The sequence below is a fragment of the Chenopodium quinoa genome, unplaced genomic scaffold (genome assembly GCF_001683475.1).
Source record: "Chenopodium quinoa cultivar QQ74 unplaced genomic scaffold, ASM168347v1, whole genome shotgun sequence".
NCBI lineage: Eukaryota > Viridiplantae > Streptophyta > Magnoliopsida > Caryophyllales > Amaranthaceae > Chenopodium > Chenopodium quinoa.
Window position 1 is genome coordinate 3,534,984 of NW_018742484.1, and position 63,017 is coordinate 3,598,000.

Genomic DNA, 63,017 nt, shown 5'->3' on the forward strand with positions numbered 1-63,017 from the left:
TCCATCTTTCTCTTTCTCTCTCCTCTTCACCAACTCTTCCTCACATGGTGTAGATCTTCTCACCCCCATTATCGTCTTCATCTGCCCCCTCTTTTATTTTCTATATCTTCTTCTTCACGCCTCTCTCAAAAACCCCAGAAAAAAAACCCCATTAAATCTAAATCTGCATCTTCAGAAACCTTCAACAATGGCGCATGAAGATCTATCTTCATCATCTAAGCCTTATCTCATCAACCACCCTTCAAAAATTGCTCGCCCTTCTCTCTCTTTGGACAAGAAAATCGATGAGGGACCCACTACCCCATCTCAAATTATCGACCGAATGATCAATTCGAATCACTACCCTTCTCCTTCTAGAACCATCTTGAGTGATCGATTCATCCCTTCTAGAACTTCTTCAAATTTCTCTCTGTTCAATTTGACGCCGTCGCCGTCTTCTACGCCGTCGCCGAGTAGTAAGAATCAGCCCGATGGGGCTCGGAGTGAAGATTCTCCTAGTGCTTATACATCGCTTCTTCGGGCCGCACTTTTCGGGCCGGATTCTGGGTCGTTCTTCCCTGGTACGCCGGATAAAGGACCGCCAAATCGGAATATTTTTCGGTTTAAGACCGAGACAAAGCGGCCATTGCCGTCGTTGATGCCTTTCGGGCCCGATGATTCGATCCCTGGTGTTAGTTATAGCCCGGTTAAAACTCCCCGGAAAGTACCAAGGTCTCCTTATAAGGTATAATTTTGATTTTAATTTGGTTGTAATTTTGGTATTTAGTGCTGCATTGACTTAAATATTGTATTTTGATAGTGGGGGTTTTGTGGGTATGGGTTAATTTTGTCCAATTGTGTGGGATTTGTAACTTTTATGGTATGTGATTATCATGTGTTAATGGGTGTTTAAGGTTATTGTATTATTGTAACTGTTGTTTGTTTTAGGGAATGGGGTTAACTTGGATTGATTTTGATTAATGTGGATGAAATTTTGATTCTTTGGGTTTGCGATCTTTTGTCCGATTGTTTGCCGCGATGTTGATTTAGGGTTTGATTTGATTGGTGTTCAAGAATTGGGTATTGATGATTTGATTGGATTTTGATTTGTTGGATTGGTGGTTTTGTAGGGTTTATGCTTTACTGGGTATTGATGATTTGATTGGATTTTGATTTGTTGGATTGGTAGTTTTGTAGGGTTTATGGTTTAGCGATTGTTTGTATAATGTTAGATCTTGATGGTGTGTTTTTGTGGTAGGTACTGGATGCACCGGCATTGCAGGACGATTTTTATTTGAATTTGGTAGATTGGTCTTCACATAATGTGCTTGCTGTTGGATTAGGAAATTGCGTTTACTTGTGGAATGCTTGCAGTAGCAAGGTAAGCTCTTGAAATTGATATATTGTGTGCATTATATCATCTGTTTGCTGATCACTGACAATGCTCCTAATTTGGTTAAGTTGTCTAAATTAGGGTTCTTGGTTGATGCTTGCATATGTATACAGTCATTTCTTGACTGCTCTACTTGTAAGGAGGGTTCTGATGATATTAATGTGTATGAGCAGGTGACAAAGTTATGTGACTTGGGGATTGATGACAGCGTTTGTTCTGTTGGATGGGCTCAGCGGGGGACACATCTAGCTGTTGGTACAAACAACGGCAAAGTTCAAGTAATTAATGCTTGTTTAACTGAATTCTGTTTTTGCTGAAAATATTAGGTCAGGCTTGAGATTGATATATTGCTTTATTAAATGAATCGGTAGAACTAATATATGACAATGTGGCATTTCTTGTAACAGATTTGGGATGCCTCTCGGTGCAAAAGGATTAGAACTATGGAAGGCCATCGATTCCGTGTGGGTGCACTAGCATGGAGTTCTTCTGTGTTGTCTTCGGGCAGCCGAGATAAGAATATATTCCAAAGAGATATACGTGCTCAGGATGATTATGTCAGTAAATTAACTGGACACAAGTCAGAGGTTTGTAATAACTGCTTTTCAGCCAAATTATCCTGATTTTGTTGCTTTTATTAAAAAATATCATTCCTTATGAGGGTGTGACTTTCTTATCATTAAATGCTTTACTGAATATTTTTCTTTTGTTCCTTTGTTAAACTGATTAAATCTTTTCATTGATTTAGGTTTGTGGGCTTAAGTGGTCGTATGATAATCGCGAGCTAGCATCAGGCGGGAATGACAATAGAGTAAGTTAACCAAGTTATATCTTGGGTGGAAATAATGCTGTAAGTTCCTAGGTTGAGTTACTTATATTATGTTTGCGTTTTTCAGCTTTTCGTATGGAACCTACATTCAACTCAACCTGTATTGAAGTATTCTGAGCATACAGCGGCAGTTAAAGCAATTGCTTGGTCTCCCCATCTTCATGGGCTTCTTGCGTCTGGTGGTGGTACTGCTGATAGATGCATTCGTTTTTGGAACACAACGACTAATTCACAGTTGGGATGCATGGACACTGGTAGTCAGGTTAGTTTTTTGCAATTACGTTATTCTTCTACTGGTTATGTGACTTTCTATCTTTACTTATTTCTTGAAATTTTTCACATTTTAAGATTACCATTGAATTTTAATTAGTTGAAGGTTTCCTAAGGGTAAATGGTCTATTGCAGTAATAAGCACACTCTATGCCAAAATTTGGCAACCATTGTATTATGGTAAAAATGGCTAGATCAATTTCTTGCGCGACACTTGAAAACTATTTTGTCAAACTTGTTGGACTTTAATTGTCGCTAATAATTTATGCTGGGAGCTTTTTTATGAAAAACCTTGTTAGTTTCTTCGTTTGCATACAAATTGTAAGACTACACTGTTGTAGGGGTGCCAGAGTCTTTCACTATGGAGCACTTATAATGTAAAATTCATTCTAATTTCTTTAAAAGCATTATGGTATACGACCTGGATGAAATGTCATAATGTAAGTAAATATGGTATGAAGTTGTAACTAGCTCTCAAGACTAGGCTTCATTGTGGGCATAGTATAGGTGTTGCCAGTGGTAGAGAAGTTAATACATGTATAGATTGGCCATACAGAGGTCCTTTTTAGATAACTTTGTGTGCTTGGGAGCTATTTCTAGGGTGGAGTGGGTGGTGGCTATTGGGTTATGGAGTTTGAATGACACTGCGCTTTGCATCCTACATTTTAGTGACCTAATTAGTTGACAATAATGAGCAATCGAAACTAGGTCCTATACCAGTGGTAGCTTGTTAGAAGAATTCAAGTTTATGGCTCTTAGTTTCCTTAATGTGTTTGATTGGGATAGCTTTTCATAATAATTAGAAGGAACATGTAAAAGCTTCCAGTAATGTAATTTCTTATGTCATTGCATGTACCTAGAATCTTTAAATGGTAGCTGTAGATTGCAAGCTTAAGGTTATCTCTTTGATGGATTTCTATTATGAAGAATTTTTGAACGGTTCCAAGTACATTGCAAGTAGATAGAGAAGGAAAAGGTAAAGTTTGAAGATGGAGAAAGATTGCCATTTAAATGTTTTGAGCATTTGCAGTTTTCCAAAAAGCTAATGGTTTGAAAGTATTAAGCTACACTTTATGGTGGAAAGAACAAAAAAATATGTGTACATGTGAAAAGGGGGATATATGGCGTGTAGCAAATAAATAAAGAATGAAGAGGATATATTAGCAGCGAACTGTTTCTTTTGCAACCCTTCAAGATTAGTTGGTCAAACTTATTGAACTAATAGCTTATTTCCAGTTGTCGTTAATGAGTAGGCTATTGTAGGAGTGCCTGAGTTTTGCACTTTTGAGATTAGAGTGCTTAAGATTTGAAATTTATTTCAATTTCAATTTCCCTAAAACCACCGGAATGAAAATGTCATAATGTAGCTGTATATTGTGTGAAGTTTAGTCCCTGGTTTCTGAAGACTAGACTTGAGAACATTATGGACATAGATGCTGGCTTGTGGTAGAAATTTTTTTAGAATCTGTATAGATTCTGTGCTAACTTTTGTGTGGATAGGCATGTTCTTTTCAATGGAGAGGGGGGTTGCTAGGGTGGAGAAGGTGGTTGCTATTTGTGTGTATACTGCAGGTTTTTTCCTATATTTGATTGACTTAATTAGCTGCCAATAATGAGCAATTAAAATTTAAATCCAGGTCCCAGCCCTGTAGTACCTTGTTAGATGACTACAAGAATGGATGCTTTTTGTCTTGCTAAATTATTAGAAGGAACACACAATATTTTCCCTAATGGAGTTTATGTAATACCCTTATCACCTCGTGTCTATGTATGTACCGAGGTCAAATAATCCTCTATATGGAAGTTATAGATTGCAATTAATGTTAATAATTTAATGCCTTTATACTATGAAGAATTATTTAAAAGTTCAAATCACATAATACTCCTTTTGTTCCTAAAGAAAAAACCTCGCATTTGGATTTTGCACGTAGATGAAGTATAGTGGAGAGAGAAAACTTAAGAAAACTTTTGGGGATGGAGATACAGAAAGTTAAAGAATCTGTGATGATGGAGAGTGATAGATTTTGCTTTAAATAGAAATGTACACTTTCTTTTTTCGCCATCCATATGAGAGATATAAATGAAATTTTCTTGGTAAAGGAGAATGTTAAGTCAAAAGTTCAAGAATTTCCATTGGAATCATCCACCAAGTTTTTGTTATTTTGATGTATTGACATGTAGCTATTAGTATTACTAGATGCTTAGGGGCTTTTTTTTTTTTTAATGTTAAAAATTGTTATGTTTCCTTTGATTATTATTTTGATGTATTGACATGTAGCTATTAGTATTACTAGATGCTTAGGGTTTTTTTTTTTTTTTTTTTTAATGTTAAAAATTGTTATGTTTCCTTTGATTAAGTAATATATGGAAAATTAATCGTATTCTTTTTAGGAAAGTTATTTATAAAACTTTGTAGTTAAGGTCATTTCTCAAAATATCCTCGTCATTTTAGCCAATAATTTGGATGAAAAATTAAGGGTACGGTTAAACTGCTGTGTAAAGAAAGAAAGAAAAGTTAGCACAGAATAGTATATTAAAGATTAAGATAGATTTTTTCATTTATTATAAATTTCAAAAATGTTGTGCTTCCTACTCAATATAGAAATTTGAATAATGAATGGGATTCGCCTTAGATAAACTATCCTTATACTCTGTAGCTAAGTGGAAAAATGTTTTGAATCGGATGGAACTTTCATTGCTCATAAAATTTCTGGGTTCTTTTACCATGAATCTCTTTGTCTTATTGAGTCTCCTCCTTTTCATTGTCTTCATTACTACTGTCACATCCCTTCTCTCTTTCCTCATCACTATCATTCTCAACGCTATCATCTTCACCACCCCTATCCTGCCCCCTCATTTTGATCATTCCCTTGGTTAGCACTTCTCAATACCTTATATTAGAGCTCCATTCTTTTTCCTATGTGATCTACCCTGCAACCAAAAGAGTGCCATTACATTGAATATTCATTTTCTCCCTCCATCGCTTCGTCTAGGGACTAAAGGGTAAAGAAAGGAAAGAAGAGTGATGGAAGAACTCTAGACAGATGAAAAATGGAAACACGCTTAGATCTCTAGTAACCTTATTCAAAATATGCTTTCAAACTAAAGTTATTTTAGTAACAAGGGGAAAGGCATTAGAGAAGTAAGTAGAGCATCTTTAGCAAAACCCAAGCATTAAAGACAAGAAAATAAGAAAGGAAGAGTAATTAAAAGAGATGATGGTTCAAAATCCTGAAACTTGAATTCAAATCTTGTATGGCTGTACCTCTTTACCCAATGTTACATTGTTTATCTTCTATTGATTGTGAATTGGGAAGAAGGGACAGCTGGATGGTAGCGATGGTCAGAAGAGCTTTCGGAGAGGAGGGAGGGGGTTTGGTAGTGGTGGTGTGTAACAAGCGAATGGTCATAGTGGTGGTGACAAGGGGATATGCCATAATAATAATAAAAAAAAATGCTCAGGGCATATACTCCAAATATTTTCTTTGGTAAAAAATATGCAAATGTGTAGATGTTTACGATGCTTTCAATTTGCTTTCTCGGGTAGGATCGCAATTACTGTTCATGATCAATTAATTCTTTCAATAATACCCATTGTGCTGTCATGATTGGATGATCCTTAATTGTATTGTACTGCTGTGTGTAGTTTATGTTTATTTATTTAATTTTTTTTTTACCATTTCTTTAATTTGATTTTTATCTTTATTGCAGGTTTGCAACCTTGTGTGGTCTAAAAATGTTAATGAACTTGTCAGCACCCATGGATACTCCCAAAATCAAATTGTTGTATGGAGATACCCTAGCATGTCAAAGGTAATATTTTCAGACTGTTCAATGCACTATTACCTGAATTTTGTCAGTGTCTGACCTTTTTTTATTTTTTTTATTTCTTGTTCTGCAGCTGGCAACTCTTACAGGACATACTTTCAGAGTCCTCTATCTTGCAATTTCACCAGATGGGCAGGTGATTATCGATATTTCTAATTCTAGTTTTAATTTAACTCCCTTTTGTTTAGAGGTGTTGATTTTAAGCCTATGCTTGTTAATTTACTTTGTGGATGTAAGCTGTGTAACGAGTAGTCTGTGCAGCACTTTCTTCAATATTATGCCTAACTTTAGAATCTTTAATAATGGCTTCTGCTTTCAGACCATCGTAACTGGAGCGGGAGATGAAACACTAAGATTTTGGAATGTCTTCCCTTCTTCGAAGTCTCAGGTTGGTTTTCTTCTCCATGCCAAATGCATGAGATTAATTGTATTCAATATCAGTAGAAACTGCAGCGATATTTATTTCCGATATAATACAGATTTGATAAGATTATATAATTTGTTTTTCCTCACATACGTTGGGTTGATAACAATCTGTATTTGCACACCCTAGAGAATTGTTAGGCTAAATCACTTTTTTGAAAATGCTACCCATAAAAGCTTTTTGTAAAATAATAAAATAAAAATAGTAGTAATAAAGGGAAGAGTGATAATATGTCCTCATTCGGCTGTCTTTCATCCTCTATTGAATATGGATGGAGTCCAGCTTATGTATCATGAAATTGAATGCGAGTTAAGTCCATTAAAATATGGCTAAGCCTTGTCATTTTTCATTCCATCTGAATTTTTTGTTGTGGAGGAGAATCTCGGCTTTTTTTCTGCGGGGTGGGAGGGGGTGGGTTTGGTGATCGTTTCTTCCTTTTAGACTAGGGGTTTCCATGGTCAAATACTACCACCATCGCTCAGATTTGGGGTGGTGGGGTGGAATTTATTCATCAATACCCAGATGCAGTGGTGAAAGAAATTTTACAATAGATACACGGGTGGTTTGGTACTGTGGTGGGTGAATTCTGACTTTCTGAGGCCCTGAAGGTCAAGAATGATGTAGTGTTTGTGGTACAGCTCACAATAATAGGGTTCTTTTTGGGGTTATTTCCTGACAGTATATCACATGGGTGGTGATGGTATATGGAATTTTTTTTATTTTTGGAGGTTATAGATGAGCCATTGTTATATGAACAATATCGGTGCCATTTGATGGTATTTGATTTCATATGATGGTATGCAAGGTTGTGTTGTTAGTGACTAGTGAGTGATGGTTTGGGCATGTTGGTAGCGTTGAGGCCGATGACTGTAGAGTGCGTGGTGAGTGTTAGGTGGTGGGAGTTTGTTTTTGAGTTACTGAGGATGGGTTTTATCCCTTATTACATGATCTGCCCCTTTTTCTATGCTCTTTTTTGTACACCCCAACTGCTAGTGCCAGCGTCTTGCTCATCTTTTCTGTTATTACGCTTCCCTCAGACCTCAGTCCCTCTCCCTCTCCATATTGTTTTGGGGGGATGGCACGTGGACTTACCATGCTACACCATGTGTTCATGAGCTCTTACATTTTCTCTTGTTGCAAGTGTGTTAGAAAAACTTTGTACATTGTTGTTTCTACTACTGTTGACTGTTGCAATGCCTTAGTGACACCTTATTATGCATGCAGAACACTGACAGTGAGCTCGGATTTCTATCTCTGGGAAGAGCTCAAATACGGTGACATCTATGACTAATAATCCCATTTATTGTAGAAAGCTTGTACAATTGAGCAACAAGAGATTGCTCGTCTCTTGGAGGTTCCAGATAAGGCTGTGGGGAAAAATTGAAAATTGATAGCGATTTGTCTTCCTCAGGCAAGCCCTACAAGTTTTGGTCTACTGGTGCCCAGATTGGCTCACTTGTTTGAGTAATTGGGGAGCCCCAACAATTTTGTCACTAGAGTTGATGGAAATTGCTACTAATATTTTTGTCTGAATACATGTATAGAGTGGGAGTTGTTCTCCTGTTATAATATATCCGTAGGGGCCCCAAAGATGCAATCTTGTAAATAAGATAATTGTCACATTACTATCATTTCTTATAGAGCTTTTTCTGTTCACATTTTGCAACACCCCCTCCCCCCTTTCTCTTTCTCCCCCTTTTTTATTTTCCATTTTTTCAAAGCTCTTTACTATTTTATAGGCTGAAGGTGAAGCTTTAATCAATAAAATTTGACCAACTCGTTTGTTATTTTGCTCCGTCCGTTTCAAACTAATTTCTAGGTTAGAAACAGATTTGAAAAAAAGTTCAATAAATTCAGACAATTAGACCAGATTAAACCAGAATAGAATAAATCAAAGCAGAGTATATCAGACAAGTAGACCAGATCAAACCAGAGTAGAATAAATCAAAGCAGACCATGTCAGATGTAGAATACTCTATTTTAGGTGAAAAAAACAAAGTCTAGAATAGAATAAATCAAAGCAGACCATATCAAACGTAAAACACTTTATTTCTGGTGAAAAGGACAAAGTCTATAATAGAATAAATCAAAGCAGACCATATTTGACGTAGAACACTTTATTTCAAGATAAAAGAACAAAGTTTAGTATAAAATAAATCAAAGCAGACCATATTAGACGCAAAACACTTTATTTCAGGTCAAAAGAACAAAGTCTAGATACGAATGGTTATGTCCATGTTACTCAGTAACTATTTGCTTAGGATGCTTAATCCCTTAATTAACTTGTGCAGATCGGTACATGTCTCTGAACAAAATCAGCGTATCAGAATATGAACCTTGCACTCGCAGGGTCGCAGACATTCAGCAGTGTGCAAAGAGACAGCCAAGCAAGCATGTGATGAAGTATACAAAATATTAGATTTGGGAGCACATTAGCGGCCTTGTGGCTGATCCTGCAATATACAAGTACAAAATTAATGGCTGCTCTTACAAGTAGACCCTTTCTAGATTCTAGCACCCTGTGACCCTGTGTGTGTGTGTATGTCACCTTTTAGCGCGCATATCGCTCGCGTCTACTGTAAAGGAGCTGCTGTAAGTGCTGTGTTTCAGGATAAGACGAAATTAATGTAAAGCCAAGTTATGCTTAAACAATAAGACTTCTTGTCTTGATATTTCTTTGTACTTTTAAACTACTTTTATTTCCCGCTCAAATTATTTTGTACGGAGTACGGAGAAAATCTTTGTTTCATAACGTTCTTACCATACTACAGAGTACTATTTTTCTTGCACCCATCCATCTTTTTACGCTCTCTTTCTTACTTTATCCACTTTATTTATGTACCCTCTCATCTGTTTTAATTTTTATGCAAACAATAAATGTTAAGAACATTATATAACAAATATAGCATTACTACATAAAACTATATTTTAACGAATGCAACTTAACTACATATAACATAAAACTCTGTGTCGGTTAAAGTGTTACATTAAAAAAAAAAAATAATAAAATAAAAGGAATGATTTTTTTTTAAAAAAAAGAAAAGAAAGAAAGAAAAACTCCTCAAAAACTTCCAAAGGTATAAAACTATAAATAAAGATGATATACAAGTTTATCTCCTTGATAAACACGTAAAACATATCAAAGGGTATATTTGACTTTATACTCATTAAGTTGGGGATAAAGTTGTCATTTGTACCAAAACTTTGCAACTAAGGTGTTCCCTAAAGGTGAGAAGTGGCGGCGGAGCCGCCTTAACTTGCGAAACGACGTTTTACTAAATGCCTCCCCTAGTAACACATGCTTGACGACTTTAGGATGCATATATGCCATTAGAAGCGGCGTCGGCGTTTAGGAGATGCTTTCCCTAGTACTACACAGGGGTGAGCACAGATCGGATATCCGATCCGAAACTGGGTTCGTTTCGGATTGGATATTCATATCCGAAAATTCCTATATTTGATATCCGAATACGATCCGAAAATTTTCAGATATCCGATATTCGAATATTTCGGATCGCCATTATCCGATTGTTTAATGTTTAAATACTAATTATATGGCAAATTAATTCACTGCAACAATTCTCTAAACATAAAAATTAACTCAATGCAACAATCTATTCAAGGAGAAGATAAATAGACTAGAAATTTTAAAATCCAATTCTAAAGTACAAACAAAGAAATTTATTAAACTCACTGTCACAAATGGTAAAATAAAGAAATTTCAAAGTCATTCGCTCTCCTGTGCTACAAATTCATCATCCACAACAACAAAATCTGAAAGGGGATGGGATTTGAGATCTGAAAGAGTGAAAGGGGGATCAATAAAGGTGTTGCACTGTTGCGGGCAGGGGCAGACCCACCTTTAGTCATAGTGGGTCCGGTGACACAGTATTTTTTTTAAAAAATAAAATATCAAAGAGACCACTTATTATAGATAGGGGGTCTCTTTGATGCTGCTAGTGGTAACAACAAACTATATCAAAGAGACCGCTTATTAAGATAGGAGATCTCTTTGATTCTGCTATTGCTGGTGTGTTTTTTTTATATATTAAAGAGACCTGTTATTTATATAAGAGGTCTCTTTGATGCTGCTATTGCATTTCACAATTTTTTTGCGTTACTTTCTTTTTCATTAAAGAGACCAGTTATATTTAATAACTGGTCTTTTAAGTTATCTCACTTTTTTTTGTATAATTTTTTAATAATTTTTTTTCCCTTTTATATCTTATATTTGTACAACCAATTTTAATATTTCCCCATAAAGCTTATCAATTAACTAAAAAATCATAAAGTTAATTCAATATAATAATTTTATTGTACCATTGGTTTATAACATGTTATTTGTAGTATTTTTGACTTGTAAAATTGAATTCTTAAGTATTGTATTTGGTTGTGATATGAATTTTTGTGTCCTATTTTTGGATTGAAATCAATTTGGTATATGTATGTATATATATAAGTTTTGGATTGAAATTAATTATGAACAAGACATGGAAAAAAAAATTGTACTTTCACAAATGATCAATAATTGATGGTGACACACTATCTCGGAAATCCTGGATCCGCCACTGGTTGCGGGAAGGAATTAAAGCTCGAGGGAGCGACGCCACAGCTGGTTGTTGTTGCGGATGTTGATGATGATTGCGCGAGGAGGGTGGAAGGATGTCGCTGGTGGTTGCGCAACGATCGGCGGAGAGAAGTCAGGCGGGAAAATTCGTCGGTGCCAGTGGAGACTGAAGGAGGTCTAAGAGGATGAAAGTTTTGCCCTTTGAGATTTGAGAGGAGAGAGAAGATAAAGAGATGAGAGAGAGAGAGGGGCGGTGTTTTGAGGGAATGAGTTAGGGTTTGTTGGTTTAGGTATTGGGAAAAATATTACTTCCTCCGTTTTTTATTTATCGCTTCATAGGAGGTTTGACGGTAAAATTTAGTAGTGGTAAAATTACAAAAGTGTCCTTGTATTATAAAAAAAAAAAAGACCCACCACCTTATACAATTGCTGTCATCTTAGGTGAAATGTATCCGTGTATTACCCAAAAAGGGGACTCAATTTCTGACTTATTTCCACTCACAAACAGTGAACAGTGGAAATACTTTACATTTCCCAAACAAATTTCAGTTCAAGTTTCCCCACCAAAATTTTCATGACTGAAAATTTTCAAAAATTCCAAACACCAAATTTGCATCATCACACCCTTTCAAGAGGAGAGAGAAAGAGCAACAATGAAACCCTGCTCAATTTCATCATCACTCGCAAAGAGGGCTTCATTCAGGGGAGATAGATCCATTATAGGAGGAGGAAGAGAGGAAACATAACGAGGCAGAGAGGAGCAGGACACACACCCTTTCAAGAGGAGAGAGAAAGAGGAATAGAGTTGGATGAAGGAGGAAACAACGGCTGTTCAAGCAGGAAGGGAGGAGAGAGAATGAGGAAAGTGAGAAAGCTCAAGAACAAACTAGAACTAGGGTTTCATACTTAGATTTGTGCAAAAAAAACGAAAAGTGGGCTGATTTATTGGGTAGGCTTTGTCCAAAGGTTGTATGTATTTAAGGTAATTTATCAGAAAAAAAAATTGGGTGGTGTATAAAGGGGTTTAATTTGGTAGGAGGAAGAATAATAGGTGGGGTTATGATGTTATTGTAAGAGGGGTAAAAAAGTAATTTTGTAGGTAAAAATTTGCTTAATAAGGAAATGATGCAATAAGAAAAAACTTCCTAAACTAGTAAGTGATGCGATAAAAAAAGAACGGAGGAAGTATTAAAGAAATAAAAATAAAAATAAAATATAATTAAGTAAGTCATCACTAAAAAGTACTCTGTGAAAAAATTCTAATGTACATGATTTTTTCGGATATCGGAGCGGATATCCGATATTCGATTTATTACGGATATCCGAAATCCGATATTTCGATATTCAATATCCGATCCGATATCCGATTTTTTCGGATCGAATATCCATAATTTTCGGATCTGTTACGAATCGGATTTTCGGATTTTTAGATAGTTTTGCTCAACCCTAGTATTACACACACGGCGACATTTAGAAAATGCTTTTCCTAAGGGATTAGGGTGGCCCTTCACGTACATTTTGCTAAGGATGTCTTTTTGTTGGGTCGTCCAGTTTACAACCGCAAAGCGTCGTTCTAGGAGATACTTCCTGGTTATTGATCGGCAAGTTGACTGAGAGATGGTTGTGGTGCCGGTGATGGGTTTCAAAGAGTAAGGGGCAGATCGTGCTTTCTCTGGCGAGAAAACAGAAGAAGGTGGTGGCGACGATGGTGGGTTTCATCAAAGAGGAAGAAGAAGTTGAGTTTCATCGAGGAAGAGAAAGATGAACAATTTTTTTACATTTTTTAATTTTCTTTTTTCTTTGGAAAAATTGGTTTTAATAATCCCAAAATTTGACACATTCACTTGAAATTATCCCAACTTTAACGTGTATTCGCTTTTATTAGTCCCAAGTGACCCGTTAACCTATTAATGATCCTACGATTCTACAATCCAAAATTGCGTGATCGATCCAGATTTTTGGTAGGATCTTAAATGTTGTAGGATCTTAAGAACCTACTCTGATATTAACTATGAGTGGTAGGATCTCAACACGATCCTACGATTTTATTACGATCCTACGATCCGATCCAACATTTCACTACAATATGAGACTTTAATTTATTTTGACATATTTTTTTTATTACTCATTAGGTTATATGCATCTAAATTTAATGTATTCAATAATTATCGCTAATAAATTAGCGAATTCGAGACATTAATATGATTTTATCAATTTACAACTTGCAATTGTCATAGTTAAGGTTTCATTCTTGAGAAATTTCGCATAATTTATCAATTTAAAGTTGTGTTATTAATCTTCTAATTACCATACAGACATAGCTAAATGAATATCGACTTTTCTTAAGAAAACCATTGTCTTTTAGCATTGAAACCCCTTAGAAGAAATGTTTTTAAGTTAATTTATAGCATAATATAAAATATTATTCGTTATTAAGTAGGATCTTACGATCCTACGATCCAATTCTATCGATTCGATCCCCCCCTAGTCGATCCAAGGTAGGATCTTGATCCTAACAACCTTGAATTGATCAAATATTAATATATATATATATATAATTAAAAAACCAGCAAGCCACCTTCGGTGTGGCTGCCCTGCCCACGAACTAGCCCCCCCTTCTATCCCCACCACTAGAATGCCCCGAAAACTGCCCCTCTCCCCTTCCCAAGCGTAGAAAACCCTACCCCTCCCCTCCCCGGCCCCAAAAACCCCAACGGAGGTGGTGTCGGTGTCAGTGTCAAAGCTAGGGAAGGGGAGTAGGGTTTTGGGGCTTGGGAAGAGGACAGGATAGGGTTTCGAGGCTAGAAAAAGGGATTTCAGGGCTGGGGAAGATGAGGGGGAGGGAGGGGTTGTTTTCGGGGTGGGTGGGGGTGATTTCAAGGGTGGTGGTGGCCGAGTGGGGGCGGTTTCGATAGTGGGATGGGGATGGGGGTGGTTTTGAGGGTGAGGGTGAGGGTGAGGGTGGGGGTGGGGAGGGAGCCCGATTTTTTGGGGTGGGCAAGGAATGGGGGCGATTTCCAGGGGGTGAGGCTTGGGGATAGGATTGCTGGAGGTGGTGGAACTTGGGAAAGGGACTGTCGTAGGTTTTTTTAAAAAAAATTTATTGATTTTTTTTTTTTTTACTTTTTTTTTCAACCAATCAAGTATTGCCACGTGTCCTAGGTAACCTGTTTTAACAAGTTGATAATCGGATATGACCAATAAAAGCGAATACCCCCTAAAGTTGAGATTATTCAAGAATAATCCAATGTTGGGATTATTTAAAGTAAATGGGCCAAAGTTGAGATATAAAACCAATTTTTCTTTTTTATTTTTATTTTCAATTTATTTTTTTATGCCATTGATTAACACCCTTGTTTATCAAGGCGATAATTGGGGGCTTATAAATGAGTAAATACAAGTTTCTTAACATGAGAAACATACAATGTTTCTCAAAGGGGTATTTTCGTATTTTTGCTAGAACAAGTAAGGGTACATGTGCATTTCAACAAAACAAAAACGCATATTCACTGCTCTCTCTCTCTCTCTCCTCAACAATGGAAGATTGTAGATCGGGAATATCTTCAACAATGGACAAAAATCTTACAATTAACAACACACAACTATCATTTAGAGTTAACTATGCTCTTAATTAATACATTTTTCTTGTTTTTGTTAAATTTGGTGGCGAAGCCGCCGGAGATGGTGGGGTTGGGGTTTGTTGTGGTGTCCATGGTTTTGGGCATGAAGTTGGTGGTGTTGGGCATGGTGTTGAAATTCGTCTGCCATTGATGATGGAAAAGCTTGAAGAACATGAGGATGGTTGAAGGAGAAGGAAGAGGGTGAGTCAGCCACAAAAAAAACAATAAAATATTGAAAAAATTGCCGAAAATAATACAACCTTTGGGTCGTTCTTTTTAAATAATACAACCTTTGGATTATACATCAATATTACAACTTTGGGGGTGTTAATTTTAAACATGCAAAAACAGGATGATAACCCGTTTTTACAGGTAATGGGACACGTGTTGCTTTATCATTTGTTGAGGGTTTTTTTTCCCAACTTCTCTCCTCCTCCTTCCCATATCAATGGCAGTCAACCACCACCCTTTAAAGCACCACCACCCCGAGATTCTAACCCTTGCAGCCACCACGAAAATCACCACATTCAGCAGCACTAAACCACAAACCTGCTCTATCCTTCCCTGCGCACCATGGCCACCATCCCAGTCCCCTGTCCCCCGCATCAAATTGCAGCGGCAGGCGCAGCCACATCAACCCTTCACATTGCAGCAACCTTCACCACCATCGCCACCAATTCACACATCACAGCCACCCTCATTACTGCAACAACCACGCCATCGTAGCCCAGCTCTGCTTCTCACTTGTACAAAATCAAGATCAAACCAAAGAAACCCAAATCATAATAAAATATGGGTAAAGAAATCAAAGTTAGGGATCAAATCTGAAATGAAAAAAGCAAACAAATCAAGAGGGGAGAGAAAGAGACCTTGCGATATCTGGCGTTGAGCTCCTTGGTGCGTTTATGGCGGAAGTTTGATGCGGCTTGAATGGCAAGCAGAACGTTGCTGCGGTTTGAATTGGGCGGTTTTTTGTGCGGCAGTGATGTTCGCATCGGGCCGATCGAGGTACGGTGGGCTCGCGTCGTCGGGGGAGGAGGGATTGTGTTGTAGTGTTCGCTAGAGGGGGATTGAACGTGTAGTGTCGGCGAGGAGGGGTTGTTTGCCGGAGAAGAAGTTTGCATGTGGTGGTTAAGGGGCTGGTTTCTTTTTAAATAAATCTAAAATTAATTATTTAAAAAATATATATATTTAGACCAATTACATAACGACACGTGTCATGGGTAACCGATTTACCAGGTTATAAGTTTTTTGTCTTGTTTAAAATTAATAACCCCCAAAGGTTGTAGTATTCATGTATAATCCAAAGGTTTTATTATTTGAAAAGAGCGGCCCAAAGGTTGTACTATTTTCGGCAATTTTTCCTAAAATATTTATTAACTAGATGAAAGCTTGTGCGATGCACGATTTTTCATACATGTATCTCAAGAAAAGATATTTTCCTATATACTCTAAGTTTTTTTTTTTTAATTTTTTATAATTATTTGATTTATTTTACAATTTAATAATTTCAAACAAAAAAAATAATAATAATTTAATTAAAATGATATTGCCAATTACAAAAGTATAATTTTTTTAATGTAATTTATAATGCGACTTAATTTATTGTTGTTTTGTATTTTATTCGTTGTTGTTAGTTATATGACAATAATATGATATCTTTCAAAAAAAAAAAAAAATTGTAAATATGATATTTCATTGATTACATATTAGGATAAAATCTTTAATATGAAAAGATAATAATATTTTATTTGTAAAATAATTTAAATCCTAAATCATTATTTGTTGCTTTTACACTTGAAATTAATCTCTCAAATCTATATATCATTTTGTATATTTCTTGTGATCTCTTTAGACATAAAATGTTTAAAGAAGGTAAAGTTTTTTATTGCGTTATAAGTTTTAAATTTTTTTATGAAAAAAACATCTTATTAATCGGGTATTTAGATAAAACCATTAATTTCATAAGATAGTTTTTATTTTAAATCCTAATATCCCACGGTTTTTTATACATAAAATCTCGTAAAAATAATTTTTGTAATTAGATCATACTCATAATACTTTTGATTACTTTGCTATAGTTTGTTAAGGATAATATTTTATTAATATTATGTAATTTATTCCCCTAATGAATATATTGATAAGAACATTAAAAATAATAGTTATTAGATGTAAAAAAATTTGTATTAAAAAAAAATTCAATAGGATCACCAACTTTGTTCACACCCATATCTCTTCCATCTAATAAAAGTGGATAAATTGAACACGTTAGCAAAAATAAAATTTATATAAAATTAATCTTTATAGTCTTATAAAATATATTAAAATATTTACCAGAAAGTGAATAATTTTTGTGAAATTAATCTAAAAATTGTAATTATACAAAACTAAATCTATGCAAAGGAATTTTTTTAATCGTCCCCAATCGCCCAAACAATAATATTTTGGAAAATTAAATCATTATTTTCTTGTCGCTGACAATGCGTGCAATATTGCTTCTCATTTGTAACGACTGAAAAGTATCTAATGGAGTAAAGTTTTCCTTCAATCAATTTTGAACAAAATTGTAGAACAAAGTTAACTTTAATTGAGACATGAACATAATCACCCTGTAATTAAAAATAAAAAATTAAGTTAAAATTAGTTAAGCTACCTAAATCACAAAAAATTGTTTTAATCATAAAATTAATTGATAAAAACTAAAAGGTTCATTAAAAGATTTAATAAATGTAAACTATTTATAAAGATATAATACCTCCTCATCCAATAGGATCATTAGGCGAGAAACTTGTACTTTGATATTCCAAAGATTTTTGCTCGAGTATAATTCTCTGATTAAATTAGATCTGCATGTAAGAACAAAATTCAGTAAACAAAACATAAACATATAATCATTAAGTATCCCAAATAAACACAATTTAAGCAATAATCACAAATACACATTTACACATGGGTTTTAAAAACTAGGCTAAGTATTACCCAGCCATTGATGACCTAATAAAACTGACACAAAATTAATGACACAAAATTTGCTTGGTTTGGTTTTGTATTGATACAAAATTTTGTTGGTGTCATATGATGCGTCAATTTATAACGGTAAATATCACAAATTTGAATTTAATTATAATTAAGGAATAATTTTTATTTCTTATCATAACCACTATCAAAATTTATCTTATAATAGTAGGTATATAAATCCTATATCTAAAGATGATTATTTTAAAAGATAATTTTTAGTTTTTTAAATAAATTAAATCCTAATAAATCAATATTCGTTGTTTTTACTTACGTGGCAAAATTCTTAAATCTCGTCACTTTTGTTTAGGTGGCAAACGAATTTTTTAATTACAAAATTAAATAAAATAGAAATCTAATTTTTAATTGGTCGAAAATATACATTTGCTTATGTGGCGCGCCGAATGCTCTTGAAAAATATCTACTATATTTATATAATATTAGATTTGCTAGTATTTACTATTTTATCATGTTGAGAAACTAGGGCAAGCCCCTTATAACTGTTGGGCAATTTGTGATTTGCGTCTCTTCAACTTAAGGGAAACTGGGAAAGTGTGAACATATTGGGTTTAGTAGGCTAACTTTGAAATAGCTAACATGGGCCGTATGTTTATTTAATAGGCCTCCTATTTAGGTGTTTATAAACAAATACTCACATTACTCACATGAATACAGACTTGGGAAATTTCACTACTTGACATCTATGTTGCACGGATACGGACACGGACACGGACACGGACACGATACGGACACGATACGGACACGGGAAAACGACAATCCTAAAAATAGGGGACACGGGTACGGCATATAACAAGACATATAATATATCCAAAAAACGAGAATTTGACAACCTGTTCAATAAAACACTAAAAATTTAGCCTCAAAACACACAAATCTGTTTAAACAAAGTAAATAAACAAAAGTGTACGAACATAGTCGCATACATAGGAAGAAACCATCAAACCAAATACATGTCTTAATATTAAGTAGTTTTACAAATCATAAATAAAATAAACATAAGTACTAATAGTTTCATTCTTCACCATCAAGTACATCATCAAAAATCATACTTTCCATCTCGGGTTCATCAAGTGAGAGCTCGGCCATCTCTAGGATACCAACCTCTCCTAGGTTGTCATGTTCATCCCCACCCACATCCCACAACTTAGATCTCCCCTTAGTGTACTCTTCACTTCTCCTAGAAAGTAATCGAAGGTTGTTATGAATGTATACCAAGTCTTGAGCACGTTTAGGAGTAAGCTTATTTCTAGTACAAGAATGAATAAACTTATAGGTGCTCCAATTCCTTTCACTACAAGAAGAGGAAGAAGGTTGACCTAATAGCTTATAAGCCAAACTTTGAAGCATAGGCACTTGAGAACCATAAGTTGCCCACCAATTTTTAGCATCCATCAAAGCCATATCATGCATGCAATCAATGTTGAGAAAGATCCCCTCCGATTTTCGGGAAAATATAGCAAATTCCGTGTTGATCTTGAATCTTTCATCGGGACTTTGGAAAAGCCTTTGAAAACATTGTAATCTTTGTGTGGAAATTTCATTGTCGGCACTTGGAGCAACTCGTCCCGGAACCTCATTAAGCCATTCTTCCGTGTAAAATCTTTAACAACAAAATAAGATTAGCCATAAGAAATAAAAAAAAAACAAGAAAAAATAAATAAAGATAATAAAAATGAATTAAACAAGCAAAATTTACCTTGGATTCAAAGAATGTGCTAATGAATGGAGTGGAGTACTACCCTTACTCCAACGACTACTAAGAATCCCTTTAACTACATTAAAGAAGGTAGATTGTTCATAATCTTGTTTACCCTCTTTCTTGTAGATGACATCTTTCACCCCTTGAACCATAATATCCCATCTTTCATAAACCAAATGCAATGAAGATTTGTCGGTGTCACAAACCCTAATCATATCATAGATTGGGCGTGTGAAGTCAAGAATGTAATCAACTTTGTCCCACCATATTTCATCCAAAATATTTTCCCTTACATGTGAGGCTTGCCTGCGTCGATCATCCTTGTATAAGGACCAATTCTCACTAATAACCATTGATTGAAGTGATGTTTTAAGGAGTTTCAACCTTTTAAGCATGCACACAATAGAAGCAAAACGAGTATCGGCAATGCAAAGTAGTTTTAATGGAGAAAACTTATTGAACATTGAAAGCCTCATCAAATGATTCATTATGTAATTTTTAATGAACAAGGCATCTGCATGAACTTCCGTTATCCAATGACATTCATCATACACTTCAACGTTATTCAACACATTCTTAGCTGCACAAATGCTTTTCATTGCAAGATTAAGTGTATGAACAACACATGGTGTCCAATATATATGAGGATACCTACCCTCAACCGACCCGTTTCGGAAGCAATCATAATGTTAATCAAAGGCCTTCTTTGTGGATCACTCCACCTATCACTAACAATTCTAACACCCTTTGTTTTCCATGTGGCTTTAATAGGTTGCAATAACCTATCCACGTTTTCTTTCTCTTTACAAAGCAAAGTTGTTCTAAGTTTGTTGTATCCAGGAAGCGAGCTTATAACCAGAGAGATTAGAATTGGCAGCAATGGTATATGAACTAACATAGTAAGGGTTTCTAGCAAGATTAAAAGGCAACCCCCCTGTGTAAAACATCCTAGCAATTTCAGAATCCAACTGGTCACGAGATTTCATATTAAAAGCATTAGAAATTGTATTGTTTGATTTCCTCTTCTTAACATTATCAGATGAACCTAGTCTAACTGATGTAGCTTCAGTTGATGTGTGAGAAGATATGGGTTCATTTGAAAAAGGTGGAACTTTTGGTAACAAAGATTTTTTAAAATCCTCAGATTCACGATGAAGTTTTCTTAGTTTAGCAAGGTCATCAATATTCACTTTATTACAAGTTTGAATCCCTTTCCCTGTTTCACATAGCAAATGAGCTTTCACTCTAGTGTATGAACCATTTTTAACTTCACCACAAAAGTTACATTTCCAATTATAATTTCCTCCACCACCCGATATTTTATCACCCTTAACAACAAACTTCCACAAAGGGTAGGGGTCCTTCTTAGACTCAGATGAATTACTACTACCACTAACATTGCACGAAGCAGAGGCACTAGAACCACTAGAAGACATTCCTGACAATTTCAACAAGACAACAACACATTTTCAGCAAATCAAACATTTATAGTTTAGCTCAAACAACACAATCAAATTACACAATGCACATGTGTTATATGTATAAGTTTATAGTGTAAATGTTAGAAATATAGAGTACTGTTTCATTTATATATACAGTATCCACATGCATATTATTTCTCCAAAACAATGGGCACTAACATACACAACATATATATCAATGCACTAATGCAGCAGTTGAAGGGCAAGCATAAAGTTTAGACTAAATGATCACAAAAATCACAAAAATGCACAAAAGTTTAGACTAACTGAAAGCAAGTTTTTAAACCCAAAAATGGTCAAAACTCAAAAGGGGTAAACAAATAACAAAAACGAAAACCATAAAGTTATCCAAAAAGATAAAACACTACATATCCCTTAATCTAGAACATAATATTGAAGTAATTGAACCACAAAACCATGATACAAATTACTGAAATTAGCCAATTTAAGCAAATCGTGAAGGAATGAAATCAAATTAAAAATTTAAAACGAGAATGAGAGATTGAGAGGAATACCTGAGAAAGTGAGAAGGCTGAGAGCACCGACGAGAGTGACGCCTGGACGGCGGCGACGAGCGACGAGTGACGGGCTGACGGCGAGTCGACAAAGGATTGAAGGAATAGAGTATTAAAGTGGCCAGGTTTCGTGATGACTGAGGACTTGCGACGAGCGACGAGCCGACGACTGACGCTGTGACGGTGGACGGTGGGCGACGGTCAGGCGACTTCAGTCGGCGGCGATTTGGGTTTGAGAAGGTTGAGGTAGAATGAACTCGTGAAGAGGAAGATTGAAAGAAGTAGGGTTTGAGAAAAAAGAAACTGAGGGAGTTGGGCTGGAATAACAAAAGGGCGTGTCCAAAATAAAACGGGCCGTGTCATAGGGAGACACGGTCTGTATCCATGACGTATTTTTTTTTTTTAAAAAAAGGGACACGGATTTTGAAGTGTCGGACACGTATCGCACCGTGTCCCACCCGTGTCGGTGTCGGACACGCGTGTCGACACGGACACCTCAGCTAGGTGGCGTGTCCGTGCTTCACAGCTTGACATTACTCGTTATTGAATGTCATTTGTCAATTAGTAAACTTGATAATTATTAATAGAATTTTAGGGTTTATATGTTGTCTATTTTTATTTGATAGGTTGAATCATTAAAAAAAAAAACACTTGATTGAATCATTGATAGATGATTTTGCTACTACGAAAATTCATAGAGTACAATTCAACTATTTTTTGTAACAGTAAATTATTAATACATTTCATTTCCTAAATCAAAGTATTGTCTACCATATTGAATCCCCAAGACTTTAAATTCCTAGCTTCACCACTTACAATTACAAAACTTAAATAAAATATCTTAGGTGTGTTGCAAATAATTTGTAGTTTATAATTTTCTTGGTAAAGTAAATATAAAAAACTTCATATTACCCGTACATATCATTGGTAAATTAGAAATCTAAGAGCTTTAATTAATGAAATAATAAAAATAACATTCAAACTTAAACATGTAGAAAAGTCTCCCCTAACCAAAATCAAATGTGGCATACTCCATATCATGTGTTGTGTAACAATAGGAGTCTTAATTTTGACATGATAACTTAACTAGTCACAATAATTACACGTAATAGTTGTTTACCAAAATACCAAAACAAATCAACGTGTATGTACAAAATTAAAGTCCATGAATTTAATCCTTTCAACCCCTTAACATTGGATTGAAAGCGAGGTGATCTTGACAAGGTCACAAATACATACAAGCCTTCAACATCAGATCATCCGATACAAGGAAGCTCCTTTATCCACCCGAATTTCGACTAATTTAATATAAGTACATTTTAATTACCTAAGATAAGTTTTCTAATTGTATGTGTTATATACAAAATAAATCTATGGTTGTAATCAAATATTTGGTGTTGATTCAACTCAAGCATACAATACTTACCGAATCATCGGGTTCCGGTGGGGGGGATCGAGATGTCTCCGCTAAGTTCTTGCTCTAGCTGAGGTTGCTCATGTGATAGTGAGGGAGTCCAAGGGATCAAACTAGTTGGTGGAAAGCAACACCTACATGGTTCGGTGCAAGGCTCTAACATGTCCCATTTCGAGTTGCTTGTTATTGAAGGCTCTTCTTCGTCTTTTTCTTCATCATCATCATCATCGTCACCTTGCTTGTTTATCATCATCATCTTCTTTGTGTTCTTCGAAGTGGGGTCCAGCGCATCCTTGAGTGGGCCCCAGCACTCGACTTTGTTGAACTCAGGGATGCTTGAATGGAAATACACCCAAACAGTTGCTTCTTGCAGTTCTGGGTTGTTGTTGAACAAATTTTCATCCCCATGCACAAATGCACTCAGCACCTGCCCATTTCAACAGCACATCTCATGTTGTTTAGCAACATATTTGGACTTATGTTACTTTTTCTTATACTCCGTTCTTTTCGAGTAAAGTTTTCGGAAAAATACATTCAGATAATTAAAGAGTTTCATACAGTAGTTCAATTCAAAACTAATAATGAGCTTTCGTGTGTCAAAAATAAATTCAAATAATCTTGGAGAAGGGTTTTCAAACGAAGTTCAAATACGAGTATTATTGGTGCTCCATTTCCGGACCAGACAAAGTTGCACTCATCATGTCGTATGACCCTAATTAAGTAATTAATACTCTTTAAAACTAGCATGGTAAGTCTTGTACGTAATCTAACAATTATTATGGCTAATTACTTTTCCTAATATGGGGCAGAAATAGGTGTCACACAGGGGTGGTTCCACACAGGGGTGGTTCTGAGCATGTGCAGAGTGGTCGATCGCACAAGGCCCCCTAAGTGAAACTACTATAAAAGGGCCCGATTTTTTAATTTAGTAACTTATTTTTCCTCAAAAAATGATTTTAAGGCCCAATTTAACAAAATTGCACCGGGTCACTTCAGTGTAAGCATTTGTAACCCCGCCATTGGTGTCACAGCTGAAAGTACTATGCAAGATTGCAACTTTATTACTAGCTCACTTGCAAAGAGAGGCAAAGAGAATATATTGGACTTACTCTCAAATACAAAAAATGTAAAATTTAAACAGAGTATCCATTAATCTCAAAGGAAACTATAAAAATTGAAATTTAATAACGACTTTATTTTCATGCACAAAAAGTGTTTGTTTAGTTTATTTACTTTTAACTTATATGTAGTCAAACTCTCCAATTTACGTGTATCAGTTGTTTGAGAATGTACATTGATGATTTTTGTAGCAGCTCATTCCTTAATTTGAATAATTTCATTACATAATTAGGTATTTCACGTATTTGGTATTCTTGTCACGAGCAAATGTTTTCTATACAAGTAAGAAAAATTATTTCTAAAATGTAGGCCCATTCTCAAATACTCCCAAATAGAAAAAAGATGAAAAAAAGGAAAAAAAAATAAAATAAAATATGAGGCTCGTTTGAAGATGGCCACAAATAAAAATCTCAGATGTTCAATTATGGAAGTGGGGTAAAGTGGATCACTACACTCCTGGTTCTTGACAATGTACTCAGTACTCAGCAATAATTTTCTGTTCAATCATTTTTGCACATGGGAAATAAGCCCATTATAGTGATTTATTCTTTTTTTAAAGATTTTTTTTTATATATAAATTTATTAATTTACCATATTTTCTAAGCTCGGCCTTAACATGTGAACGATTATAAAGAAAACAAATGAAGTATTTGTAATTTGTTCTTCGTTGGATTGAGTCTAAATGCTTGTTTAATTTCATAAATAATACGAGTAATAAGAGTATAAAATGTTGTTTGGTTGAACATGAGAGATAATTTCATTTACTTAAGGAAGCTAATTAACATTCTCCATTTTGAAAAAAGTATAATTTTTTGAAACTCCTCAAGATGTTGTCAACCAAATAACTTCTCCTTATGATTAAAGAGGTTTTCACTCTTCATTTTCCTTATAAAATGTCAATCAAACAAACATTGAATAGCCTTCTTCAACCGTCAAAACGTGATTAAAATAACTATTAGTCGAATTTACCCTAATTTTATTAATAGGGTCTAAGGTAAGTAACAAATCTCATTTGTTCTTATTTTTCACATACCAAAATCTATTTCAGATATGATATGTACAAATTGAAAAAGATACTCCGTATAACTTAACGAGTTTGTCTAATGCCCCTATGGCCCTATCCTTAGCAAATTGATAAGCCAATCGCCTAATCACTTGAAAACATGTATAGTGCAAATTGGAAAGCCTCGTATTAGTAGCATAAGACTTGAGATTAGACTATTAGAGTGACTCTTTCAATACCGTACTACATAACTTCTTACCCGTTTAAAACGATCTTATTTAAAACCTAATTGAAATTACACTTATTTCTCAAAAGAATAGAAGTATGTACGAGTATGACTATTAAATTATTAATTAGTATGAGACGATTTCACTTAAAACTTTTTTCGCGAAAAAAAAAAATGAGGAAGGAAGAGAGCGTAATTCTCTTACCACAGGGAGTTCCTTGCAAAAGATGTAGTAACGCAAACGAGCACACAAATCTAAGAGGAAATGACCACCACTTATGTGACAATGAACATGTAGTGACATCTTCCCTTTTACTTTCTTCCATTCTGCCACCACTTCATCTCTATACAATTTGTTATACCACCCTTGCAACTATAAACAATATAAAAATATTAACACTGTTATTAATCAAATTAGTAAAAAAAAAAAAAAATATTGCATAAATTAACACCAAATTCCCCTGTTTTTTCTCGAAAGGAAAATACTAATTGAAAATTTGAAATGAATAAACTAGACAATTAAAAAACTAGACTTTATTCTATAAAAAGATAAATATTGCATAAATCACAAACGATATATTCCTAACCTAACAAATGTCTAACGTTCGAGAACAATCCTCGTAGTTAATTAGTTACGTATGGAGTTTTACGTTTACCAAATGCATAAGGTTGATCATTAATATCTTTTAAATAAAAAAAATAAAAAAATAATTAAAAACAAAAAATGATTCGAAAGAAAAAAGAATAGAAATTACCTGGGAATTGTTAATAGTTTGAGAGATAGCCAAAGTGAGTTTGGAGGTGATATCACTATGAGTAAGAGTATAAGTTCTTGGCAATTTTGGGTGTTTCTCTTTATCAACTCCTAAAAACAATACCTTCAATTTTGATGCTTCAAATATTGCTGGCCCAAATAATCTCATCACCTAATCTCAATCATCCACCAACAAAAAATAACACACTAATCAATACCCATGTGGCCATATATACTCCTACGGTCCGGAATCAGTTGTCATGTTACTTGTTCAAATTATACCATCAACGTGACAATTAATTTCAAAACCCGACTCGAATAATAAAGAGATAGAGTTACTTACAGGGGCAAGAGATTGGCTTCTCTTGGATGAAGAAGATCTGCTACTCCTGAAATTAAAAAGAGAGGATTTATCCTCAGGAAATGAAGGTTTGAGCTTTGATGGCAGTAACATAGAGGCAGTTAAAGTGGCCATCACTCAAAAATTAGTAACTACAGAAGTATTAATAAATTAATTAATTACTTCTGTATTTTATTAATTAATGAATTAGAGGTCCAATATTTTAGGATTTTGAACAAGATTTTATATGTAACAAGAGTAGTCTACCAAAGACTAGAAAGGAAAAAAAAAAAAAGAAAGAAAGAAAGAAAGAAAGAAAAAGAAGATACTTTGAGTAATTGGGTGTTTTTCTTTGCTTAAGAGTTTTAATTATATTTTGGAAAACTTTGAAGCTTTGTTTTCCACCTTTTCAAAGGAGGAGAGAGAAAGAGAAAAGCGTGTAGAGAGTAGATTCACAAGTTTGTTCTACCGTGAATTGAGGAAATTGCTTGAAGTTACTAACTTCTACTAGTAATTGAAAATGAAATGTAGGTAATTTACACGTGTTTCAATTTTAATTTTGTATTGATTTGGAAATTTTGGGGACATTTTGCCATTTTGGACCAATTATATAACGGCGGTATGTGGCTATGTGCTTCCTCTTCTCATTTTTGAGGGTATTTTTCTATTTTGGAGTTTTGAAATGATTGTCATTTAAGATTTAACTCATTTTTTGTGTTGGACTAGCAAATTTAAATTTTCCGGGTTTGGTTTAAGGAAATCGCAAGGAAATTGAATTAAATATGAGGTCTCCGTGGAAGATAATCTCGGCGAATATGACTGTGAAGATCGCTGATCATGCCTAGATCATAGGAGATAAATGTCAATATGTTTTTATTTGATGGTACTAAGTAGGCTTCATTGGTTTTTTTATAATTATGAATCCACCTTTCACGAACAAATCATTTAACTTGCTTTAAGAAAAACAAAACTACATAAGTACATCATATTTGTAATACTTTTATATTTAAGTTTTTTTAAAGGTAAAGAAAATAACATTGAATCTGACTTTATAGGAAATAGGTCAATAAGGATTAAAACTAGAGATGTATGGGTTCCAAATCCACCTTCTTTTTAGATTGCCTTGTGATCTGTTATAATCTGCAATACTTCTGTGTTTAAGTGTTTATAGTCAATTTTATCAATCCAGACTCCTCTATCTTACTACTCATTATGATAGAGCATATTTTCCTTTATCTTACTACTCAATCCAAGTTCAACAAATCATCTTCCTCCTATTGTGTGACATTCATCTATCCACAGTAAAATCAACAGTGCACAATCTTTTTGTATGAAATTGTTAGGATGAGTATTTACTCAACTCTCACCACTACTAGACTACTACCTTTAAATAACATTATGAACTAAACTGGTCCGAATCACATACATGCTACAAAATGAATATGTCAATCAATTTTCAAGTGAAATGAGGTTAATCCTCAAGCAAGCTAAGGGTACGCGTATAATACTTCTCATAATTATTATCATTAGTAAAGAGAAGGTCCATCCTAAGGAAGGGGATTTTAAGGAAATCCCTTTTAGAATGAGCTTAGTGAGATTCAAACTTGGTCTCATGCCTGAAAGTCGGAGAACTAACTAACTACTCTAGTCGACTAGCCAAATATCTTATAAAACTTCTCACAAATTGTCATAATTGCTTTAGAAGGGTTTGATGTAATACCCATACTAACAACTCAACAAGATTCACTTTCTTTTTTGGGAACTGGTATTTTAAGATACCCCATAATCAAGCACATTTGACACGGGGTAAATCAGGATCTGCATTATAAGACAAAATACGCTAAATTAACTTGTGTTAATTTTTTGGGACAATTATCAGTCTCAAGCACATAGTTTTTTTTTTTTTTTTTTTTTTTTTTTCTTTCTTTTTTGACAAGAGCAAATGAAAACAAGCTACATTACATCAAATTCATAAGATTAACCCGACATTGTCTCGTAATGTCGTTTGCTCTTTGAACCTGATCTCTCTGCACTTTTAGGATCGTGCATCTTTGGAACAAGGCACCCACTTCCCTTAACCCCTTAAGAAACCAAATGATCGAGACCTCCTTGCCATGGTAATCCTGTAGATTGTTCAACAGGGATAATGAGTCAGTTAGTAACAGGATTTCATTCCTACCTTTAGAATGAGCCCATTTCATCGCTTCCAAGCAAGCCCAACCTTCACATTGTATTACAGATGCTGCAACGCCGTATTTTCCTCCCTCCTCAAGCACAAAGCCTAGGTTATTGCTCTTAACCGCCCAGCCTATCTCTGCTCTTGTAGTCCTCTTATCCCAGGAGCTGTCAGCTTCTAAAATGAAGTCATCAAACCCCGCCTTCTCCTTCCCTAAGTGGACATAGTTAAAACCCGGAGGATGGATAGGTTCATCCCTGCTAGTAGGCTCTTCCGCCGTTATCATACTCGCAAGATGGGAGAAATATTCATGATCTTGTATTGCAAGATTTATAAATTCCCTCACTAGGCTACTAGTCCCAACCGTATCCCTGAAGCATCTGGCATTCCTAGCCTGCCACATACCCCAAAGAGACGCAATAAACCTTGCACATCGGGTTCCTTGTTTACCATCCTCGCTATAAAAGAGCAGGATATAGTGTTGGATCCATTCTTTAAAAGAAATAGACCCAGGAAAGTCAGGGCAAACGTCTAAGGAACCTGTTTCCCAGACTTCCTTTGCCTGAATACAATACCTGAAAAGATGCTGGTTGTCTTCCTCTTCCTCTCTACAGAGGTCACACTCCGTTTCGATAGGTATACCCCTGTTTGCCAGATTTGCCTTGACGGCAATGCCATCATGAAACAGCTTCCACAGGAACACTTTCCATTTTGGCTGGATATCCATCCTCCATACCAGCTTCACAAACTCCTGATCCCTTGCCAAGAAATTAGCACTATCTAGACCCAAATTCTTAGAAAGATAGTAGTACCCCGTTTTAACCGTATATCTGCCCGATGGATGGTACTTCCAGTAGGGGAAATCATCCTCATTGGAAAGCGGGAGTTCCATTGGCAGGATTGCTTTCGCCCAATCCCAATCGAAACATTCCCAGATCTTCCCTGCCTTCCAAGCTTTCGTTTCCCTATCTATAAAGTCACTAACCTTCCACATCGAGGCGGCCCCCAGAGTTTGGCCTGATTTTACTAATGGGATCTCCCCTTTCACCCATGGCATGCTAATTGTCTTAATATTTTCCCCATTCCCTACCTTCCATGCGAAACCCCCCTTGAATGATTGAGAGGATTTTTGAAGACTTGTCCTTCCCAGGGACGGAGTTCCTCTTCTGATATATGGTCTAGCCATGTTGCAAATGCGACATGGTTGAAAACTTGTGTGGACTCTAGAGAGAAGCAGCTATGGGTTGAGATGCATCCTTGTAGCCTGTTTGAAGAGAAGGGCATTGTTGAGACTAAAGAGTTGGCGGCAATCAACTCATCAAACTCAACTAGGAGTAACTGGGTAAGGGTGCTACGTACAATTTTTAATATGCTACCTTATGATAATATGCATCAAATGCATACATGTTTTAACGGTTAAAGATTGGATTTCTTAACCAAAATCAGTTTTTAATCTCTGTATACTTAAATTGTGTCCTAACCCAGCTAAAAGCTGATAAGAATCTAAGATGGAGACAAGCCATGGCAAAGGAGCTCAATGCATTGATTTCTTACTATACATGGTATGTCGGTCACAAATTCACAATTTCAAATGGAAGGCTCAAATAATTCTTTTTTTTTTTTGTACGGTAAGGAGAACCCTGACTAGACTTCAACCATTACGGTTTTATTGGTCCAATATTTACGGGTCAGACACATGGGATTAGAGGGAAGGGTGAGGAAATCCTAACCTCACCCAAAGCATCCTCAATTAGTAAGATTTGAACCCAAACTTATAGGATCTAAGGTAAGAAACTTACCAAGTGAGCCAACACTTTATTGGTAAATAATTCATATTATTGGTTACTCGTACAAGACAAAGTTGTTTACTACCTCCGTTTCGTAATAATTGCAACTATAAGGAGGCCACAAAGTTTTAGGAGAATTATAGGGTAGGGACCAACGGAATAATTTTATAATATAAAGTATAGTTAATGGGGATATATTTAATTGTAAATAAGAGAGAGAAATAATAATAAAATAAAATACAAATTAAAAAAAAAAAAAAATAAATTACGTGGGGTTGGTAAGAGAGAGAAATAATACGAGTAAGATATTAGTGGGTCCTTACCATATAAAGACGTGTTACAATTATTATAAAATAAGAAAATGTTGTGATTATTACAAAACGCAGAGACTAATATTGATTAATAATATACAGTACAATTGATTTTGATTGTTAAGTAACAAGACGAATAAAGCACGTTTACTTTGTGAAGAACCTGTGGTAGCGTCCCATATCCATGGCCTACATCTACATCGAGTGCATTATATTTGCTCAGAGCCTCAGATATGAATATATGATATGTCCGAGTGAGCAGGCCATGCCACCATTACACGCCTTTTCCATCCTCAAAAGGCCAGTTGGCCAATGACAGCACCATTTCAAGATTCAACTAATGTGTATCTCGGGCGATGTTCCGGATTGCTAGTTTGTACTTTGTACTTTTTTAATTTGATAATTATGTTCAATTGATTGTATAGTTAGTGTGTGATCCGAATGTTGCCTTGAATGTTACGGTTCATCTAAGTTCATATGTATTTATTTTCTAATGTTGTGAAGAATGAATAAATTAAACAACTTCTAATTTGAAAGGAATATATAATGTTAATTATGTGAAATTTAAAACACTAATATAAGTTGGTTGAGATGGTAAGTGTATAACCTTTATTTGTTGGTGATTGCGGGTTCAAATTTAGATCAAACCGTAATTTTTTTATTTTGTTAAATGAAGTTGCTAACTTACATGTCGCATGTACTTTGAATAGTGACATGACATTGTGACATGGTGTCATATACGTTGAAAAGTGTCACGTGCCACCGTTCCTTTAAAAGAAACGCCTTTTAATATATAGTATAGATTATTTCATAAACGTGCTAAATTGCATATTTTATTTATCTAAATATTGTTGGAACTAATTTCCAAACTATACTCACAATTGTAATTTGATCCCATCCTCTAATTGTCCCAAATAATAATGTGGAATAATTGAATTTTGCCCAATTATTTGGGAGGTATGGAGTACTAAGTGTTTAGTTAATTCATTGTTCATAACAAACAAATAAGAAGTAATGATATGTGATACGAAGCATTTTAAATGAACATAGAGTAGTAATTTAAACTGTTGATAGCATATACCATGTACGATGTGAGAATCATTAACTGGAATACTTACATGAATATTACCCGGTTTAATTGGCTAAATTTTAGTTATTAGACCAATACGCACATTTGGTCCTTCAAAGTAACCAAACCCTTAACCTAAGCAATCAATTAGCTTAAAATCTCAATCAAAAGTTGTAGATTTAATTGCTACCTATTCAACCTCAATCTTCAAAAATCAATATATTGCCACAATGCTACACAGCAAACATATGGAAGATATGATTGATTGTGCCCCGAGGAACACTAATAATCTTCATGCACCCACATATTCCCACAACAAATAACATCTACATAAACAAAATAAATAAGCATTTAACTCATTAGAATAAGCATCTCACCTACTTATATTACAAAACTCTAAACTTCATTAATCTCAATCAAACACAAATACACATCCTAAGACCCTTAGTATAGGCAATATAAATAAACACCTAATTAGACTAGGACTCCTTGTGATAATATACTCTTTTTTTTCCTACACGTAAAATCCAATCCTTAAGGACTAGTAAAACCGTGTAGGACCACTGAAAAAACATTAAAAAAAATGACTTATCCTGATTGGACTGGGATTGAGCCTAGTAACTTGCCTTGTCTGCCAAGGGTCCTCTGCAACCCCGATTACCCATGTATCAAAATAATCGTCTAACCAATACAACAAACCCAAAACAACCCTATACAGATTACTCAAAGATGATGTTGACTTTTGAGTGTTGACCCATGCTACTCAAAGTCTCAAATACACATCTTTCCAAAGGTTTTTTTTAAAAAAAAAAAAAAAAAAGCAATTAAGTAAAATGAAAGACGACATTCGTCCCAACCCAACTTCACATACACCTTAACATGTCTGGCTGGCTATGTATGGTGCAACATTTAACAAAGGTTGGAGTGCCATGACAACGATGCTCATGTTTAGCCGAAAATCAGGTTCAGGATTTAAGCACAATTCAGCAATTGCAGCCATCTGCATAATGATGTAATGTATTAGCATAGATTCTAGTATTAATTCATTAGTCAGTAAAATTTACTTGCACATAGAGAGAGCATGTCATTTAACAACCACCAACAAATTGGTATCCTAGCCTAAAAGAAAGAATTATCCATGCATGAAAGATGTATATCAGTGCAACACCCATAGTTATTAAAATCCCGATTTTATGCTTAAAATCTTACAATTTATGTATGTCCATACGATTTGATTTACGATCCCACCTGATACATATTTCTCTCTATCAATCAATCAATCAATCAATTAAAGCCTTAATCCCATAAGTGGGGTCGGCTAACGTGAACCAAATTTGATTATTCCGTGTAGTCATCGACATAAATCTTCCTCCTCCATCCCTTACGATCCAACGATTCATCCTCATGCAAATCCATATACTTCATATCCTTCCTAACTCCTTCCAATCAAGTCATTTTCGGTCTCCCTTTCCCTCGTTTAACCCCTCCATGGTCCCACTCTTCTACCTGGTGCATATTTCTCTCAAATAGCGAAAATTTTACAAGTTTAAAACATGTCTACAAAGTTATTTATAAATATACATTGTCTATTATTGGTTGTTTATTGAGTGAACAACTATTTTCTATTAATAATTAGACTTTTAACTTATAAGTTAAATATATTCAATTAAATTCGAATATGACATCTTTATTATGCATATTTGATTTTACGATTCAATTTTAAAAGCCCCTTTCAATTTAAAGTAGAATCTCGAATTTAATAACCTTGGCAACACCTCTGCCACGATATTCTCCATCGAGCCTAGGATCAACACACTGCTCGACGTTGTCTTCACTGAGTTTAGGTCTAGCCTGACATCATTAAGCATATGCACTGTGTTAGAAGCAAATCTAAGTCATTTGTACCAAAAAATATCACAAAACAGAGCAAAATAACGAGTACCCATGTCACCAGACTTTGCTGTCCACGAGGTAAGGTATAATCAACAGGTTTCCGACCAGTGAGAAGCTCAAGCAATACAACACCAAAACTGTACACATCGCTCTTGTCATTGAGCTGCCCTGTCATCGCATACCTACAGACATAAAACATTTCCACATGAACAATAATCAGATTAAAGGCAAAATAGTTCAAGAGTGAATCTTCTAATTGGATAGAGAGCTAATAAAACCTGAAGGTACTCCATCCTATGACTAATCATAATAGTACTCCCTACGGAGGGGAGTCGAGTACTCTAGTTTCGTAAACACCCCTCCAGTAGCATGTGTCATGAGGCCCTCAAGACACTAGGATTTTTTTTTTTTTTTTTTTATGTTGTTTCGGCTCTACAGGGTGTCAACGAAATTAAGTCACAGAACTACCAGAAGATTATGCCAGTGGCCTGGTGTTAAAACTATCCTAGGCCATTCATAAACTATTATTATACTAGTGTGATACTTTAACATAAGTAACCAATCCAATCCACACCACATTAGTGAGCCTTGGTCAGCCAAAATATTTCCTTGATTGCTGAAAGATAAAATAAAATCTTTTGGAAGGTCATTTATGGTTTATAAAGATTCCCCAACATGCTGAGTAATTCCAAATAGAGGTTAAAAAAACAGGAGAAAAGATCCTTACTCAGGTCCATGATAGCCACGAGAATGAAGTCGTGCTGCCATATCCGGAGCTTTATTTGACAGATCAAAATCACCAATCTTAGCAACATCATCATCAAAGAGCAGTATATTACTAGACTTAATATCACGATGAAAAATGGGGGGAGCTGCCTTCTCATGCAAAAACTCAAGCCCCCTGGCAGCACCTACTGCAATTTTAACCCGTTGAGCCCATGACAAAACAGGCCCAGGTTGTGCTCCTTCAACACCCTTCCTCCCTAGACAAAGTATAACAGGAGTATGTAAAAATTGACGAAAATAAATTTTCACTTCCAAGACATAAAAACAAAAAGTCTCTGTGAACACACATGACAAGTTTCAATGGCTTAACTACAAGTACAAATCAAATTAAAAGAAACTCACTAATACGCACAGATTATTCAAACTCACATAGCATAACAGCTAGTTCATGTTTCTTGCAGCACTTAGATTTTGAACAGATTAATGAAAAAAGGACCATGAATCACCATATAACGACAACCTGCAGCAATAAACATTTCATATCATTTAGTAGTCCTTAGTCCTTACATGAGATGATGAGAAACGCATCATTTATCTTATTCATAAGAACCAAGAGATAGAAAGTCCAAAGCTTAAATAAGGCCCAAAAATCTTGCATAAAGAAAATATCAATCAATCTGGACAAAAGGCAATAGTAATAACTAATAAGACAAAAGGGGCAAAGGAAAATAAAGGAAATTAAAGGCCTTTAGGCTCCAAACACCACAAATTCCAGCTTACCATGAAGGATGTCATGAAGAGTTCCATTGGATGCAAACTCATAAGCAAGAATATGTAGGTTGTCATCAACACAGTAACCAAGCAATTCAACAAAATTTTCATGTTTTAGCCTTGAAACCATAGAAACCTGCAAATAAAAACGATAAAATAAGCATCACAGTTTTCTAAGGTAAAAATAGCACTTTAGTAGATCAATAATTTCAATATGATTTCAAAGGTTGTAAACCTGGGATAAAAATTCGTCATCTGGTTGTTTGCTGGCATCCAGTTTTTTTATAGCTGCTGCACGCCCATTTTTAAGCTTACCATAGTACACGCTGCCATATGCGCCTTCCCCTATTAAAGCATTGGAGCTGTAGTTTTCTGTAACTTCCCGTAGTTCATCCACAGAAATTTGAGGGACAACAATAGGCTGGACTTCCACTGGTGGCTTGCTAGGTTCATCATCAACTAACTGATCATTTCCATCTCTCCCTACATTAATAAATTTTTACTTTTAAAACTCAGAAACTAACAGCATATGAAAAAGAAAATAAACCAAGGATGCGTCGCCACAATAAATTAAGATTTCTGACATCAAGAACTTCAAATCAAACACAGACAGGCACACATGCATATGTATTAACAGCACACAGACCAATTCTATTCAGCATGATACACAGAGTATCTCTAAGACTATCAGCAGATTTGTAACACTATGAAATCAAATGCTTTCACAACATCCAAAGCAAGGCGCTCACGAACAATCGGTTAATCATAGTTTATTAAGTAATCACTAACAATAGTGGGTTAGGATTTTAAATCATACCATCAGAAACAGAGTGAAGGTTGGGGGAATTGAGTTGTATGTCCAAATTATTTTCCCAATCATCACAGTCTGGAGTGTCAAGAACTTCAAGGTCAATCTGGGTTTCGACAATATAAGGAACTGGAGCCTCAATTTCTGAATCAAGACCCTCAATATCAATTCCAGCAGGCACAACATCCAGTTCAGGACCCGAAACCTCCGAAATAGTAGTGCCATCCCCTGATACAAGAGCCACAACACCGGAATCACTAACCCCATCAACAACTTTTTCAGCCAAACCATCCATTGATTCCAAGGATATTACAAGTTGAACAAATCAAATTGAAGATCTAAGGTTACAAAGAGATGTAATTTTGAACAGAAAATAAAAATAAAAATGATATATGAATAAAGTTTATCAATTTTTGGATCAAGCATTCAAAGGTAAAGGGGAAGTACAAAGAGGAAAAGGGCACAAATCAATATATACACCGGTTACATGTAGTTCTACGAGTCGCATTAAGGGGCTGTTAGGTTGGGGTAGTGGGTAAGAGAATTAACATACTATATTCCCATTGGGGTGGTTTGTTTTACATATTTCTTTGTCATTTCTTGATTACTTGATTTCTTATCCCTTAGGTTTTTCCATCCTCTTTCCCTTTCTCGCTATCCCTTTTCTCCTCTCAAATCCTAAAACACCATAGCCACCCCTCCCCTTCGAGACTCCGCCAACCATCTCCAACCACCATCTTAAGAGATCGTTCGGTTGGATCATTTGGAATGGCTTGATATTACCTGGGAATCGTTAAAAGCTTGAGAGATAGCCAAAGTGATATTGGAGGTGATATCACAAGTTTGAGGGTTAGTTCTACCGGGAGTGGATGAAATTGCTTAAAGTCACTAACTTCCCTTCGGGGATGTTTGTTAATTGATACCCCTTGAAAATAAAGTGTTCTAATTATCACAAAACGGAGAAAATATATATGGGACTGTTTAAGGCTGGCCTGGGAGTTTAGTGGAAATATTTTATTTCCAATTGGTGAAAAGTCCTATATTTGTTTCTCTGGTTTGGGAATAAAGAGTAGGAATAGATTTAGGGTTCTACCCCATCTATTCCCAACAAAATATTACCAAGAGAGGCAAATTATTAGGATGGGAATTGAAATAGGTGGAAAAGGATTAAAATGTCATTAATGAATTGGTAAGTGGAGAAATTTTGATGAACATACTTTTGTAATCTTGTACAGAGTGCGAAGTAATTAGTAATATATTACTTACATATTATCATTCACTACCAAACAAGATAACGCTTGAGCGTAGAGGGGAGGTAAGGGAATCCTCCTATGTTACTGAGTTTGCTTGGTTAATAATCACTGCTCTTGAAGTTTTGATACCATACTTTATTAACTTATCCGATTATAATTAAAAAAAGGGTGAGCTTATGTGTTCAAGCATGTATGTGTGTTGGCATGAAATTTGATTGAGTGAAAAGAGAAGACTTCAAGTCAATTTGAAAATTATAGTCATGTGAAATCTTGTTAGATTCGTCATGAAATAAATTTTCAAAGTATCACATTTTTGCTTATCAGTAATTAAAGATACTACTGGTTGATTTTGTGCATTGACAAATGTGACTAAATTAACGTGTCAACTAAAAAGATACGGAGGAACTATTATCTTGTATTCCCGTGTTTAATGCATATTTTTCACTTCCTTTGTCTAAATTTCTGCACAATTTTCCCAGTGTGTAACATGAACATAATTGGAGCTGTTTTAGGCAGATTATGGCTATTAGCATATTAGTCAGCCCTTTCTGTATCAGCTGTAACACCATTAAGGCAAAGGGTAGGAAAATGAAATGTCTATTGCACTTACTTTCTTCTCTTCATGTAGTGTCAAAGTAAAAAAGGCCATAGCATCACCATCATATGGAGTGGAAACAGCTGCAACACCACCATTGGATCGGCATAAGGTTGCTCGACAATTATTAGTCTTAGATGTACTACAATCCTTGCCCATAGAGAGGGAAGTAATCATCTGGACAGAGTATATGATAGACCGATGGTTATCATCAGAATATAGGGCTAGTTACCATTTAAACTTGTTATTTGAAAGGTACTCTGTAGATAAGGTAGACACTAGACAGGAGACTATTTAGGGGCTCACAAACCTGGCATTACTGCTAGAAAAATGACCTAATCTTTCTACTTGTACTGAGCAGTAAAAAAAAATGTACAAAAAAAGAATTAGTCCTCGCTTCATGGGAGTTTAACATAACATACGAAGAATATATATACTTCAATAATAAACAGCTATAATTTCATTCAACCGAAGTGTATGAGCTGGAAAAATACGACATCAACATCCAGACCACACAATAAATCAATAACCACACTATTAGCAAACCAAAATTACAGCTTATCAACCAAAAGTGAGCACTGCACAAGCTAGAATAATTTTTCTGTAGTCCAGAAAATTTTCTCTCATGTATACTTTGTACTACCAAAAACCATAGCCACATAATAAGACGGACAAATGGCAGGGAAGGAGAGATCAAATTGTTCATGAGCTTGGAACATCATGGCTGGCAACATGCCGCGCAGCATTTAACAAAGGTTGGAGTGCCTTGACAACAATGCTCATGTTTGGCCGAAAATCAGATTCATACTGTACACACAATGCAGCAACTGCAGCCATCTGCATAATGAGCCAATGTATTAGCATAGATTCTTGTATTAATTCATTTGTCAGAAAAAACTACCTTGCACAGAAAGAAAGCATGTCATTTAACAACCACCAACTGTTATTCAAGCCTAAAAAGGAGAATAATCCAGGCATGAAAAACGTATACCTTCGCAACAGCTTTGGCAGGATACTCTCCATTGAGTCTTGGATCAACACACTGCTTGACTTTGTCTTCACTGAGTTTAGGTGTAGCCTGACATCATAAAATTTATGCATGTGTTAGGTGTAAAGCCTAGTTATCTGTACTAGAAAAATCAGAGAACAGAGCAAAATAATAAGTACCCATGTCACCAGACTTTGCTGTCCACGAGGTAAGGTATGATCAACAGGTTTCCGACCAGTGAGAAGCTCAAGCAAGACAACGCCAAAACTGTACACATCACTCTTGGCATTAAGCTGCCCCGTCATTGCATACCTAAGGACATGAACAACAATGATCAAATAAGAGGCAACATAAATGGAGAGTGAATCTTATAATTAGATAGAGGAAGCTAAATAAATCTGAAGGTACTCCATTCTATGACTAAAGAGGAGACTCTTTGCTTAATCATCAAGCCGCCAGTGTTCGGATGTTTCTGCGACTGTAGAGATTGACCTAGTTGAACATAAATTTAATAATACTCCCTTCAACAGAAATACAAAGCCGCTAAACATGAAGGCCTGTTACACATGAATCATATAATTACATATGTAAACATGCTCAGAGATTTTTTTGGTGATGAAGGATAGGATCCTGAATCATTAATTTACATACCAGCACCAAATCAGGCAACCAATAATCACCATCACTACTTTATAAGAAAATAAGAAGATATTACCTTTGGTGCAACAGTAAGAGGCTTACCAAAAGCATTAAGTCAAAAATCAATAAAGGTCTAGAAAGCGTAAGATGTACATAGCCATAGAAGCAGGAAAAAAAAAAAAATCACGGCATACTAAGGCCATACAGCCATTTAATTCTCTAGGGTATTTAGATTTCAAGGGGCCCTGGAGCTGAAAGAAAAAAAAAAAAAAAAAACAGATAATGCAATTCCTAAAATTCAAAAGAAAAGAAGATAACCAAACAAAAAAATACGGGAGAAAAAGGGATGTCATTATGAGGACTAAGGAGTCAAGGCCCAAAGAACCACCCCTCCAGTGGTGTGTGCTGTGACTCCTGTGAGGCTCTATAGATATTAGGTCTTCTGGAAACATTGTTTCGGATCTACAGGGTATCAAGGGGATAAATTCACAGAACAACCAGAAGACTACGCCAGTGTGAAAACTATCATTGGCAATTCATACACTATTACTATACTAGTCTAAAACTCTATTTTAAGAAACCATCACAATCCACACCAAGTTAGTCTAATGCAGGGTGTCATGGGTCTAAGTCACAAACGCCTGTGTTAAAAACTATCTTCGGCCATTTATACACTATTACTATACTAGCCTAATACTCTAATTTAAGTAACCATCCCACTTTACACCATGTTAGTCTAATGCAGGGTGTCAAGAAGATTAACAAATATCAGAAGACTTTGGCACTGTCTAAACTATCCTTGAGCCATTCATACACTATAACACTTTGATTATAGTAGCCATCCTTGGCCGCTCGTATACAGGGTGTCAAGGGGATTAGTCTGATACTTTGAGTAAAGTAACCATCTCAATCCACACCGCATATGTGAGCCCTAGTCTAATACTATAAATGAAAAAGACCATTTTGATAGTCATATGTGGTAATAAAAATTCCCCAACATACTGAGTGATTACACATAGAAAAAATGGAATTTGAAGTCCTTACTCTGGTGCATGGTAGCCAAAAGTTCCAAGAACTCTTGTCGAATGAAGTCGTGCTGCCATATCTGGAGCTTGATTTGACAGGTCAAAATCACCAATCTTAGCAACATCATCATCAAAGAGCAGTATATTACTAGACTTGATATCACGGTGAAAAATAGGGGGAGCAGCCTTCTCATGCAAAAACTCAAGCCCCCTGGCAGCACCTACTGCAATTTTAACACGTTGTGTCCACGACAGAACAGGCCCAGGTTGTGCTCCTTTGACACCCTTCCTCCCTAGATAAAATATAACAGGAGTACGTAAATATTGATGAAAATAAATTACCACTTCCAATAAAACAAAAACACATTTCCAGTTTCATTAGCTTAACTACAAGTACATACTCACCAATATGCACTGAGCATTCAAACTCACAAAGTTAAATATACAGTACTAAGATATTGAATCAACTAATGAAAAAAGGACCACATATCACCATATAATGACCAAATGCAGTAAATAAATTGATATCTATCATTAGCCCTCAGTCCTTGCACAAGATGATGAGAAAGCATCAAAACTTATCTTCCACCTTAATAATAATTCATAAGAAACAAAAGGTAAAAAGTCCAAAGCTTAGTTAAGGCTAAACGCTTATTACATGAAGAAAAAACCAAACAATCTGGGAAGGCAGTAGTAATAAGAGAAAAGGGGCAATGGGTAAATCAAAAATATTGTAGGTCTAGGCTCCAAACAACTCAGAATACAGCTTACCGTGAAGAATGTCATGAAGAGATCCATTTGATGCAAACTCATATGCAAGAATACGTAGGTTACCATCAACACAGTAACCAAGCAATTCAACAAAATTTTCATGTTTTAGCCTTGAAACCATAGAAACCTGCAAATAAAAAGGTTAAATAAGCACCCCAGCATTATAATGGTAAAAATAGCACTATAGCAGAACAAAATTTTAATATGATTCTGGAAGTTCTAGACCTGAGCTAAAAATTCTTCATCTGGCTGTTTGCTGGCATCCAGTTTTTTTATAGCTGCTGCACGCCCATTTTTAAGCACCCCATAGTACACTCTGCCATATGAGCCCTCCCCTATTAAAGCATTGGAACCGTAGTTCTCTGTAACTTCTCGTAGTTCTTCCACTGAAATTTTAGGGACAGCTATAGGCTGAACTCTCACTGGTGGCTTGCTAGGTGCACTATCAACTAACTGATAATTTCCATCTCTCCCTACAAAAATTTATTTATTTTTATTACATATAAAACACAGAAAAGACTGATAAAATAGCATATGATAAAAAATAAACCAAAGATGCCTAGAGGCTCAGACTTAACACAATAAATCAGGCTTTCGGACATCAATTCAAACACACACAGACAGGCACACATATGTGCATGTATAATAAAAAATAAAAAATAAAGTATAACTGCTCACAGATTTCTAGCGTTACAATTCTATTCAGTATGATACATTTAAGATATTAAGTAATCACTGACAACTGTGAGTTCGGGTGAGTTGAGAAAAGCCAATTGGGTGATTTAAGATCAGTAACCTCATAATGTGTTTTCAACATTATGATGAGTGAAAAAACAGCAATAAGACAGAAAACTCTCAATAACCGTTTCCTCTATTTCATTCATTTAAAAGGTGAGGGTGAAATTGAACAAGCTTAACAGAGATTCTATTTCAGTTGTTCTCAGCTATATGCTTAGAAGGCATCATATTTTACAAAATACAAGCTGTCAGCATCAACTAAAATACCTGCTAGAGTTCTGGGCATATAACCACCTCCATTGTCTGAAGTTCTATGGGCTGCATCTCCTCCAAAACAGCCAAAGCAACTCATATTCTCTCCCTTTCACTAGGCTGCCAAAATTATGCATCAAAAGATTGCCTCATAAATCTAAAGAGGAAGAATAATGAGCTCATGTTTGGGAAACAAGACAACAATTCACCGCAGTAGTATCTCAATTCTCATGTAACAAGGGCGTCTCAGGTCAGGAGGCCCAAGCAATGCCCAAAACTCCCATGCCTTTCTTGGTCGGACCAACCCAACCGGCAATTTCTGTCTTCCTGAATTGGGAGAGCAAGAATAAGTCTAGAAACTTAGAGACTAAAAAATTAACAGGTACAAAGTATGTTATATTAAATAGTACAGTAAATTATACAGTACAGTATTACAAAAGCAAGCAGCTTATAATGTTAGCAATTTTGCATGCAAAAACCAGAAGTTTGGCAAATAAGAGACCAAGCATGTAATGGAGACACCCATGAAGCCATGACCAATTAAACAAAGGAAAGGAAAGATGTTATCTAGTAATAATACAATGCGCTAAAACAAAACAGAATCTGCTATGCACTAGAAGAAATTTCTAGGATGATAGGAGACACAATGGATCTTAGACTAAAATTGGACAAAAAGTTTTTTTATAAAATAAAAGCAATAAAATTTACAAGGAGCACCATAGAGGCAAGACTGAATTATTGAAAAGGAAGAATTTATCTTCACTCATCAGCCTTACACTAATGCTTTTGTCATATACATAAGTGAAAATTTGCAATAGATATCAATCCCTATGACATTTCTGCCTGTTAACTTAAGAGACCAGACAGTCAACCATTATGTACTTAAGACCATTTACCCCCAAGAAAACTTTTACTCCGTATCATGGCAGCAGTCAGCAAATACACCAAAATCGCCAAGCATGAAGCCCCCAAATCAGACATCAGTACGGAAACTAACCAAAATTCCAATGAGCAGTAAAGCACACATCCAAACTTATTTTACATTTTCACAAATTCCTTCTCAACATCTTCAATGACTAGAATAAAGCGAAAATAGCTGTAATATGTGTAAGGTATACCTTGTCAAATTAAAATCTGTTCAAATAAGGTCTTGCCTATTAAAAGCCTATATCAATATTTAAGCCCTCCTAAAATTCCTCACATCCATCTTTATTTTTCAAATTCTTCTATGACAAATTCTATACTTCAATTGCTTAAACTTTGAAGGATAGCATCACCTGAAACCTAAGGTGGAACTGACTATATTTTATGGATTAGTCAGTAAGCGACAAATATTAAAACATTATATAGGACGAGTGTTCACACAAGGCTACAGTTACAGAAGACATAGAGAGAGAGAGAGAGAGAGAGAGAGAGAGAGAGAGATTACAGCTTCTTCTCACAGGCCAAATTTTCCTAGGTATTACTGCAGCATACAATTTCAGTGTATCAAAATCATATACATCTATCAGGACAGGGATGCCTCTGTTGATATTCCATCATATCCTATATTCCATAATAAAAGTAATTTGTAGTACTATAATTTGCTCCAAACCTTGGTGGACAAAAGGCAGCTTGATTCCACAATTTTCTTAAAGCTTAATTGAAAAAACTATAGCAAGCTAAAGTCAGCAACCGTGTACAATAACTAACTGTATTTTCTTTTATTCCTCCTTTCTTCTCCTCCATATTTACCAAATTCTTTTATAATTTCTTGATATGCCAATCTTTCAGCTGGTATTCATTCTGAATATTGCCACATACACCTCACTAAAAATTAACAATAGCTTCATAATTTTTACATGTTCTCATAGTTGTCAACCTTGAAGAAGCTTTGCCAAAAGAAAAATCTAGCCATTAGTCAGTTCCTCAATATCTAGCATTGAGATAATAAGAGATAAATTAAAAGCCAAAATTCCTTAGATTGCTGTACAGTCCACATCACAATCTCTTAGATACAGGACCTTTGATTTAATGGAAAAAACACATCTAAGCAGGTTACAAACTACAAGTTACTCTGCATGCCTGTGGGAAGAGAAGTCCACGCTCCTTAGTGGACTAATGGAGAACATACTATCTTTGTGTGACTAGTTCGTAAAACGCAACAAGAACAATTATTTCCTTCATCATGACTCATGAGCCTAGATGTCAATATAGAAGAAACTGACATTTCATAAACTTTACCAAATCGCAGGACATCCTTAATCCACAATCTCCTTAACTGGATTACCAATGTTAGTCATGTCGCTTCACATAAAGTATAACAAAACAATTTTTTCAACAGGAACAACATTCAAACAACAAAAACAACCCCATTGTTCTTCCCAAAATTTTCTCTTTCGTCAAAATGTCACATTTGAGTCCATAAAACTCTTAGAGTTTAACGCTTTCAAAGTTTTAAAGACAAAGGCCACATTGCTATTACTTCCTCAAATATAAACAGTTCCGAAATTTCAAAAAATCAAGCCCGGGATCATATCTACTACTACTACTACTACAGTCTCCCTCTCCTTGCATTCCCTGTGTCTCATCCATTCAGCATCCCTATATATGGGGAAACCAATTTCCAAAAATGTAATTGCAAATGTCAATTCCCAGCCTTTCACCACGAGACATCATAATTGCAAAACAATTTCTTAGTCAATTTCATCTCCAAACAAAGTGAATTCCAAACCACCCACCAAAACCTTAACCTTAACATTTGACATGGTACGTAAAGCATGCAACAATATGCAATCCACAGATAGAATATCAACAAATATCAAACAATCCCGTTTTTTTTTTTTTTTTTTTTTCAAGGAACAATCCCACCTTATATATCATGAAAAATTCCACAATTTCCCATTTCAAACAAATACCAAGACAAAAAAATATATATATATCATACATACCAAATTGAATATAAACAACATCAAATTATAACAATTATAAAAATAGAAATTAATCAATATCATAAATGAAAACAAACCTTCAAACAAAACTGAACCCGAAATTACAATTGAAAATTCAGCCAATTATTTTTGACGAAGAACACAAAAACTTCTTCAGCAGCCGGCAAAAGATAAAATTAAATAAGACAATGAAAACAGGTATTAGCATAAATTTTTTTTAAAAAAACATACCAAAATATATAATAATTTAATCGTCAAAAACTGGGTAAAAGGATAGACTATGACTATTATTTTGTCCTGATATCTTCGCATATTCGTTAATTAAATAATTAATTGATAGCTAAGATTAATTAAACTAATAATCAAGAAGAACAATTATTTAGCAGGATTTTCTGTAATTAATCAGCATGTGGTAGATAATCATAAATAATTAATAAAAAAAAATGACAAAATAAATCAATCAAATGAGCCCTAATTTTGAAGATTAGCGTGAGAAAGGAAGAAAAATCACCGGAAATTGAAGAAGATGAAGAAGAAATTGGAAGCGCCGCCGTGATCACCGCCGTCTGTCGCCGGCGGAGGTTGCCGGAGAAAGAGGCTGAGAGGGCGGTTTTTGAGGGAATGGCGTGAGAGAATGTTGGTAGGAAAAATGTGATGACAGGTCGTTGGAATTGTTTATATATGGTCAACGCTACTATAAATAAAACAAAAGTCATTTATTGGGAATTAAATAAGATTGACTTGGTCCACGCCATCGCAATTGTATTGATGAATACGGAGTAACGCTATAAATTACGGAGTAAATGCTACGGCGTACATCTTCTAAATGTCAAAATGGTAAGATTTGACGGGCACAATTACCAACACGGAACTTTTTTTTTTTTTTTTGATGCAAATGTGGGAAAAACCGGTACAAAATAACAACTACGACACAACCATACGTGGCAAGGCCATTCCTATGATATCCTCATGGAGTAGGTGCTTTATTTCCGATGGCGGAGCATCGAAATAGACCACACCATTTGATTGGATGACACCTAAATTAGTCAATCTATCGGCTATTTTATTCCCTTCCCGATAACAATAAAAAACAAAAACAGACCAACCCTCCTAATTTATTAAGCTGTGACAATTATTTAACATATGATAGCACTCCCCTCTCTGGGTAACTGGATTCTTGAGAGCCTCCACGCATGCTTGATTATCCAACTGTAAATGTAGCTTGTGTATGCCCATTGACTTTGCCATCTCAAGGCCAATCTCAACAGCAGTTAATTCTGCCTTGAAAGCAGAGCAGATACCAAGAGGTGCAGCAAAGCCCTTGATCAAGATCCCACGATTATCTCTGATTACACCCCCTGCTCCTGCCAGTCCTGGTGTGCCCTTTGAAGCTCTATCTGCATTAAGAGCAAAGCAGTCCATAGGAGGTGCTAACCATCTAATAAGTGCTTCCTTCCTGTCCTTCTTTTGATCGAGAATACTCCTTCCAGAGTAGAGCCACTTTCATACATTGCAGCCCATGTTTCATCAACACGGTTTCTAATAAAGTCACCAGGGTTGATAGGAATCTCAGTACTCCTTCCAAAAGAGACACAACTTCTCCACTTCCAATTCCACCACAAGACAAGAGAGAAGCAAGCTGGCCATTTTTCTGAGTATATCAAACCATCAGCTTTAAGATTCTTGCTAACCCACTCCTTTAGATTACCATTCCAAAAGGAAGGGTAATTGGCAGATGCACCTATGCTATGCCAAATTGCACGGACTGCTGGACAGTCCCTAAGAAGATACAAGAGAGTTTCATCTGCGTTTTGGTTGCATCTCACACAACGAGGATCATCAGTTAAATTTCTTTAAGTCTATTAGTATTACACAACAAACGATTGTGTAACACCAACCACAAAAAGGCACGAATTATATGCTGAATAGGCACTTTCCATGCTATATTCCATAATGGATCACTAGGAATTGAGTCATCATCACGCATAAGCTGCATAGCATTTTTAATTGAAAATTTTCCTAATTGAGAACCTTTCCAGTACCTTAAATCACCCACCTTAGGATCTTCAATCACTTTATGCGCTACTATAAGTTGACAAGCATGGGCAGGGATCAAATCAGCAAAGGAGTCCCATTTCCATCCCACATTTGGCTCCCACATATCTTCTACAATTGCCCCATTAATATTCTCAAGAATTGGTGCAGTAGCAAGTTCTCTAAGAGGTATGTCAAAAGCCCAGGAATGATCCCAAAATAAAGTTCGTTGACCATTTCCTATAGAAACCTTTGAGCCCTTGACTAACCAATATGCATTCTCACTTATGCCACGCCATACATTAGACATGTTTGAGGTAGGAGCAAATATATCAATGTCACATCTTCCTTTGCAATATTAGTATCGAAGGACCCTTGACCATAGCACGTTAGGCTCCGTCAATACTCTCCACCCAAGCTTAGTGAGGAAAGCAGCGTTAGCTTGTCGTGCCGACCTTATTCCTAATCCACCTTTGTCTCGAGATTATTTGCAGGGCATCCCAAGATAAAAGATGGATACGGGCCCGTTCTTCATTCCCACCCCAAATAAATCGTCTTGTATGTTTGTTAATATCATCACAAACGGTTCGAGGTATTTTTGCTGATGCATAGAGTAATTAGCCAAGCTTGTAATGGTTGACTTTGCAAGTGTGATACGACCTGCTAATGACAGAAATTTCGATTTCCAACCTGTCAATCTCCAGTCAATTTTTTCACACAAGTGTGCAAATGTCTCACGCGTGACTCTACTTGTTAGAGTTGGCATTCCTAGGTAGGTGCCAAGATCAGAAGTAGACTCCATGCCTAAAGCCTCACTGATATTCACACAAGCCTCCTTTGTCATGTTATTAGAGAAGTACACTCTGGATTTATTCAAGCTGACTTTCTCTCCCGAAGCAGCGGAAAATCCATCAAGGCAATCTCGTATCACAATTGCTTGATCAATGAACGCTTCCGCTAATAACATTAAGTCATCAACAAAGAAAAGATTCGAAAGGCTAGGGCCGCCTCTACTAGCAAAAATCTGTTTCCACTTTCCTTCAAAGATTGCTTCTTCGATGACTTGATTAAGTCTTTCCATACACAATACAAATAAATACGGAGAAAGCAGATCATCTTGTCGGATTCCTCTAGTTGGTGAAAAGGCCTCTGTTTTTTCTCCATTCCATAAAACCAGCATCGAAGGGGAGGTAACACATTCCATAATGACTTCAACCATTAGCATCGGGAAATTCATTTCCATGAGAGTATCCCTGATAAAAGCCCACTTTAGTCTATCATACGCTTTTTTGAAGTCAATTTTGATAGTCATGTAGCCTTTCCCTCCTTTATTTTTTTTCATGTTGTGAATGACCTCTTGAACTATGACAATATTGTTAGTTATTTGACGCCCTAGAACGAAACTTGTTTGAGCTTGAGCCACCATTTTCGGCAGGAGAGGTTTGATGCGATTAACAATCGCTTTAGTGATTATTTTGTATGTCACTTTGCAAAGTCCGATTGGACGGAACTGAGATGGAAAATCTGGATTATCCAATTTGGGAATTAGCACAAGAAATGTATTGTTGAGCAAATCTGGTAGACCTTTTCCTTCTAACACTGAAAACACCATTGAATAGAAATTTGGAGCCACTAATTCCCAGTTTTTTTGATAAAATAGGGCCTAAAAACCGTCTGGTCCGGGTGCCTTTAGCGAGCCCATATTTTGTATGACATTATCATTATCACACTTACTGTATGGTTGATTCAATTTGTTTCGATCCTCAGCTGAAAATTCTGTGCAAACTCCAGAGGGGATATCATAAACACCTTCTGCTCCATCATCAGTGAATAACGAGGTAAAATAATTCACAATTAAATTTTTCACCTGTTCTTTATCATGCACCCATTGATCATTGTCATCTTTAATTGCGACAATTTTATTTCTCAATCGTCGAATAACTGTGCTCAAATGAAAAAAGGTGGTGTTACGATCACCATCTTTTAGCCTATCCACCCTCTTGCCTTTTGATACCAAAGGAGCTCTTCTTGGTTGAGGACTTGATCGAGGTCTCTCCTGAGTTTCGCCTCCAACTTAATCAGTCCAGAATTTTTCTGAGTAGCAGGCGCTACTTGGATGCTATTTATATGAGCCAACAATGACCTTTTCTCACGAAATATGTTATGAAAAACATTATGGTTCCAAGTTTGAAGGTCTTCCGAAAAGGTCTTTAGTATATGGATTAAAGGAACATTCAGCTTCCATTTTTCCTTGATAAACTCATCAAATTTTTCGTGAGTTAACTAGGCAGCTTGAAACCGAAAAAGGCGATTTAGAGAGGTAAGGGGCGCAAAACCATTAGGAGAAATCAGCAGGGGGAAGTGATCAAATTGCAAAGTCGGGAGATGTTTAACTCTGACTTTGTCGAATAAAAGGCTCCACTATGAGTTGCACAGTCCACAATCCAATCGAGCACTTGTATGAGTTTCCTTAGAATTCCCAAGTGCCCAAGTGTGAGAGGGGCCTGAAAATTCTAATTTGATCAACTGGTTGTCTTCCACCCAATGATTAAATTGAGTAGACCTCCTGGAAGTGTTGGAACAACTAGAACTTCTTTCCCATCCATACCTCGTCTCATTGAAGTTTCCGACCAAAGGCCAAGGCTTGTTATTCCTAGCAGCAAAATCTTTCAAGTCACGCAGTAAGTCTTGGCGTTTTGCAGGATCAGGGCTAGCGTATATCGCAGAGAAGAACCATGGAGTCTCACCTACCCGTGTTATCTCCATGGTAATGTATTGGTTGCTTTGCTCTATAGAATCCATAGTGACCAATTCCGGCTTCCAGTACACCAAAATTCCACCACTGAATCCTTGCGCTTCCACCCTTATATGACCAGAATAATTGAGAACATCAGCAATTTGCAGAGCTCTATCTCCTCCCATATGCATCTCAACAAGAGCAAACACCATAGGCTTGTTGACTTTAATCACCTCATGCAAAGTAATTAAAAACTCACGACTCCCAACACCTTGAACATTCCATAACATACACGTTATAGGGTATGAATCAAAATTGAAGTTATGTTCACTATTCATAGAAACTTTTGCAGAGGAAAAAGCAGCATTATAGGCATCAAAGATGTATCTCAAACTTTGTTTGACTTCATTGGGTAACTTCAAGGTTACTATCAATTCTGGCTTCATTTATGTCGTCATCATAGACCATGAGTGAATCTCCATCTCCAATTTGTGACTCAGGGGGTCTGCTATGCCCATGTACGGCTCCATCATCGGATCGCTTACACATAAAATCTTCTCCGGCAGAATCTGAAGCAAGATTGGGCATGGGTGAGACATGGCTATTGAAGTTAGTGGAGTTTGAGAGGGAATCGATGTCAGTGAAAGTAGGAGTAGGAGTAAGGATAGCTTCTTTGTTGGCTTGGAATGAAGATGATTGGAGAGTTGGCAGAATTGGTAGCTTCTAACTGCAAAGATTTTTTTTTGACTTGGTTGTTACAGCTCATTAGTTATATCTTTTAGGATAGAATCTTGAGACATATTCTGTTTCCTAACTTCTTGCCACTTTTTAGGATTATCACTCTTTTATCTTTGAGCTGATTGATTATTAGAAGATTTGCCTATATTAAAAGGAATATTTTCCTTCGATTGTATTAGGCGTTGAGAAGATTTTGCCAAGTCTACAGTTTCCATGCTAAGAGAATTAGAAAAACTTTCCTTATTCTTCTCCCCTTGGTCAACAGAATCCTCAGTTAGGGGCTGATTTTCCTAGGCAAGAATCGAAAATCTTGATCCTCCTATATCAGTTTTTTGAATATTGTTTGACTTTGTCTAACCTTGGTTAGCAATTTTACCAAGGTCAGGTCTTTCCTCTTCCGGCGATTTCTCTGATCTTGGTGTTCTTCTGCGAGGCGGTGGTTTCTTCACCATCATCCACGAACCAAAATCTTGTCTCTCCACAATTGGAGCCTGGCTCTCCAATTGGTTATTGCTAGGAGTCAACCGTCTTCAGTGTTCATACATCTTCAAGGTACCGTCTCTGCCCCTTGCAACTTTTTTGCGCTTTTTCCGGTTGTATAGCTTGTTAAAGAATAATGGACTCACCCAACACACACACGACACGGCCTTGGATAGTTGTCAGCCGGTCACCAGACACGGTTGAGTCTAGGACTAGGGATGCCGTTAGGGGGTGTTTGGACCACCCTTACTCTTCTGTGAATCCAACCGTCTCTGTTCATGTGCAGGACAGAATGGCTCGGACGAGACGGACGGCTGTAGACCCCAAATATGTGTAAGACGGCTCAACTGAAGCTCTGGCTGATGATGTACCTTATGACCAGCCGGACGTACCTAGCACGCCTGGAGATGATATCTTGGAGGAATCCGAGAGTACAGGCGGCAAAGAGACCGTCCAGCAATTAGACTCCATTGAGTCAACAATGGAACCGGATGCCCCTCAAGAGGATGAGGAGGCATATAAGTGGCTCTCTATCAACAATCCAACAGAAGCGCATATGACCGCCCGGGATGTGGTCACTTTAAACGTCACCCTTCCGGCATTTTTAGAAAAGCGCCCGGTTGGTAAAGGATGGGAGATTATTGTGCCACTTGTAGAGGCATCTGTCGTCTGGGATGACGACCTTGACCACGCCAATGACTATTTTGGCTGCTATGAGGCGGCATTCAAAGCCAGCCTCCGATTCCCCCTCCATAATACGATAAAGGCCATTCTAAGGGGTTACGACCTTGACGTCTGGTAGCTAACACCCAACTCTTGGGTGAATATACTAGGGTACATAACCGCCTGCGAGATGCAGAACATAACGCCTAGCTAGGAGGCGTTTGCACATATGCACTACCTCCGTGCCCCAGGCGGCTGGAATGCGTGGTATACATTGACCACGCATTCGGAATATATGATGACGCTTAACAAGCCGTCTAAGAGGAGCAGCTGGAAGAGCAAGTTTTACATGGTTTTTTCCTCCTCGCTGCAACTAAACCACCGACTGTGTCGCTACAACACACACCCGGCTCTCCTTGGAAAGAAGTGTGCCCTTCCCAAAGTACTAGAGGAGGCTTGGGATTAAATAATGGAGCCAGGTCTCTTCAAAAAGACCCCTTTGCCTCTGAATGATGGGACAAAAGTCATTGTCCCCAAAAAATAAGTCCCTCATCCGGACTGGCTAAAGGACGAGGCGTTCCTTTCCGCCTATGGCCTAAGCACAATGTGAAGCAGACGTATAATGATTGTTAATCGACACTTTATGCCGTCTGTATCATACTTGAATGAGTTTTGATTTTTTTATTTTTCTTCCTTACAGAGAAAGGATTAGAGATGGTGTCTCCCGAAAAGACACAGGCTAAGTCTGTAGCAGAGATCCGGAAGGATCAACTTGAGAAAAAGAGGGCCCAACTGGCGGCCAAAGATGAAGGGGTAATCGCCGGCTAAGCTCTTTTACCGTTTGCATGATTTGAAGTTTATTTTGATACTAATCGACTGTCTTCTTTTCTTTTTCAGACGGGGAGCAAGAATGTTCCTCGTTCTCTTGAGCAGATGCTGAAGAGGCCTGGAGAGGAGCCCTCCCAGCCTGCTTCAAAAAGTCGAAGGGTTCCGGCTGCCCCTGCCTCTACCGGAAGGCCGCCTGCGCTTGAGAGGCCTACTTTAGAGGGCAGAAGCCTTAAAGACCTTGTCCTTAGCTCAGGGTCGGCTGAGGTTAGAACGAGGGAGCCCGAAGTTCCCTCAAGCTTGGTGCTTGCTGTTGCATCCACCATGAGTCATCATCCTGCACCATAAAAATGTTAGGATTCGTTGCATTTAAATCCAAACCGAAGTTAAATTCAACCTCATGAATTGGATTACCTTTGGTGGGTGGGTCCTTGCTTTCATTAGCACGGCCCTCCTTGGCTTTCTCCATCCTTTACTTAAAAAAAAAGCAGTCCTTTTTTGCGGTGACCAACCTTACCGCATTCCGAACAAGCAAAATTGTTATTGTTTGCTTCCCTTTTGGACTTTCCTTTGGAAGAATTATTATTCTTCCTTTTTCCACTAGTAGATGCACTAGCTCTCCCTTCATCTACCATATTCACGGTAAATGTGCTAGGATTTCCATCCTTAGCTCCTTCCATGGCACGTATCCCTTCTTCAATTTGAAGATGGGTGGCCAAACCGGACAATGTCATATCCTCTTTCTTGTGTTTCAAGTCATGCTTAACACTTTTCCAACTAGGGGGTAATTTATCAATGATACTAGAAACAACAAACAGCTCATTCACAGCAATACAATGTTGTTCTAAGCTACCATAGATGCGTTGCAACTCATGAAATTGATCCATTATGGATCGACCATCAACAAACTTATAATTATTAAAATTGCTAACCAAGAATTTCTTAGTTGAAGCGTCTTCCGCCATGTATTTGCTCTCTAAGGACTCCCAAAGCTCCTTAACCGACTCCACATTTTGATAGACATCGAAAAGATCATCTTCCATCCCATTCAAGATATGACCACGACAAATGAAATCGTCGTTTTCCCATTTTGATCTCTCCCGAACGGATTCCAAGGTCTCATTCTCATGTTCATCCGGCCTTAGAGTACTTATAACATAGGCAACATTAAGAGAGGTCAGAAGAAAATACATTTTCTTCTTCCATCTCCTAAATTCAACACCATCAAATTTTTTGAGTTTGACGAAGTTAGCAGTCAATTCCTTCACACTAGACATACTTGATTACTTCTAAGTTTTAATCCCTTTAGATTGTTAGGTTTTACAGTAAATGCAATCAAGCAAAATACTTAAAGTAAGTGTGGGAAAAAAACCTAAATTATATGATTACAAAACATTTATGTATTGCAATAGTTCAAACACAACATAATGTGTTACAATCAAGTATTAATAAGTCCAAGAAATTACAGAAAATTTCTAGAGACAACACTGATGTGAAGTTTAATTATACTTGCGTTAACACCAAGCCGATCAAATACACATGAACATGAGAATAGCAATGCCCCTTGAGACTACGACCTTGATACACTGTCAAAGACGTATGAATACTTTCCTAAAGGAATTAATTTCCCCCACACGGTGCTTGGGTTATTCCGGAAATTCCCTTTGAGATACAATTGACAGCCCTTCTCGTTCTTAGCACAAAGAATCGAAACAAAGATGAATAAATTCACAATATTTGGAATGATTGCAAGAGTTTTCTCACAAAAGTTTGCAAGGATTTTTAGAGAAAATTGTAGAGAATACTTGTGGAGAGAAGAAGAGAAATTTTCTGTGTTTTTCCGAATCTGAAAACAAGCCTTTTAATAAAGACTTAACCGTCAGAATTTCGCAAAAAACAGACTGGCACGGGCGCGCCTCAAAGTGGAGCAGGCGCTCCTAAACAGGAGCGGGCGCGCCTCTTCTGAACTTGCGAACTTCACAAAGGAAGGCAGAGTGGTACGCGGCTTAGGCGCGACCACAGGCGCGGGCGCGTCACTAGACGCGCGGCCGTGCCAAATTCACCCTTCCAAATATCCAAATTCCAGTGAGGTCCGCGGTTTAGGCGCGACCTCAGCGCGGCCGCGCGTACCTAGCGCTGGCGCTACTCATGGTTCGCGAGCGCGCAACCAACAACACTCTAAATATTCCAACACATGATACATCCAACAAGAAAGCAGCCGACTTTGAACTCCAAGTCAAAAGCCTCCAAGCTAATGTCAAGGCATTAGGGGATGCTAACAAGGAAAACACTGAGGTGCGGGCTGAGGTCAACCGGTTGAAGAATGAGTTGGCCCAGACCCAGGGGGATCACAAGGAAAGCTGGCGGCTGAGCAAGACCTGCTGGTTACCGAGAATGTGCGCGACTGTGAAGAGCGCATGAAGATGGCCTTGTCTATGATCCATCCAGACACCGACTATGAATTCTTTAACCTGCGGTACAAATACGCCACTAAGGTGTTCGATGCCCAGGTTCTCGGAACTGAGAAGCTGGCTCCCTTTGAAGAATGGGCCGGCATTGTCGAGGAGGAAGATGAGGAGTATACGGAAGATCAAATGCCGGGTGGGGCTAACGAAGCTCAGGCCCAACAAACTCAAGAGGCTTCTCCTTCCGGCCAGGGCCAGCCGTCCCAGCAGCAGCAATAACTTAATTTTTTTCCTCCTTTTTTCTTCTTCCAGCCTGCGAGTCGTGTAGTTTGTTTGTATCTCCTTTCCCCGGACATAGGTCCGGCTGACAATAACCTCTTTATCAATATATTTTGCCGACTAAGTCGGTTTCGCCTTTGATGTTTGCAATTTTTGCTCGTACAAATCTTTTTCTTTTTGCAATTTGATTCAATACATGCGGTATGCCGGATGTCTCTACCTGCCCTTGGACGGTTGTTTGCTTAATATTATTCAACTCTAAGCAGGTAGCCGTCCGTACAAGCATCTGGACAAATAGATAGACGGTCATTGACCATATTTTAAGAAGTAGAATTATTCTAAGTTGGATTAGCAGACGGTGCCGGCTAGGGCCAACCTAGATCATTCTTTTAACAGGCTGTAGATTCCCCTTTGGGTATCCGTCATTGCCGTTTGCTGATAAATAGGCGGCCATTGGCCGAACGGATGTATCATAACCAAGTTATGGATTAAATGCTAAGGTTTTGACCTTGCGTTATTCGAGTTTGTAACCGGCTGTAGTGCTTTTAAGCAAAGACCGGCTACATTCGACCAAGACTTGAATTACCGTCTGTGTTGCTTTGAAGCAACGACCGGTTGTATCTTGGCTTCAATTAATCATTCAAACGACCATGAGTTATCTTTAACCTACAGTTGGTTAAAGTCGTTTGAGTTATGATTTATAGAACAATGTACAACCCAAATGGGAGATGCTCTCTTCGACGAATTCACCTAAATGGGCGTCGCCGGTTGCCTGCTCATGTTGGAGCACGCGGTTTTTTAAAATATATCCGGCCAGTGGCCTTATGAATATCTAAGTTTGATACTTAGCCTACGTCTCCTCAATTTAGAGCAGACGGTTGCCCGGTTTTGCCTTGCACAAATGGGACTTTGTACAAAAGACAATGGAATTAAAGCATTCTTTTCATTAATATACTCTATTTACAAAGATTTACAAGTCCTTAGAAGTTGTACTTTTTCAAGTTATCTACGTTCCAGGTTCTGGCTAGCTGCTTGTTGTTTGGAGTTTTTAGGCGGTAGGTGCCGCCTCTTTAACTTTCCTTGCTCATTGGCCCTACCGGTTGCTTCCATTTTCCGTAACACAAAGTCCCCCAACTTTAGGGGCCGTTTGTGTACTCTTTTATTATAGGCCCTCGTCATTCTTAGACAGTATATCTCATGACGCAAAGCAACATTGCCCCTGTGCTCTGGGAGTGAATCCAATGCTAGCCGCATGGCCTCCCAATTTGCTTCCTCATCATAGAGCATGATTCGAAGGGTTGGCTCATAAAGTTCAATAGGCAGGTCGGCTTCAGTGCCGTATGTCAAGAGAAACGGGGTTTCACCGGTTGCCCCTTTTTCAGTTGTTCTGATGGCCCATTAGACATGAGGCAACTCATCTGCCCATAGACCGCCAGCCCTTTCAATTTTCTTCTTAATGCCGTCTGAGATGAGCTTGTTGAAGGCTTTAGCTTGGCCGTTTGCCTGAGGACGGTTGACTGAAGCAAAACAATATGAGATCCCTTGATCTCCTAACCAGCTCTTAAGGGTAGGCATTTCAAACTGAGGGCCATTGTCAAAGATAATAGACATAGGTACCCCAAACCGGGTGATGATGTTTCTCCAGATGAAAGAGGTGACATCCTTTGTCTTAATGCCCTTGACCGCCTCTGCCTCAACCTATTTGGTGAAGTAATCTACAGCCACTAAGATATACCTTCGTCTGCCTGTAGCAGGCGTATATGGACCCAGGATGTCCATGCCCCATTTTGTAAATGGAATCGGGCTGTAAATAGCCGTCAAATCAGTGGCTGGTTGGTGTATGAGCCGGCCAAATCTTTGACACTTATTGCACTTCTTCACCATTTCCATGGCGTCTGCCTCAAGAGTGGGCCAAAAGTAGCCTTGTCGCCTGGCCCTTTTTGCTAGAGCTCTACCGCCTACATGTGATGCACAAAAGCCCGAGTGCAAATCCTCTATAACTTCTTTCCCCTTTCTGGGGTAACACATATCAGAAGCGGCTGGAGGTAACTCTTCCTGAAGAGTTCTCCCTTGTAGATTTCAAAACTTGAGGCTCGCTTTTTCAATGCAACCGCTTCTGAAGGGGCGTCTGGCAAAGTGGTGTCGCCAAATAAGCCCGGATGGAATCCATCCAGGTAGAGCTTCGGTCAAGAACACCAATGGGATCATGTTCAATTCTTCTTTTTTCCATGACCTCCCAAAAGACTGACCTAGGCGCATCACAAAAGGCGGATGATGCCAACTTAGACAGTGCATCCGCCTGATTATTTTCTGACCTGGGCACCTGACTCAGATGAAATTCGTCAAGTATCTCAGCCTCATCTTTGACCGCCTGCAAATACTTGATCATAGCCGGGTGGGTGGCCTCGTAGTCACTATGGTATTGGCTAACGATCAACTGAGAATCTGAGCAGGCGTCAACTTTCCTTGCCCCTACCGCCTTACACATGCGGATACCGGCTAGCAGAGCCTCATACTCCGCCTCATTATTCGAGGCTTGGAACTTAAACCGTAGTGCATATTCATATTGGTCCCCTTCCGGAGATTTGCGAATTGTCCTTCCAGACCTGATCAACATTGTCCGGCTGAGCCGGCCTTGTCATTTCCACAATGAAGTCGGCGAATGCCTGACCCTTCACTGCCTTTCTTGGTTCGAAGGTGATTTCTAGACTTTGTATTTCAATAGCCCACTTCAGCATTCTGCCGGATGACTCCAAGGTTGTCATTGGCTGCTTTAGGGGTTAGTCTGTGTAGACCACCACCGGATGTTCCAAGAGGTATGGTTTAACTTCTTGACTGCCATGAACAGGGCGAGACCAAATTTTTCAACCAAGGGGTACCGCAGCTCTGCATTTCGAAGAACGTGGCTAATGAAATAGACCGGGAGCTGTATGTCGTCCCTCTCACCTAAGAGAGTGACACTGAGGGCATGATCTGTGACGGTCAAATACATATAGAGAACTTCTCCTGCTAGAGGGCTGACCAGCCATGACAATGAGTGAAGGTGCTTTTTCAATTTTCTAGAATGCCGCCTCAGCATTTTCCCCCCATTCGAATCTAGTCTTCTTCTTGATTACCTGGTAGAAGTAGAGGCACTTGTCGCCTGACCGGCTGAGGAATCTCCCCAATGCCGCCAGACAACCGGTGAGTTTTGGACTTCCTTGACAGTGCGGGGTGACTTCATGTCAATTACCGCCTGTACCTTTTCCGAGTTGGCCTCTATCCCCCTTTGATTAATTAAAAATTCGAGAAACTTCCCAAACTCAACACCAAAAACACACTTTTTGGGATTGAACATGACCTTATGCCGCCTAAGGGTGGTGAAGGTTTCTCGAAGGTCAGCAAGAAGATCCGTCTGAAGCTTAGATTTGACTATCATGTCATCAATGTACGCCTCTACATTCCTCCTAATTTGATTAATGAAGACCGTATTAATCATCCGCTGGAAGGTAGCAGGCGTATTTTTTAGCCCAAATGGCATCACCATATAACAGAATAACCCTAGATCAGTGACGAATGCCATCTTCTCTTGATCTTTTTTTCCACAAGGGTATCTGATGGAAGCCTGAATAGGCGTCCATGAATCTTATCAAGGCATGACCGGCTGTAAATTCGACCAAACCGACGATCTTTGGAAGTGGATAACTATCCTTTGGACATGCCTTTTTCAGATTTGTGTAATCAACACACATCCGCCAAGTACCATTCGGCTTCGTTACAAGGACAACGTTTGCTACCCAATCCGGATAGTAGCATTGCCGAATGAACCCGACATCCATCAGCTTCTTAACCTCGGCGGCTGCCGCCTGAGATCCTTCCTCGCCGTGATTCCTTTTCTTTTGCCTAACCAGCTTCTTTTTTGGATCCACGGCGAGTTTGTGGACAGCAAGATCCGGGCTGACGCCTGGCATCTCTTCCACTTCAAAGGAAAAAATGTCTTTGAATTCCTTTAGCAGTTGGTGCAAATCAGCACCCAACTTAGCAAAAGCAACCCTCCCCGCTTTTACGGTTCGTTCCGGACGGTTGTCATCTAGAACAATGTCAATATTTTCACCAGCCGGCTGGGGACGGAGATCATCTGACCACTCCTTGATTAGTGATTGCTATTGTTTCTCTTTTTTTACGATCACCAAGTGGTCCACCTTCCTCTTTTTACCGGCTGCTTTGGGAGCAGGCGCAGCTTCCTTGAAGTCATCAAGGTCAATGGGCTCCTCGCCTTTGCCGGCTGCAGCCACCGTAGGCTTGACGTTTAAGAGGTAACACTCCCTTGTCGTCTTCTGATCCCCATTCAGGGAACCCACTGACCCATCATCCTTCTCAAATTTGATCAGAATGAGGGATGGGATGATGACTGTCTTGGACTCGTTGAGGGTGGGACGGCCCAAAATCAGATTATAGGCGGTCAATTCCTCGACCACCAAGAACTTGACGACCATATGTCGTCCCTCCCCCTTTTCTCCTAGCCGGATGGGTAGGTCAATCCTCCCCACCGGATGCACTACCCCTCCCCCAAAGCCAACTAAGGGGTGAGAGGCCTTGTGCATGCTTCCAGACTTGTACTTGAGCTTCGCCAAGCACTGATAGCTTATAAGGTCAGACGATTTCCCGGTATCAATAAGGATCCGACCCACTCGTTGGTTGGCAACCTTGCATTCGATGACTAAAGGGTCATCATGAGGCCGCCTGACCTTGCCCCGATTCTTCTCAGAGATGAGGACCTCAGGGAAGGCGTCTTTCACCCGCCTGACCCTCATCCACTTAGTTGACCAACTTTCGGATGTTGTCCTTGGTACCCTAGATGGTAGGACCCCCTCCCGCGAAGCCGCCTGCTATGGTAAAGATCTGCTCTTCATTAGTGTCAAAGCTTATAGACGGCTTCTTGGACGGTTGTCCATTGTTTGTTTTTGGGTTACCCTTGGACTTCAGCATATAGGACTTCAAAGCCCCCTCATCAGCCAGACGGTCCAGTAGCCGCCTGAGACTATAGTAGCCATTGGTGTCATGGCCTATATCCTCATGGAAATGACAATACTTGCTCTTGTCCCAACTTTTGATGGGACTTTTCATTGCTACCGGTTTTTCAATGGTCAACTGGTCTTTAATCTCCATGAGGATGGAGGAGCAGTCCTTGTTGAACTCGTACTTGGGGACGTACGAATTTAACTCTCTTTTTTTTCTTTTGGGACGGTTGACCAGAATGGTCCTCCGCCCAGACTTTTTTACTATTCTTGCTCTCTTCTTTTTTAGCCAGCTGAGCAGACCAGCTCTCCTTTTTGTCGGACTTTTTAGGGTCCGACGGGTGCTTGATGGCACAGAGCTCCGTCGCTTGTATGTAGGCTTCGGCTTCCCTCAATGCCTCTTGGAGGGTGGCAACCCTCTTTCTGACAAGGTCGAACTTGAAGGTCGACCCGTCCTTCAGACCCTTGAAGAAGTCTGTGTAAGCAACTTCGTCAGACAACCCTTGAATCTGAATTTTCATCAGATTGAACCGCCTGACATGGACCTTAGTCCCTCTTTACCTCCCTGCTAAATAGCCCCTAAGTCGAGATTTGTCTTTTTGGCAAGGATGTTCATGGAGAAGTTAGACGCGAATAGGTATGCTAGCGTCTTGAAGTTGTTGATGCATCCGGCTGGCAGATTGTCAAACCATCATTGGGCTATGCCCTTCAATGTTGCCGGGAAGCATCAGCACCAGGCGTCATCATCCAACCCCTGTAAGTACATGAGGTTGGTGTAAGCCATTAGGTGGTTTTCCGGGTTGGTGGTACCGTCATAGGTACCAACCAACACGTTCTTAACCTTGGCTGGCTGAGCCGCCTCGGTTATCTCCCTAGAGAACGCCGACGGCTGTTCCCCAAGGTTTAGCAACCGCAGCTGCCAGTCCATGGGCTGGACATTTTGTGCCGCCTAACCCCCAAAAAGGGTCGACTGCATGTAGGGTGATCCATACGGCATGTATGGCTTTTGGGGCACATACGGAGCCGGCTGGACAATTTGAGGGCAAGTACATGCGGACATGCCGCGTGACTGACTCTCTCAGTTTGTTTCTGAATACTTCATTGAAGTATTCCGAAAACTGTTTGGGTACGTCGACGTTGAGGCCGACTCAGACAATTTTTTACTTCTCTTCTCCTGGATGAACATTCGGGCATCTGAGTAAGTCTTTTTTGACCCATCCGACTGAACTTGCCGGATGGCCTTCCTTAGCCCTGACTCAGTGAAACGAAGTTTGGATAGGTCGATCATGGGCCTGTCCGCGCCTTTTGGTTTAGGGTGAGGAGTGGGCACACTATCTTTGATATGCTTCTTCCAGGAGGGAGAAAGCTTCTTGGCCGACTGACCCTTGTTGGTGCCAACTGACTTGTTTATTAGGTCCTTGATCTCTCCTTTGAAACTCGTCATGAATTTCATGAGTTCGTCTCTAGTTACGGGGGCAGCTCCTTCCGCCGCCTGGGAACTCCCAACCGGCTTGACGGTTGGGCTGCTAGGACCAGCTTTATCTTCGCCCCGTTCTCTTGTTTCTTTGGAACGGGTGCGTCTTGTTCTGAATAACCCGTTTGGGGCCACGTAGGTGTCGACCTCAAAGTCGTCACCACTTTCTTGGTTCGTGTGGACCTCAGTCTCGGCCATAGACTGTTTGCCCTCAACAGGCGGTACAGATTCTGATGCCATCTAGGAAGTACTCTCCCCACAGACGGTGCCAAATGTTTCGGGGTTTTTGGAGTCCCGAGAGAGAGTTACAATTCCAGGAATGCGCGTCGACCATCTGTACCTGCAAAACCACGGAAACTCCGGTTGGGTGGAGTTCTGCCTCCGACGATCAAGTTAGAATGTTTCTGGGTGTATAAAAGTGAAAAATGTAAAGGTTTTTCTCTCTGATTCAGAGAGAATTCTACAATTAATATTGCTCGGTTTTTGTGTATGTATTTTTGAAATGTATAATAAATGAGGATTTTCCTCTTTTTATAGTGGAAGGGGACAGTTCCCTTTTTAGGGTTAAGGTGCCACATGTCAGTAGAGGATTGGATCCCTTTGGGCCTCTCTGAGGCTAACACGTGTCAGCATGCTATTGGGCCACGTGGACAGGGTATTTTTACCCTAAACAGACATGTACCCAATTTTGCTATCAAACATTTTGATTATCAGAGTATGCTTCCAAGATTTTCGCATACGCTGCTTCTCCTCCTTAGTCAAGAGAATAACCAGGCATCTGGGATCATCAGGAAAGTTTTCCAGATGTTCATCATCATCAGAAACATCTTCATCTTCTTCTAGTACCAGGTTCATATTGGTGGTCCTTGCCTGATGCTGATCAGACTTCAACATGTCTTTAAAAGAAACGATGATCTGAGGTTGAATTGGTTCCAATTACTCAGATGCAATATGGGCAGAATGTTGTGGTTCATTATTAAAAATCAAGTGTGTGATTTTTCGTTTGGTTTTTTATTTGATCTTGACAGTAGATCTTTTTCTTCTTGGGAGTTTTCTTGGTTGAGAGAATTTTCCAATCTAGAGAGAGGTGTTCACAATTATATCTTTTTACGAACACTTTAACTAACAATATATTTCCTCTGTTTCTGAATAATTG

General features: G+C 37.8%; 7 protein-coding genes across 12 annotated transcripts in view; 1 reads left to right on the forward strand and 6 right to left on the reverse strand.

Annotated features, from left to right (window-relative positions):
• Positions 1-8,384, forward strand: part of LOC110719425 (protein FIZZY-RELATED 2-like) — an 8,911-nt gene extending 527 nt beyond the window's left edge. Inside the window, exons 1-10 of the mRNA XM_021898366.1 lie at positions 1-724; positions 1,238-1,360; positions 1,546-1,650; positions 1,780-1,959; positions 2,121-2,183; positions 2,269-2,463; positions 6,183-6,284; positions 6,373-6,435; positions 6,619-6,687; positions 7,948-8,384. The exon at positions 1-724 is cut by the window's left edge and continues 527 nt beyond it. Coding sequence (XP_021754058.1) covers positions 188-724; positions 1,238-1,360; positions 1,546-1,650; positions 1,780-1,959; positions 2,121-2,183; positions 2,269-2,463; positions 6,183-6,284; positions 6,373-6,435; positions 6,619-6,687; positions 7,948-8,001 — 1,491 coding nt within the window. The 5' untranslated portion in view covers positions 1-187 and the 3' untranslated portion in view covers positions 8,002-8,384. The remainder of the gene's footprint in view (positions 725-1,237; positions 1,361-1,545; positions 1,651-1,779; positions 1,960-2,120; positions 2,184-2,268; positions 2,464-6,182; positions 6,285-6,372; positions 6,436-6,618; positions 6,688-7,947) is intronic.
• Positions 8,385-18,870: 10,486 nt separating this feature from the next.
• On the reverse strand, positions 18,871-20,257 carry LOC110719426. Its single transcript, XM_021898367.1, has 2 exons — positions 19,643-20,257; positions 18,871-19,546 (listed from the first exon to the last, which is right to left on the reverse strand). Exons 1-2 carry the CDS (start codon positions 20,242-20,244, stop codon positions 18,958-18,960), a joined length of 1,191 nt encoding a protein of 396 aa, XP_021754059.1. The 5' UTR covers positions 20,245-20,257; the 3' UTR covers positions 18,871-18,957.
• A 2,367-nt stretch (positions 20,258-22,624) lies between these two features.
• On the reverse strand, positions 22,625-26,975 carry LOC110719427 (protein STAY-GREEN 1, chloroplastic-like). Its single transcript, XM_021898368.1, has 4 exons — positions 26,501-26,975; positions 26,159-26,329; positions 25,609-25,776; positions 22,625-23,482 (listed from the first exon to the last, which is right to left on the reverse strand). The coding sequence occupies exons 1-4, from the start codon at positions 26,630-26,632 to the stop codon at positions 23,072-23,074; spliced, it is 882 nt and encodes a 293-aa protein (XP_021754060.1). The 5' UTR covers positions 26,633-26,975; the 3' UTR covers positions 22,625-23,071.
• Positions 26,976-28,455: 1,480 nt separating this feature from the next.
• Positions 28,456-29,859, reverse strand: LOC110719161. Its single transcript, XM_021898064.1, has one exon. It carries the CDS (start codon positions 29,857-29,859, stop codon positions 28,456-28,458), a length of 1,404 nt encoding a protein of 467 aa, XP_021753756.1.
• A 2,308-nt stretch (positions 29,860-32,167) lies between these two features.
• LOC110719429 (pto-interacting protein 1-like) lies at positions 32,168-37,063 on the reverse strand. The gene is made up of 7 exons (XM_021898369.1): positions 36,048-37,063; positions 35,466-35,713; positions 35,240-35,366; positions 34,461-34,716; positions 33,783-33,915; positions 33,605-33,691; positions 32,168-32,840 (listed from the first exon to the last, which is right to left on the reverse strand). Exons 1-7 carry the CDS (start codon positions 36,331-36,333, stop codon positions 32,715-32,717), a joined length of 1,263 nt encoding a protein of 420 aa, XP_021754061.1. The 5' UTR covers positions 36,334-37,063; the 3' UTR covers positions 32,168-32,714.
• A 1,196-nt stretch (positions 37,064-38,259) lies between these two features.
• Positions 38,260-45,900, reverse strand: LOC110719430 (pto-interacting protein 1-like). Of its 6 annotated transcripts, none has more exons than XM_021898374.1 (10): positions 45,741-45,900; positions 45,307-45,377; positions 42,509-42,626; positions 42,315-42,419; positions 41,535-41,782; positions 41,310-41,436; positions 40,558-40,831; positions 39,054-39,186; positions 38,878-38,964; positions 38,260-38,723 (listed from the first exon to the last, which is right to left on the reverse strand). In XM_021898374.1, the coding sequence occupies exons 4-10, from the start codon at positions 42,397-42,399 to the stop codon at positions 38,589-38,591; spliced, it is 1,089 nt and encodes a 362-aa protein (XP_021754066.1). In that variant the 5' UTR covers positions 42,400-42,419; positions 42,509-42,626; positions 45,307-45,377; positions 45,741-45,900; the 3' UTR covers positions 38,260-38,588. The 6 variants fall into 6 exon arrangements, with proteins under 6 accessions (XP_021754066.1, XP_021754064.1, XP_021754067.1 ...); XM_021898372.1 differs by having other exon boundaries at positions 45,307-45,380; XM_021898375.1 differs by lacking the exon at positions 45,307-45,377.
• Positions 45,901-49,684: 3,784 nt separating this feature from the next.
• Positions 49,685-50,446, reverse strand: LOC110719162. The gene has a single exon (XM_021898065.1). It carries the CDS (start codon positions 50,444-50,446, stop codon positions 49,685-49,687), a length of 762 nt encoding a protein of 253 aa, XP_021753757.1.
• Between the last annotated feature and the right edge of the window lie 12,571 nt (positions 50,447-63,017).

What these genes read in the sequence shown, in the direction of transcription:
- LOC110719426 (XM_021898367.1), bottom strand. Translation starts at nt 20,244, where the DNA reads ATGAAAAGCATTTGTGCAGCTAAGAATGTGTTGAATAACGTTGAAGTG. An exon ending in GCACATTCTTTGAATCCAAG is followed by an intron (nt 19,547 to 19,642) that starts GTAAATTTTGCT and finishes TTGTTGTTAAAG; the next exon opens with ATTTTACACGGAAGAATGGC.
- LOC110719161 (XM_021898064.1), bottom strand. Translation starts at nt 29,859, where the DNA reads ATGGCTAGACCATATATCAGAAGAGGAACTCCGTCCCTGGGAAGGACA.
- LOC110719162 (XM_021898065.1), bottom strand. Translation starts at nt 50,446, where the DNA reads ATGAAGCCAGAATTGATAGTAACCTTGAAGTTACCCAATGAAGTCAAA.
- LOC110719429 (XM_021898369.1), bottom strand. Translation starts at nt 36,333, where the DNA reads ATGGATGGTTTGGCTGAAAAAGTTGTTGATGGGGTTAGTGATTCCGGT. An exon ending in TCTTCATGACATCCTTCATG is followed by an intron (nt 34,717 to 35,239) that starts GTAAGCTGGAAT and finishes TACTTTGTCTAG; the next exon opens with GGAGGAAGGGTGTTGAAGGA. An exon ending in GTGGCAGAGGTGTTGCCAAG is followed by an intron (nt 32,841 to 33,604) that starts GTTATTAAATTC and finishes ATCATTATGCAG; the next exon opens with ATGGCTGCAATTGCTGAATT.
- LOC110719430 (XM_021898371.1), bottom strand. Translation starts at nt 42,399, where the DNA reads ATGAGTTGCTTTGGCTGTTTTGGAGGAGATGCAGCCCATAGAACTTCA. An exon ending in ATGAAGAATTTTTAGCTCAG is followed by an intron (nt 41,437 to 41,534) that starts GTCTAGAACTTC and finishes TTTTATTTGCAG; the next exon opens with GTTTCTATGGTTTCAAGGCT. An exon ending in AGCAAAGTCTGGTGACATGG is followed by an intron (nt 38,965 to 39,053) that starts GTACTTATTATT and finishes TTATGATGTCAG; the next exon opens with GCTACACCTAAACTCAGTGA.
- LOC110719427 (XM_021898368.1), bottom strand. Translation starts at nt 26,632, where the DNA reads ATGGCCACTTTAACTGCCTCTATGTTACTGCCATCAAAGCTCAAACCT. An exon ending in GAAGCCAATCTCTTGCCCCT is followed by an intron (nt 26,330 to 26,500) that starts GTAAGTAACTCT and finishes GATTGAGATTAG; the next exon opens with GTGATGAGATTATTTGGGCC. An exon ending in TTTGCAAGGAACTCCCTGTG is followed by an intron (nt 23,483 to 25,608) that starts GTAAGAGAATTA and finishes TGAAATGGGCAG; the next exon opens with GTGCTGAGTGCATTTGTGCA.